The sequence below is a fragment of the Zingiber officinale genome, chromosome 1A (genome assembly GCF_018446385.1).
Source record: "Zingiber officinale cultivar Zhangliang chromosome 1A, Zo_v1.1, whole genome shotgun sequence".
In the NCBI taxonomy this organism is placed as follows: Eukaryota; Viridiplantae; Streptophyta; class Magnoliopsida; order Zingiberales; family Zingiberaceae; genus Zingiber; species Zingiber officinale.
In genome coordinates this window covers 146,052,378-146,124,466 of record NC_055987.1, presented here as the reverse complement: position 1 = coordinate 146,124,466, position 72,089 = coordinate 146,052,378, and the positions used below count along the sequence as shown (strand labels likewise).

General features: G+C 42.1%; 3 protein-coding genes across 3 annotated transcripts; 2 read left to right on the top strand and 1 right to left on the bottom strand.

Moving 5' to 3' along the window:
* Positions 1–30,402: 30,402 nt before the first annotated feature.
* LOC122037767 (E3 ubiquitin-protein ligase SINAT5-like) lies at positions 30,403–35,093 on the bottom strand. Its single transcript, XM_042597212.1, has 3 exons — positions 34,692–35,093; positions 31,480–31,866; positions 30,403–31,104 (listed from the first exon to the last, which is right to left on the bottom strand). The coding sequence occupies exons 1-3, from the start codon at positions 34,884–34,886 to the stop codon at positions 30,742–30,744; spliced, it is 945 nt and encodes a 314-aa protein (XP_042453146.1). The 5' UTR covers positions 34,887–35,093; the 3' UTR covers positions 30,403–30,741.
* A 412-nt stretch (positions 35,094–35,505) lies between these two features.
* Positions 35,506–53,144, top strand: LOC122004669 (SNF1-related protein kinase regulatory subunit gamma-1-like). The gene is made up of 7 exons (XM_042559522.1): positions 35,506–35,671; positions 35,776–35,948; positions 36,018–36,107; positions 36,198–36,359; positions 52,292–52,374; positions 52,457–52,648; positions 52,762–53,144. Exons 1-7 carry the CDS (start codon positions 35,506–35,508, stop codon positions 53,138–53,140), a joined length of 1,245 nt encoding a protein of 414 aa, XP_042415456.1. The 3' UTR covers positions 53,141–53,144.
* Positions 53,145–53,553: 409 nt separating this feature from the next.
* LOC122037757 (50S ribosomal protein L12, chloroplastic-like) lies at positions 53,554–54,531 on the top strand. Its single transcript, XM_042597205.1, has one exon. The coding sequence runs from the start codon at positions 53,681–53,683 to the stop codon at positions 54,248–54,250; it is 570 nt and encodes a 189-aa protein (XP_042453139.1). The 5' UTR covers positions 53,554–53,680; the 3' UTR covers positions 54,251–54,531.
* The last annotated feature ends 17,558 nt before the right edge of the window (positions 54,532–72,089 follow it).

The window sequence follows — 72,089 nt, the reverse complement described above, 5'->3', positions numbered from 1 at the left end:
TCAAGTCAGGTACTTTTTCCCCCAGAAATCATAGAGAAAGCACGAAAAGTAAAAGACTGATAAGAAATGACGAGTGAGCGTACCTGCGTAAGGGACAAAGCATCCCTTTTTATACTGCAACTGAGGCTTCTGGAACCTGACGAATGTCAGGGAATGTCGGATGTCAGGCTCTGTCTGGTGGTGGTCGGCACGTGGCTTTCTCTCATATGCTGGCGGAGGAACCAAGAGGAGTATGAGCCTCCCACCGTTAGAATATTCCCTGACATGTGATTATTGTTCTCTGACAAGTGGTTACGATTCCTTGCAGGCCTATTTGTCATGTAGTGTGTGGCCTCCTGACCCACCTTCGTCTGCGTCATTCGAAGCATGTACATCCCGACGACCTGCTGATTCCCGACCCGCCTCTGTTTATTGTTATCCAAGGCATGTGTGTTCCGACCCGCGCGTTGGGTCTAATTCCCGACCCGCATCTGCTTATTGCTATCCAGGACATGTACGTTCCGACTTACACGTTGAGTCTAATTCCCAACCCGCATCTGCTTATTGCTATCCATGACATGAGCGTTCCGACCTGCACGCTGGGTCTGTCCGTCGATCCACATCTGATTATTGTTATCCAGGGCATGCATGTCCCGACCTGCACGTTGGGTCGGCTCCCCGACTTGCATCTGTCCGCTATCATCTATGGTATGAACGTCCCGACCTGCACACTGGGTTGGTCCGCCGACCCACATCTGTCTGCTGTTATCCATGGCATGAGCGTTCTGACCTGCACGCTGGGTCTGTCCGCCGACCCACATGTATCTGCTTTTATCCATGGCATTAGCGTTCCGACCTGCACGCTGGGTCTGTCCGCCGACCCACATGTGTCTGCTGTTATCCATGGCATGAGCGTTCCGACCTGCATGCTGGGTCTGTCCGCCGACCCACATGTGTCTGCTTTTATCCATGGCATGAGCATTCCGACCTGCACGCTGGGTCTGTCCGCCGACCCACATGTGTCTGCTTTTATCCATGGCATGAGCGTTCCGACATGCACGCTGGGTCTATCCGCCAACCCACATCTGATTATTGTTATTCAGGGCATGCATGTCCCGACCTGCACGCTAGGTCTGACTCCCAACCTGCATCTACTTTCCTGTCAGCTGGACTGTTGACCAGCCACGTTGGCTTGACTTCTGACTTCCCTGTCAGCTGGACTGCTGACCAGCCACGCTGGCTTGATTTCTGACCTTGCTGACTTCCCTGTCAGCTGGCCTGTTGACCAGCCACGTTGGCTTGACTTCTGACCTTCCCGCCTTACAGGTCAGCTTGATTCCTGACCCTCCTGTGGTCTTGATTTTCATCCACATCATCCTATCGACCCCACAAAACACGCACCGTATCACAAGCCTCCCCCCAAGTCTAGTCGAACGAGGCTCTAGTCCGACTGACTAGACCCCAGGGTTTTGAAGTCCTGCCTGATCTGGCTCTTAACTCCTTTACTGACCCCTCCTAATTTCTATATGATATCCAGCCGTCCTGGAAAGTAGCCGAGCTCACTTTCTGTTGCTGTTTCCGTTTATGTTCTATGGCTACGATCCTTTATTCTCGTGTACGTCTTTATCATTAAAACACTTGAATACGTTTTAACATCCCTAGCAAGAAATAGCAAAACAGCTTGAGTACCTCATTTTATCCTTACCCTGCACCAACATAGTAGCATACCCTCGTATACATGTGGAATCCCCCGATCAAGACACTTGTTGAGTCGACCGGTAAAGTCGTTGGGCGTGAGAGCACATCTCACTTATAACTCGCATTGATTCAAGAGTCTGGGACAGCCGACCGAGCAGCTCGGTCATTGGGCGTGAGAGCAGAGCTCACTTATAACTTGCACTAGGGCAAGAGTCTGGGACAGCCGATCGAGCAGCTCGGTCATTGGGCGAGACAGCAGAGCTCACTTATAACTTGCACTAGGGCAAGAGTCTGAGACAGCCGACCAAGCAGCTCGATCGTTGGGCGTGAGAGAAAAGCTCACTTATAACTTGCACTGGGGCAAGAGTCTGGGACAGCCGACCGAGCAGCTCGGTCGTTGGGCGTGAGAGCAGAGCTCACTTATAACTTGCACTAGGGCAAGAGTCTGGGGCAGCCGACCTGGAAGGTGAGAGAAGAGCTCACTTATAACTTGCACTGGGGCAAGAGTCTGGGACAGCCGACCGAGCAGCTCGGTCGTTGGGCGTGAGAGCAGAGCTCACTTATAACTCGCACTGGGGCGAGAGTCTGGGACAGCCGACCTGGAAGGTCGTTGGGCGTGAGAGCGAGCTCACTTATAACTTGCACTGGGGCAAGAATCTGGGACAGCCGACCTTGAAGGTCGTTGGGCGTGAGAGCGGCTCACTTATAACTTGCACTAGGGCGAGAGTCTGGAACAGCCGACCGAGCAGCTCGGTCGTTGGGCGTGAGAGCAGAGCTCACTTATAACTCGCACTGGGGCAAGAGTCTAGGACAGCTGGCCGAACAGCTCGGTCGTTGGGCGTGAGAGAAGAGCTCACTTATAACTCGCACTGGGGTGAGAGTCTGGGACAGCCTGTAAAATACGGGAAATAGGCATAACTTGCACTGGGGCAAGAGTCTGGGACAGCCGACCGAGCAGCTCGGTCGTTAGGCGTGAGAGCAGAGCTCACTTATAACTCGCACTGGGGCGAGAGTCTGGAACAACCGACCTGGAAAGCACATCTCAACCAATATATATATATATATATATATATATATATATATATATATATTGCAAACATGAGGAATAAACTTTCGACCCAGCTGAATGTTGTTAACCAGGGGCTCGATCTCTTGCTCGGGATATATACTGCTGACCTGGGGGGTCGACCTCCCGCTCAGTATATACGTTGCCGGACCGGGGGTCGAACCACCGACCAGGAATCATTCGAAGAGCTTCGACTTCGTTGTTGGGCGTGAGAGCAGAGCTCACTTATAATTTGCACTTGGGCAAGAGTCTGGGACAGCCGACCGAGCAGCTCGGTCGTTGGGCGTGAGAGTAGAGCTCACTTATAACTTGCACTAGGGCAAGAAGCTGGGACATCCGACCGAGCAGCTCGGTCGTTGGGTGTGAGAGCATAACTCACTTATAACTTGCACTGGGGCAAGAGTCTGGGACAGCCGACCGAGCAGCTCGGTCGTTAGGCGTGAGAGCAGAGCTCACTTATAACTCGCACTGGGGCGAGAGTCTGGAACAACCGACCTGAAAAGCACATCTCAACCAATATATATATATATATATATATATATATATATATATATATATATATATATATATTGCAAACATGAGGAATAAACTTTCGACCCAGCTGAATGTTGTTAACCAGGGGCTCGATCTCTTGCTCGTGATATATATTGCTGACCTGGGGGGTCGACCTCCCGCTCAGTATATACGTTGTCGGCCCGGGGGTTGAACCACCGACCAGGAATCATTTGAAGAGCTTCGACTTCGTCGTTGGGCGTGAGAGCAGAACTCACTTATAACTTGCACTGGGGCAAGAGTCTGGGACAGCCGATCGAGCAGCTCGGTCGTTGGGCGTGAGAGCAGAGCTCACTTATAACTTGCACTAGGGCAAGAGTCTGGGACAGCCGACCGAGCAACTCGGTCGTTGGGCGTGAGAGCAGAGCTCACTTATAACTTGCACTGGGGCAAGAGTCTGGGACAGCCGACCGAGTAGCTCGGTCGTTGGGCGTGAGAGCAGAGCTCACTTATAACTTGCACTGAGGCAAGAGTCTGGGACAGCCGACCGAGCAACTCGGTCGTTGGGCGTGAGAGCAGAGCTCACTTATAACTTGCACTGAGGCAAGAGTCTGGGACAGCCGACCGAGCAGCTCGGTCGTTGGGCGTGAGAGCAGAGCTCACTTATAACTTGCACTAGGGCAAGAGTCTGGGACAGCCGACCGAGCAGCTCGGTCGTTGGGCGTGAGAGCAGAGCTCACTTATAACTTGCACTGGGGCAAGTGTCTGGGACAGCCGACCGAGCAGCTCAGCCGTTGGGCATGAGAGCAGAGCTCACTTATAACTTGCACTGGGGCAAGAGTCTGGGATAGCCGATAGAGCAGCTCGGTCGTTGGGCGTAAGAGCAGAGCTCACTTATAACTTGCACTGGGGCAAGAGTCTGGGACAGCCGACCGAGCAGCTCGGTTGTTGGGCGTGAGAGCAGAGCTCACTTATAACTTGCACTGGGGCAAGAGTCTGGGACAGCCGACCGAGCAGCTCGGTCGTTGGGCGTGAGAGCAGAGCTCACTTATAACTTGCACTGGGGCAAGAGTCTGGGACAGCCGACCGAGCAGCTCGGTCGTTGGGCGTGAGAGCAGAGCTCACTTATAACTTGCACTGGGGCAAGAGTCTGGGACAGCCGACCGAGCAGCTCGGTCGTTGGGCGTGAGAGCAGAGCTCACTTATAACTTGCACTGAGGCAAGAGTCTGGGACAGCCGACCGAGCAGCTCGGTCGTTGGGCGTGAGAGCAGAGCTCACTTATAACTTGCACTGGGGCAAGAGTCTGGGACAGCCGACCGAGCAGCTCGGTCGTTGGGCGTGAGAGCAGAGCTCACTTATAACTTGCACTGAGGCAAGAGTCTGGGACAACCGACCGAGCAGCTCGGTCGTTGGGCGTGAGAGCAGAGCTCACTTATAACTTGCACTGAGGCAAGAGTCTGGGACAGCCGACCGAGCAGCTCGGTCGTTGGGCGTGAGAGCAGAGCTCACTTATAACTTACACTGGGGCAAGAGTCTGGGACAGCCGACCGAGCAGCTTGGTCGTTAGGCGTGAGAGCAGAGCTCACTTATAACTCGCATTGGGCCGAGAGTCTGGAACAACCGACCTGGAAAGCACATCTCAACCAATATATATATATATATATATATATATATATATATATATATATATATATATATATATATATATATATTGCAAACATGAGGAATAAACTTTCGACCCAGCTGAATGTTGTCAACCAGGGGCTCGATCTCTTGCTCGGGATTTATACTGCTGACCTAGGGGGTCGACCTCCCGCTCAGTATATACGTTGCCGGCCCTGGGGTCGAACCACCGACCAAGAATCATTCGAAGAACCTCGACTTCGTTTGTCATTAAGAAATATATTATTAGTGGTGTCGTGAAGATAACCATATTAATGCCCTACTCAGCCTTGGCCTTACTGTATTTGAATTTCTTTCCCTCTATTTTTCTTCCACGGTTCCCCAGAAAGGCGTGTGGTAAGCGTTCCCGTACTTTTGCTTCATATCATGATTATTTTATCACGTCCATCATTAATACGGCTCCTAGGAGGTCGACACCTGTCCTATGCCTTTATTGCTTATGTAGAATGACGCCGCCCACGCCACTCCTTTTGGTACACGCTTCCCCATAAGGGTATATTCTTCGAGGATCGGACGGTTTTAAGCGCTTCACCCAAAAAGATACTCTTCTTTTCGATATTCCCTAGGAGAACTCCCTTTATAAACCCTAAAGGTCGTCCGCAGTCATTGTCTTGCGCGTTTTGACTGCTTGCTTCCTGTTGCTTCGACTTCTCCGGCGCTCGCACCTTTCCTCTTCTAAGCTCCTCCGTCTAGCGCTCTTCTCCTCCACGACTAATCTCTTCCTCAACGCTCTTTACCCTGATAATGGCTGATGGTAAGACCACTCTTTGGTATTCCTGCTTCATTTCAGATATGGATGACCACGACCTATCCGTGATTCGCTCGGACCTGCATCTTAGTGACGCTTATGAACTCCGAGTTCCCACACCGCAAGAGCATCCTGCTAGCCCTCCGGAAGGTTTCGTGACCATTTTTAGAGACCAGATTTTAAGAGGTCTTCGTTTTCCCATCCATCCATTCATTTCTTCCCTGAGTGAATACTTTGGCATTTGTATCTCTCAGTTTTCTCCTAACTTCTTTAGGGTAGTCTGTGGCACCGTGATTCTTTGTCGCGTATATCAACTTCCCTTGACCGTTCATCTTTTTCACCACTTCTATTCTTTCAAACGCTCGAAGCCCGGAGTGTTTATGGTACATGCTAGGCCCAACTATAAGTTCTTCTCGGACATGCCTTCTTCAAACAAAGGGTGGAAATCTCATTTTTTCTTTGTTAGACTACCTCAACCACTGGTCGGGCCCATACAATGACGCCCAGACCTCCCTGCCGACCTCCCTACACATCAGCACCAACCTTCTTGTATCCCTGCTTCCGAAGCACTTCAAGGCGTGCTTGTTAACTTTTCTGTATTGTTGTTGGAAGACTTTCTATATTTGTTTGGGCTCAGCCCTGTTCAGAAGGACATCGGGGCTCCGTTTGGTAAGACCTCGTTTACCTCTTAGCTACTATTCGCTAACTAAGGTATCTTTCTTCCTTATTGCAGAGGCTGCCATGTACCGAGCCTACGCCTCTGATGTTAAGCGTCGGTCTGCCTCTTATTTGAAAATTTTGAGTGAGGAACTTAAACAAGGTATAGCATCTTCCTCTCGATCTGGCCCCTCTGCTTCGCCATCTGCTCCTTCCGCTCCACCATCTATTTTGCCTGCGATGACCCAGGAAGGAGCTTCTTCGGCTCTTCTCCTGGATGTGGCTCCAGCGACAGGTCCGGCCACTATAGAACAGGATGATCTGTCCACGGCAGGGCAGATTGAGGAAATCTCGAAAGAACCAGTCGAAGAAGCTTCTGAGGGGCAGGCTGAGAGGCAAGTGACATTCCCCCGACCGGCTGGACGCCTGAAGCTTCAACGCAAGAGGAAGAGAGTAACTCCCGCCATTCAAGCATCACCTCTACCTATCCCTTCTAGCCGTCACTCTTCTGCTGCTCTTCGCTCTTTGGAAATCAAGGCTGCTTCTCCTGCCCGGGAGAGCACTATGGGGCCTGAGGTTCCTGTCGTGTCGCCCCGTGTATCAATCCTGGCTCCCGGTCAAGATATAACCCCTAAGCAGGCTTCTTTGCAAGCGCCAGCTTCTTCTCCCGGTTAGCCACCTTTACCCTTAGTAGACCAGCCCGGGAGCTCCGCCACTCCATCTGCCTCCCTTCCCTTGGATGTTCCCGCGTCTACCTCTAGGTCCCGGAGGAGAACTTGCAAGAAATATTCCTTTACTGATTTTTGGCGCGTGCCTTCCTCCACAGGCTCGGGGGTCACCACAGAAACTACTGATGGAGCTCCTCCCCTTACTGCTTTGATCAAATTAGAGGCGGACCTAGCGGCCTCCTGGCGCTCTGGCAATCGCAAGTTTTGGAAGAACGCTCCGCTGGGGGGGCTGGATCATGTGGCTTGTCAGATGGTTGCTGTAAGTCTTTTTACCCCTGCGCTTCTTTGCTGCCATCTTACATAACCTTTCTTCTTATACCTTGCACAGGCCTGCTCCGCCAACTTAAGTGCTCTCCAGTACGCTTGTAGCTTGCAAAGGGAAAATGAAGTGCTGAAGGCTCGTCTGGAGGAAATAAAGCTACCCCTAACTCCCCGTGATCCACTCAACCTAACTCCTGGAGATCTGGCTCACTATCTTCGCTTAATTGGAGAATCTGCCGAATCGGCCCGCGATATTTCTCACGCAGCTTTTGACAAGATAAGGGCCTTGGAAGGAGCTTTGCAGACAAGTGAGTCCGAGTTGGCCTCCGAGGCAGAAAAGCGCCAAGATCTAGCGGCTGAGTTAGAGAAGAAAGATGCTCAATTGGCTAGCTTGCAAGAAACCTGGGAGAGTCTTCAAAAGACCCTGGCAGAAGTCCAAGGTCAACTGGCTTCTAGCTCCGACCGGGAAAAAACTCTTCATAGCCAGTGGGAGGCCGGCCAAGCAACTCTTAGATCTGTACAGGCCGACCTTCTGAAAATTCAAGAGGATGTCTCCCAAAGTCAAGAAGCCCTGACTCAAGCCCGCGCTGACAAGGAGAAAACAGAGACCAAGCTGGCCAATTATTTAGCAGGCGAAGTGGGTCGGCTGAGGGCCTACAGACAAGCATATGTTACCTCCCCCTTCTTCATGAAGAAAATGGGAGATCTAATGAATTTCATGGTATGTTGCGGCGTGGGCAGAGGAGCTCGTCAAATGCTTGAACAGAATATGATTCTAGTTGTCCCTTCGGAAGATTTTTTAGATATAGGTCGCATCATGGATGAGATTCCTGATGGGTCCTTCCCCTCTTTTAAGGATGATGACGACTTCTTCCTTCTGCCCGAGCCTCCGGCTGACCCTGCTCCCTGCCCCCCCTGAACCTCCTGCGGACCCTACTATTGATGACTTGGCTCCCACGGACAACCATCCCTAGAATGGCACCATGTATTGCATGTCTTGATGTACAATTGTAATTAACCAACTCTACTTCTATTTCAGCGTCTTTATAGACTCATTTTTCTTTTGGCATGCTTGTGCTTCTCATGATATGCTTTAGTAGCGGGCCCTTGACTTTTATCATAGTAATCGGCTGATATTATGTTGATCTACTGTTGTTGATAATCGGCCCTTCTCCTGCTTGTGCTTCGGCCCTTCGTTTTAGGTCTCACTTACCCATGGTCAGGGATCCTTCTAATTTCCCGACCTGCTTCGTTACCTTAGCTGATTCTGTCTTACTCTTGCTCCTCAATCTTTCCTTGGCCTCGTTTACAGGTCGATCTAATTTGAAGACCGACACATTAAAAATTATGTACAGGACAAGATCCGTCCTGCTCCAGGTTTGTATAGAAGAAGACGATAACATTAAGGGTAGACCATGACTCCTCGTTATCCAGGTCTGCTCAGATACAGGTCGTTATTTAAGAGATAAGCTAGCTCGGGAAAGCGCGATTACTTTTTTAAGAACTGGGTATCTTTTCCCGAGGTCCACCTCTTCGTACTTCGTGCCAGTACTTTTCCAAGTATGCCCCTAGGCGTTATTTCCGAGGCTGATCCTACGGCTCTCGTTGTTCCCGCCCATTATTTTACGCCGACGGATGATAATCTGACGAAATTACCCCTTTGCTAGGCGCCTATAAATATTCTCCTCGCTTTCGACTTGCAACGTTTGAAGTCCTTTTCTTCTTCCTTTTACTTGCATCCTTCCTGCTCCTGCCACTTTCGCCTCGATCCTTTTTCGCTTGATCCTCCCTCTTTTCGTCTCCACTTCTCATGGCGTCCCCCTCTTTTCTCCCTTCTTTGGCGGCGATACTTTATCCCGGCTCTTCCTCTTTCGATGAATGTGCCTGAGATGATCTACGCTACACCTATGGGGTCGAAGATAACGTGCAAGTGATCATCCCTACTGGCATACATCAATTCTTCAATCCCCCTGTTAGCTCCAGCACCTTCTTTAGAGAACAATTCGTGGACGGCCTTCGCCTTCCTATCCATCCTTTCTTTACCGACATAGGCCGCTATTTCCAGATTCCTCTGGGGCAACTGACATCCAATTCCATAAGAATCCTTTGTGGCTTTGTAATTCTGTGTAAAGTGTGTGAACTGTCCTGGTCCGCCCACTTATTCCATTGCTTCTTCACCCTACGGCGCCAAGAAGAAGGCACATTTCGTTTTCAGCCCCGTCTCCGAACTACTTTTTTCTCATCCCTACCACCTTCTTATCCGAGCTGGAGGGACCAATTTTTCTTCATTGCCTTTCCCCGCGACGTGGAGTGGCCCTTGCGATGGCAACAGTTACTTCCTTCCTCTCCCGAACTGGGAGAATTTCATCTTAACTCTTCTTACTTGGAAGCTTCGTCTCGCCTGGCCGGCTGGCGCATAAATTTAATGTGCCTACTATATGAGGAATTGTTATCCTGTTTTCGCCTGAGCAATCTGACCCAGGAGACGCCTCGCTCCCTGGGTAAGCTTTTCTTCCTGTTCTGTCATCATTTCATGAGTATCTTATTTCTTCTAGGGAAAGTAATTTCACACTTTACCCGGTGCAGCTGAAGTCTTAACCTATGCTTCGGAGGTTCATCCCCTTCCTCTGAGTGGCATGGAGATAATGAGGCGAGGCCGAGTTATCCTGCAGAGAAGAGCACTCCCCCACTCATCTTTGACTCCAATCGGTGGAGCTTTCTCGGCCCATCCTTTGCCCAAACCTGTTCGGCGAGGGTCTCCTGCTGCCCGACCTACTCTATTGGCTCGACCTACTCGCTCTCGGACGGCTCGTCCACCTCGACCAGCCACTACCGCTCGCCCCTGGGTTGCTCGTCCACCTCGACCGACCACTCCCGCTCGCCCCCGGGCCCCACGTACGGCCCGACCTACTCCCCCAACACCACTACCCTCGGTTAGTCCTCCTCGAGCCACTTATATCCCCGGTCAGGGCCTTGGTGAAAGGCCTATGGGCCTTGGCGGAAGAACAAGCAACGTCTCCCTTGCCAGTCCTGCTTTTAGAGAGGCTTCTCGGGCGTCTCGCAGGGCTCGTGCCACAAATGAACGCCTGAGCCAAAACGCCCCAACTCCCTCTAGACGCAGGGCTCGGTCGTCCTCCGATGATTCTGACTTTGACGATCAGCCGCTATCTCAAAGACATCGGCGCCGAGCCCCTTGCCCGATGTCCGACTCCGACCCATCATTTATCCTTTCTCCTCCTCCAAATACAACTGCCTCTCCTCCATCCCCTCAGGTGACTCCACCTCCAATCCTGAGCCATGTAGTTGTTCCCCCTACTTTACCCAACTATCAGGCCGAGCCCCCATTGGCTCATCCTTCCACCTCATAGCACGCTCATGACGGTGAAGCTGGCTCCTCAGAACGACCTTCCACTATCCCGCCTGCAGTACCTCCTCAGGGGCCTTCTTCAGCTCCTTCTAGTGCAGCCGCCGAGCCCTCAGCTCCTCCAGGCTCAGCCGCGGGTCCCTCAGGACCCCCTCCGCTTATTTATCAGAATTATTGCACTACTCTTTGTTGGTTGCTACTCGGAAAACCCAATGGTTCCACTGTACAAACATTTTGTACAAAGGTCGGAACCTTTTCCTAGCTACCATGTGTTCTTTTAAATTAAACTTGGATCACCTGCGGAACTTAACACGTTTGATCCAAAGTTTAATCTATTTGTTCTTTTAGGTTTAGACTTGGATCTCCTGCGAAACTTAACACTTTCGATCCAAATCACCTAGGTTATTAATTCTATTAAATATTAATTTCTAAAATTGGCTTCCAGTACTGATGTGGCGAGGCACATGACCTTCTTGGATATGGGAGCAACCACCACCGACTAGACAAAGCCTTTTAAGGAAAGCTAATATTTAATTTCCGTAAATAACCTTAGGTTAACCAAAAAGAACAATCGAAGCACAAGTTCGAAAAGAAAACAAAAGAATACAACATCGAAAACTAATTCGAAATCTAGAATCACAAGCCTCTTGTATTTGGTATTTTTACAAAGAAATAAAACTAGTATGATGCGGAAATTAAATACTAGTATACCTTTTCTTTTGCAAACAAAAAACCTCTAGGTCTTCTACCGTATTCCTCTTCTAATCCCGGACGTTGTGTGGGCAACGATCTTCCGAGACGAGAACCACCAAGCACCTTCTTCTTCCTTGAAAGTTTCGGCCATCAAAACTTCTCCTAGGATGAAGAGGTTCGGCCACCACCACCATGCTCCAAGGGATGCTAAAAACAAAACTTTCTTTCTCTCCTTCTTCTTCTTCTTCTCTAAACTTGATCCGACCACCATATGAATCTCCACAAGAAGGATGAGGTTTGGCCATCAAAGAGAAGAGAGGAGGAGAGGATGGCCGGCCACACCAAGGAAGAGAGGGAGGAAAAGAATAATAGAGTTGTTCACGATGAAGCCTTCTCTACCCCCTCTTTTATAATCCTTGATCTTGGCAAATAAGGAAAATTTAATAAAACTTCCTTAATTCTTTTGCCATTGAAAAGGAAAATTTATTTAATTAAAAATAATTTTTCTTTTCAATTTACAATGGCCGGCCACACCATAAAATTTCCAAGCAAATAAAATTTTAAACACAAATTAAAACTTCCTTATTTGCTTCCGGAAATTTATAAAAAATTTCTCCAATAATTTTTCCCTTCATGATTGGTTAAAAAAGAAATTTTATAAATTAAAATCTTTCTTTTAACATATGGATAAAAAGAAAGTTATCTCTAAAAATTAAAATCTCTTTTAATCTACAAATAAGGAAAGATATTAAATCTTTTCTTAATCTTTTGTAGAAACTAATAAAAGAGAATTTTTTAATTTTTAAACTTTCTTTTAAATAATAAACATGATTAATAGGAAAGTTTTTACCAAAATTAAAATCAACCTTTTAATCTACAAATAAGGAAAGAGATTTAGCTCTTCTCTTAATCTTTTGTAGAATCTTATAAAAGGAAAGATTTAAAATTTTAAACTCTCTTTTAAATCATGTTATCCACATAAGAAAAATTTTAAAAATAAAAATCCTTTTATTTAAATTTGGGCCGGCCACACCAAGCTTGAACCCAAGCTAGGGCCGACCACCTTGAAGCACCCATGAACCAAACTTTGGCCGGCCCTAGCTTGGTCTCCAAGCTAGCTTGGCCGGCCCCTATGGGATGGGTAAGAAGGTGGGTATAGGTGGGTATAGTACTCTATAATTAAGAGGCTACGATAGGGACCGAGAGGAGGAATTAGTTTTGGTCTCCCGATGAAATTAAGCATCCCGTGTTCGCCCCGAACACACAACTTAACTTCATCAATAATAATTCATTCCACTAAAGAATTATTATTGAACTACCGCACCAATCCCAAATTACATTTTTGGGCTCCTTCTTATTATGAGTGTGTTAGTCTCCCTATTTTTAAGATGTCGAATGTCCACTAATTAAGTAAGTTACTGACAACTCACTTAATTAATATCTAGCTCCAAGAGTAGTACCACTCAACTTCATCGTCATGTCGGACTAAGTCCACCTGCAGCGTTTAACATGACAATCCTTATGAGCTCCTCTTGGGGACATTCTCAACCTAGATCACTAGGACACAGTTTTCTTCTATAATCAACAACACACACTATAAGTGATATCATTTCCCAACTTATCGGGCTTATTGATTTATCGAACTAAATCTCATCCATTGATAAATTAAAGAAATAAATATCAAATATATGTGCTTGTTATTATATTAGGATTAAGAGCACACACTTTCATAATAACTGAGGTCTTTGTTCCTTTATAAAGTCAGTATAAAAGAAATGACCTCAAATGGTCCTACTCAATACACTCTAAGTGTACTAGTGTAATTATATAGTTAAGATAAACTAATACCTAATTACACTACGACCTTCCAATGGTTTGTTCCTTTCCATCTTGGTCGTGAGCTACTGTTTATAATTTATAAGGAACTGATAACCTGATCTTTTGTGTGTGACACCACACACCATGTTATCTACAATATAAATTAATTGAACAATTACATTTATCATAAATGTAGACATTTGACCAATGTGATTCTTATTTCTAGATAAATGTTTATACCAAAAGCTAGGCTTTTAGTATACATTCTAACAATCTCCCACTTATACTAAAAGACTAAGCTGCTATATCTGCTACCATACATCTGATTCCCAAACCTTCAACTTGCCCATCAAAAGCTCTTGCCTTAAGGGCTTTAGTGAAAGGATCTTCTAGGTTATCACTTGATGCAATCTAGGCAGCAACAACTTCTTCTCGTTTATACGATTTCTCGTATTGGGTGGTACTTGCGCTCTATTGCGTTTACTTGCCTTATAGACTTATGGTTTCTTCGAGTTTGCTACTGCACCACTATTATTACAATGAATTGTAATAATCTTTGGACAAACCAGAAATCATATCTAAGTCCATCTTGCGGTTATTGAGTCATTTAGCTTTTATGGCTACCTCAGAGGCTTGCCATATACTCAGCTTCTATGGTGGAGTCCAGAAAAATACCTATGCTTATCACTCTTCCATAGTTATAACTTTTCCTCCTAAAGTAAACACAAAACCCCGAGGTTGACTTATTATTGTCCCTATCTGATTGGAAGTCAAAATTTGTGCAACCCACAGGGACCAAATTAACTGCCTTGTAAGCTAGCATATAATCTCTAGTGCCTCTAAGGTACTTTAATATATGTTTTACTGCAGTCCAATGTCCTTGTCTAGGGTTACTTTGATATCTGTTAACTATGCCCTTGGCAAAACAGATTTCTGATCTCGTGCATAGCATACATTAGGCTGTCTATCTTTCGAAGCATAAAGAACTGCCTATATGTCCTCAATCTCCTTTGATGTCATCGGAGACATCTCTTTAGATAAAGACACTCCATGCTTAAAAGGTAGAAAACCTTCCTTGGAGTTTTGCATGCTAAAACGAGCTTGTTATATAAAGATTGAGATAAGCACAACATTCTTTTCTTGCGAACCTTGTTCCCAAGAATATGTGCTTATTTTCCTAAGTCCTTTATAACAAATTGCTTGGACAACCATACCCTTACTTCCGATAACACCTTGATATTGTTTCCAACTATCAAAAATGTAATCTACGTATAGTACAAGAAATACCACCACGTTTCCATCACACCTTTTGTATACACAAGACTTATTCGGTTACTAAATAAATCCATAGGTCTGGATAACTTTGATAAACCGGATTTTCCAAGACCTTTGAAGCTTTGTCTCAGTCCATAGACTGATTGAGCTTGCACATAAGATGCTCTTAGCCCTTTGCAATGAACCCCTTCTGGTTGCTTTATATGGATGCTTTCTTCAAGACTTCCATTAAGGAATGCTGTCTTGACATCCACTTGCCAAATAGATAAAAGAATCCAGATAGACTTAAGCATGACTACCAATGAAAAAGTTTCCTTTTTCATCAAACCTTGCTTTGAAAGTTTCTACCTTCCTGTCTGTCCCTCTTTTCCTTTTTATACCCAAAGGCTTTAACACCATTTGGTGGTTCTACAAGCTTCCAGATTTTATTAGAATACATATATTCTAATTCTGTTATTCATTACTCTTTGCCAAGATGCTGCATCTTTATCTTGGAGTGCTTCGTCATATGTCCGGAGATCAGGTTCATGTCCTCCAGGGATCGAGTCCAAAAACTCTCCCAAAACATGAATCTTTTTAGGTTGTCTAACAACACTTCCACTACGACGAGGCACTTTCTGCAATTGTGTATCATTTGTGATACGTGTTGCAGTTTCTTGTGATATTTCATCTTGTACAGTTGGTACTAGGTTAGACATGTCCTTTATTATTTCCTTAAGAACATATTTACTTATGGGCACGTGATTTATTACATAGTCCTTTTCTAAAAATCGTTCATTGATGCTAACAATGACCTTCTGATTTTTAAGACTATAATCCTATTTTCATTTCTCTAGGATAACCCACAAACAAGTGAATTCCTATCCAACTTATCATTGTCTCTCTTCAACATATGTGCTGGACTACTCGAATCCGAATATGTTTCAAAATAGGCTTACGCCTATTCAGCAATTCTATATGAATAGAGAGTTCTGACTTTGGAAGGTACTATGTTCACTTTCTTTTTCAGAGTATATCCTTAAAACGAACTTGGTAACTCATCATCAATCTAATTATTTCTATAAGAGTCATATACCTTTTTTCTACTACACCATTCTGTTGGGGTGTACCAGGTGCAGTTAGTTGGGATTGAATCCCTACTTTTGATAAGTAACTCCTAAATTGTCCCAAGAGGTACTTGCCACTACGATCTTACCATAGTGACTTGATACTTTTACTTTAACGTTTCTCCGCATCAGCCTTGTACTCTTTGAACTAATCAAATCATTTAGTCTTGCGGCACATTAAGTAAATGTATTTGTATCTTGAATAGTTGTCTATAAAATAGACGAAATATTCGATACTACCTCTTGTCTGGATAGTCATAGGATCACACAAATCAGAATGAACCAATTCCAACATATCTTTGGCTCCATACCCCTTAGACTTAAAAGCTTCTTGGTTATTTTTCCTTCCAAGTAAGACTCGCAGGTTGGAAAGATTTCCTCTACTAATGAACCCAAAAGTTCATCAGCTACCAATGAATCCTACTCAAGTTAATATAACCTAGCCTTAGATGCCAAAGATATAAATGGTTCATTTCCGAAGGTTGCTTTCTCTTAAAGTTAAAAGATGTGTTATTAATTTCCATTTGTTGCATCATGGGAGTTATTGGATTTATAAATTACCAACCAACGTACCAGAACAGATAACTTCCCTCTTTTTCTTAATAACAACTTTGTTATTAAAAGAGGCAGAATATCAAGTTCTTTGAATAGTTTAGAAACTGAAAACTAGTTCTTTCTAAACTTGGTACGTAAAGACAATTACTTAAAATCCATATTTTATCAAAGGATAAACATCTCCCACTGCAACAGCTACCAGTGCCCATGTGGACGGTGTTTTTATTTTCATTTAATTGTCGGGTTTCCTAGAACCCTGCAATGAATTGCGGACATGATTAATGACATCTGTATCTACACTCCAGGTTCTGGTAGATAACACCACTAAACATATTTCAACTAATGAATTAAATACACCTATATTGTTCTTTAGTTCTAAAAGGACAGACTACCTTAATGTCCAAGTCCTATTTCTAATTATTACAATCGGGACTACTAAGTCTTTTCTATAGTATAACAACTAGGGAATTGACAAACATTTTAAATCCTAAGAAACACAAAAATATTTGGTCAAGATCAATTCCTTAAAATCCCATGAATTTTGTATGACGCGATAGTGTGGACGTATACAAAATCAAAGAAGAGATTTTATCCATTAATTTTATTATCTCGTCAACTTTACTTTATGACGAATAAAATTAATATTTGATCTTTCTTTGATCAAATATTTGGTCAGAACTTTTGAATTTAAAATAACATTGATTCCTCAAACAATATTATTTAAATTCACCAACACCTCAAACACCGTGAATTTTGCATGCCACCATAGTGTGGACGTATACAAAATTAAACATTTGTAAGAGGAGGGGTTTACCCATTAATTATCTTGTCAATAAATCTTTATGACAAATAAAATTACCTCAAACACCGTGAATTTTGTATGCCACGATAGTGTGGACGTATACAAAATCAAACATTTGTAAGAGGAGTTTTTAATTTTATTATCTTGTCAACCTATTTATTTGACAAATTAATAATTGATTTTCTTCAGTCGCACAAATAATAGCAGTGACTCCGATGGGGAGAATACTATTAGATGTGCCTAAGTGTATACCATTACTTGATACTAAGTCCATTAATAAGATTGTGCCCCTTCCGATGGGGAAGATCACACGCTCTTAATTAGCTTCCTATAGTCATCCAAAATGGAAGTTTAATTTAGTGATCCGCAAACAAGCTCATCCGATATGGAGGAAGGCACTCAGAGCCAACGCGCAAGCTTGTTGCATCACTTATAAACCAGTAATGGAGACCGTGGAATTTATTTAAAAATAAATCACTCTCCCACTTAGTTATTTATAGTGAGGAATTTTGACTATGCTAGTCTACTTAACATGCATACTAACAAGCACACACAGTCACAGCATAAAAAACATTAAACAGAAAAACTAATTTTCAACTATTATGGCTTTTATCTATTGCTGTCCTCCGTGTGTCGCCAACCCTAGCTGCTACCATCTTTGGCCACTGCCACCGGGTCTAGTTGTCGCATTCATCTTGCTCCTTGTTCCACTGCGCCTCTGGTCCTCAAAAGGTTCCACGCCTTGCAAGATCCAATCAGCGATATAAATAGAATTTTACATTTTCCGATCCTATATTCCTCGAAGGAATGTACATGTAAACTAGATCGAACATAAAATAAAATTTACATCCATCGATCCTATATTCCATAAAAGGAATGTACATGTAACTAGATCAAAAATAAAATCCTAATAAAATTAAATACAGCTCCTGCTGTATTTTATAATACAATCATGCACACACAACAAAATGCCCTTGACATGTCCAAGGGTCCAATCACACACATAATAACTATAAGCCATAATAGTTGGATCATGCATCCACAAAGTTAGCACATCCTACAGTTATCCTGCCTAAATTATGTATGACATGTGCATAATTAAACTAATACCAAATACACAGAGGCAAAACCCTAGCTCTGATACCAATTGTTGGTTGCTACTTGAAAAACCTAATGGTTCCACTGTACAAAAATTTTGTACAAAGGTCTGAACCTTTTCCTAGCTATCATGTGTTCTTTTAAATTAAACTTGGATCGCCTGCGGAACTTAACACGTTTGATCCAAAGTTTAATCTATTTGTTCTTTTAGGTTTAGACTTGGATCTCCTGCGGAACTTAACACTTTCGATCCAAATCACCTAGGTTATTAATTCTATTAAATATTAATTTCCAAAATTGGCTTCCAGTACTGACGTGGCGAGGCACATGGCCTTCTTGGATATGGGAGCAACCACCACCGACTAGACAAAGCCTTTTAAGGAAAGCTAATATTTAATTTCCTTAAATAACTTTAGGTTAACCAAAAACAACAATCGAAGCACAAATTCGAAAAGAAAACAAAAGAACACAACATCGAAAACTAATTCGAAATCTAGAATCACATGTCTCTTGTATTTGGTATTTTTACAAAGAAATAAAACTAGTATGATACGGAAATTAAATATTAGTATACCTTTTCTTTTGCAAACAAAAAACCTCTAGGTCTTCTACCGTATTCCTCTTCTAATTCCGGACGTTGTGTGGGCAATGATCTTCCGAGACGAGAACCACCAAGCACCTTCTTCTTCCTTGAAAGTTTCGGCCATCAAAACTTCTCCTAGGATGAAGAGGTTCGGCCACCACCACCATGCTCCAAGGGATGCTAGAAACAAAACTTTCTTTCTCTCCTTCTTCTTCTTCTTCTCTAAACTTGATCCGGCCACCATATGAATCTCCACAAGAAGGATGAGGTTTGGCCATCAAAGAGAAGAGAGGAGGAGAGGATGGCCGGCCACACCAAGGAAGAGAGGGAGGAAAAGAATAATAGAGTTGTTCACCATGAAGCCTTCTCTACCCCCTCTTTTATAATCCTTGGTCTTGGCAAATAAAGAAAATTTAATAAAAACTTCCTTAATTCTTTTGCCATTGAAAAGGAAAATTTATTTAATTAAAAATAATTTTTCTTTTCAATTTACAATGGCCGGCCACACCATAAAATTTCCAAGCAAATAAAATTTTAAACACAAATTAAAACTTCCTTATTTGCTTCCGGAAATTTATAAAAAATTTCTCCAATAATTTTTCCCTTCATGATTGGTTAAAAAAGAAATTTTATAAATTAAAATCTTTCTTTTAACATGTGGATAAAAAGAAAGTTATCTCTAAACATTAAAATCTCTTTTAATCTACAAATAAGGAAAGATATTAAATCTTTTCTTAATCTTTTGTAGAAACTAATAAAAGAGAATTTTTTTATTTTTAAACTTTCTTTTAAATAATAAACATGATTAATAGGAAAGTTTTTACCAAAATTAAAATCAACCTTTTAATCTACAAATAAGGAAAGAGATTTAGCTCTTCTCTTAATCTTTTATAGAATCTTATAAAAGGAAAGATTTAAATTTTTAAACTCTCTTTTAAATCATGTTATCCACATAAGAAAAATTTTAAAAATAAAAATCCTTTTATTTAAATTTGGGCCGGCCACACCAAGCTTGAACCCAAGCTAGGGCCGGCCACCTTGAAGCACCCATGAACCAAACTTTGGCCGGCCCTAGCTTGGTCTCCAAGCTTGCTTGGCCGGCCCCTATGGGATGGGTAAGAAGGTGGGTATAGGTTGGTATAGTACTCTATAATTAAGAGGCTACGATAGGGACCGAGAGGAGGAATTAGTCTTGGTCTCCCGATGAAATTAAGCATCCCGTGTTCGCCCCGAACACACAACTTAATTTCATCAATAATAATTCATTCCACTAAAGAATTATTATTGAACTACCGCACCAATCCCAAATTACATTTTTGGGCTCCTTCTTATTATGAGTGTGTTAGTCTCCCTGTGTTTAAGATGTCGAATGCCCACTAATTAAGTAAGTTACTGACAACTCACTTAATTAATATCTAGCTCCAAGAGTAGTACCACTCAACTTCATCGTCATGTCGGACTAAGTCCACCTGCAGCGTTTAACATGACAATCCTTATGAGCTCCTCTTGGGGACATTCTTAACCTAGATCACTAGGACACAGTTTTCTTCTATAATCAACAACACACACTATAAGTGATATCATTTCCCAACTTATCGGGCTTATTGATTTATCGAACTAAATCTCACCCATTGATAAATTAAAGAAATAAATATCAAATATATGTGCTTGTTATTATATTAGGATTAAGAGCACACACTTTCATAATAACTGAGGTCTTTGTTCCTTTATAAAGTCAGTATAAAAGAAACAACCTCAATTGGTCCTACTCAATACACTCTAAGTGTACTAGTGTAATTATATAGTTAAGATAAACTAATACCTAATTAACTACGACCTTCCAATGGTTTGTTCCTTTCCATCTTGGTCGTGGGCTACTGTTTATAATTTATAAGGAACCGATAACATGATCTTCTGTGTGTGACACCACATACCATGTTATCTACAATATAAATTAATTGAACAATTACATTTATCATAAATGTAGACATTTGACCAATGTGATTCTTATTTCTAGATAAATGTTTATACCAAAAGCTAGGCTTTTAGTATATGATCCTGTTCGAACCAAGGGTCAACGAACGCTGGGGATGCGGCGCTCCCTGCTAGATCCTCGAGTGCTCCGGCGAACCTGCAGCAAAACCGAGCCGGGAGGGGTGTCCCGGCGACGGCCCTCCGACGCTCAAGTCAGGCGAGGAATAACAAAAAGGTGGCCTCAAGATGGAGACTTTCGTGAGACTTGCGTACCTCCGGTGAAGAAATGGAGACCTTATATAGACCTCTCGAAGAAGCCTGGGCGCGCCAATCAAAACAACCACCTGCTTTTGACCATGCCCAGGTATGGATCTGTCAGAAGGACCATGCCCAGATATGGATCTGTCAGGAAGACGTCCATGAGGCCATACTGCTACTGTATCAACCTTTCCATGATGTGACGGCAAGATCCTCCATCGTGCGATCTCATGTACGGCCTAATCATCAGACATGCTTCTGCTGATATCCCATATCCCAAGCCGAGCGCCTAGGCCGCTCGGCCACCTTTGTACCCTCGCCCTTATCTTGGCCGAACGGACGACCCGCTCGGCCCTTTGGTCTCAGCCGAGCGGACTACCGCTCGGCCTTTCGATCCTCCTGCCTTGGCGTCGGAAACCCAAGCCCATGGATGGGTTATCTCTAGCTCCGCTCGGACCATTACCCGCTTGGCCAGCCCTCCATCCGTCCTCAATCTGAGACCCTTCAGGAAGTGGGTCCCCTATTCTTACCGCCGGATCAGTATACATCCTAACACTCTTTCTTCTGAGGAGCAGTTATGGTCTCAGACAGATGTTCCCACCAGCTCCCTAAAGATAAAAGGTCGTCTGACCACTCTATGGGAAGAAAGCCTGCGGCATATGGATTCCTTGCCTCCCCCGACCCAGATGGACCAATTTGCAGAGTTATATATCAAGGTAACCTTTAAAAATTTCCCCACTGTTGTTTTTCCCACTCTTATCAGATATTTCTTGTATGTCCCAGGCCTGTGCAGAATCTCTAATAGTGAATCATTCCTTCTATACTACTCATTATCAGAATAAGATGTTGCGAGACCATGTTGCTGAATTGGAATTGCAACTGAATGATCCAGCCCAGACCAGCCATGCTTTGCGAGCAGAAATAAAAGATTTGACCAGCAGGAAGAATAGTCTAGAAGTGTCCCTAGCTCTAACCAACCACGATCTTAGAGATCTCCAGGAAAAGCAAAGTCAGGCTGATAATGTACACCAACAGAGTATGAATCAGCAGGCTTTAGAGCATCGAAGAGCTATGGACCAGTTGGTTCAGAAACTGCGTGCGACCGAGACTCTGGTGCAAGATCAGGACCAAAAGTTAAAATCGCAGGAGGCCCTTTTGAAATCTCAAGAGACCCAACTGACTTCCCAAGCAACAGAATTGGCCACTGCCAGAAGTGAACTGGCTCAGGCTAGGGCCACCACAGAGGGCGTGTCAATAGCTCTGGCGATCTACAGAGAAGGGGAGAACAATCGCTGCTTGCAAAACTGTGCTATGTATCTGCGTTCTCCAGAATTTTGTGCACAGGTGGGACATCGTTTTTCCACATCTGCTATCTATGGGGCGGGCGGGGCTCTGCGACAACTTCACGAGCAAGACTATTTAAAGTCTCTTCCACCTCCTGAATTCTTAGACCATGATCGGATCCTCAAAGAGATACCGGATGAGATATTTGCTCCTTTCGAATGACATTTTTTGGCTTCTTGTACATAATGACTTGAGAATTGCTTGTAAAGTATTTTACTGTTTCTCCATTTGCCTTCCAAGGCTTGCTTTATTAACATTGCTTAGCTTCGTTATAGAAAGTATTAGGACATACAGTTTCTGCTTTCACATCTTTCGCTTTCTCCTATCTGCCTTTCCCCGGTCTGCTAATCTTATCTGTGACATGTCACAGCTCGGCTTATCACTCGGTCTGCACTTCTTGGCCTATCTCTTCAAACTCGATAAGGTCGCAGGTAATTACCGCTCCAGGGTCGATCCAGCCTCTTGCCCCGTTCATCTTGTAAATAATAGGCTCCGGATGCCAACTTTTTAATGACTTTATAAGGTTCATCCCATTGTGGTGCTAGCTTAGTCACGTCCCCCACTGGCTTGATTTGCTTCCAAACCAGATCTCCTTCTCCAAAGAATCGAGGAACTACTCTTCTGTTGTAATTCTGTCTCATTCTTTGTCGATAAGCCTCCAGCCGAGCCACCGTTTGGTCGCGGGTCTCGCTAATAAGATCCATTTCAGCTAACCGTCGCTCCGTGTTTCCTTCATCGTATAGTGTCCTTCTGACCGACGGTACTCCAATTTCTATGGGTACCATGGCCTTATTTCCATAAACCAGGTAAAATGGTGTCAGACCTGTGCTTTCCCGAGGTGTTGTACGATAGACCCACTGAATGCTTGGCAGCTCTTCCACCCAATTGCCTCCGACATGATCCAGCTTGACCTTCAAACCTCTCACTATCTCTTTGTTGATTACCTCGGTCTGACCATTGCTTTGAGGATAAGCTACTGAAGTGAAGGCTTGCGTTATGTCAAATCCCTTGCACCAGGCCTGGATTCTTTGTCCTTGAAATTGCCTTCCATTGTCAGACACCAGCTTGTGAGGAATACCAAACCTACAAAGGATGTTCTTCCACAAGAATTGAATGAAAACATCTTCTGTGATCCGGGCCAGGGCTTCTGCTTCTACCCACTTAGAAAATAGTCCACGACCACCAATAAGAAGCGCCTCTGACCTGGTGCCATCGGAAATGGTCTCACGATATCCATGCCCCATTGATCAAAAGGACAGGACACTATAGACGTTCTCAACAGGGTCGTAGGTCGATGTGTCAGGTTTTGATGTTTCTGGCAGGACAAGCATGTGATCACCAACTTGTGAGCATCCCTCTGTAAAGTAGGCCAGAAATACCCGGCCAGGAGCACCTTGCGAGATAATGTCCGACCACCTACATGATTGTCACAGCATCCCAGATGTATTTCTCGCAAGGCCTGGTCGGCTTCCTCCATACTCAAGCATTTAAGTAAGGGTCGAGAGAAGGACCTCTTGTAGAGCTGGTCCCCAATCATGACATAAGCATGAGCCTGCCTCCTTATCAATCGAGATTCTTCGGGATCTGTAGGTAAGATACCTTGCCTACCTTGAATGAGATAACTGATCACGGGTGCCCGCCAATCAATAGTTGCTTCTGCATTGTTTTACAAATCTATCTGGGCTATCAAAAAGGTTTGTGTCATTGACCGATCCAGCACCCAAGTAGTTAAGGAACTGGCTATCTTTGCTAATTCGTCTGCTCGCTCATTCTCCGACCTGGGTATCTTTGTTACAGTGACCTCTGCAAATTTTGCCTTCATCTTATCATAAGCTTCCCGATACATTTGCAATTTATCACAATTTATAGCAAAGTTTCCGGTAACGTGCTGAGTCACCAACTGGGAATCTGAATAGATGATTACCTGAGCTGCCCCGACATGCTGGGCTGCTTGCAGTCCAGCCAACAAAGCCTCATACTCTGCCTCATTGTTAGTGGCTCGAAAATTCAGTCGAACCACCAACTGAAGTATATCTCCTTGAGGAGATATTACCAAGACACCAACCCCGCTTCCCTGATGATTAGCAGACCCATCCACATAGATCTTCCACGTTTCTTCAGGGTTGGCTTGATGTATCTCTGTTAAGAAATCTGCCAGGGCATGTGCCTTAATAGCAGTGCGCGGCTGGTACTGTATGTCATATTCTCCCAACTCCGTGGCCCATTTGATAAGCCGCCCCGCAACTTCTACATTAGTCAGAGCTCTTCCCATGGTGCTATTGGTTAAGACTGTGATAGGATGTGATAAAAAGTAGGGTCGTAACCGCCGAGCCATAAGAACCAATCCATAAGCCAACTTCTCGAGGGCCGTGTATCGAGCCTCGGCTCCTTTCAATAAATGGCTGAAAAAATATACTTGTCGTTGTACATTGTCATGTTCTTTAACGAGTACTGTCCCTACAACCTCAGGGGTGGCTGACAAGTAAACCCATAAGGGTTCTCCTACAACTGGCTTAAAAAAAGAGGGAAGAGTCTCCAGATACTTCTTCAGCTCTTCAAAAGCCTTAGTGCATTCTTCATCCCACTGGAACTTGGAGGCCTTCCTTAGCACCTTGAAAAAAGGAGCAGCTCGATCTGCGGATCTGGAGATGAATCTTGACAGGGCTGTTATTCTACCGACCAGCTTCTGGATTTCTTTTAAATTCTGAGGAGGCTGCATATCCTTGAGCGCTTGAACTTTTTCAGGATTGACTTCTATTCCTCGCTCAGTCACCAGGTAACCCAAGAATTTTCCTCCTTTAGCCCCAAATAAGCATTTCAAGGGATTGAGTTTCAGCTCATACTGTCGGAGAGTCCTGCATGTTTCCTCCACATCTTTGATCAAGTTTGCGGCCAGCGGGGATTTGATGAGTATGTCGTCTACGTAGACCTCCACATTTCGCCCGATCTTCTCCCGGAAGATTTTATCCATCATTCGATGGTATGTGGCTCCGGCGTTCCTGAGGCCAAAGGGCATGACAGTATAACAGAAAGTACCGTCAGCCATAATAAAACTAACCTTCTATTGATCTTCCCGGGCTAGAGGTATCTGATGATACCCCTGGTAGGCGTCCAACATACATATTCTTTCGCATCCGGTTGTGGAATCTACCATTTGATCAATCCGGGGCAGAGGATAGCAGTCTTTGGGGCTGGCCCGGTTGAGGTCCCGGAAGTCTATACATACTCTCCACTTATTGTTGGGCTTCTTTACCAAGACTACATTGGAGAGCCAGGATGGGAACTGAACCTCCCGAACATGTTCTGCTTTTTTGAGCTGATCTACCTCGGCTCTTATTATTTTATTCTGGTCAGCTGAGAAATTTCTTTTCTTTTGCTTCACGGGCCAGGAGTCAGGTAACAGATGTAACTTGTGCTCAGCCACCTCTGGCTTGACCCCAGGAAGTTCCTCAGTAGACCAGGCAAAGACATCCCGATTGCGGATTAAACACTGAATTAATTCTTCTTTGAGGGGAGAAGGAAGGTCGCTCGCCACCCGGGTTAGACTTTCAGGTCGCTCAGCATGCAATTGTACTTCTTCCCAAGGGATGGGCTCCTCAGCTATAGGGAGAGGCTCCTCTTGAACGACATGAACACCTCCATCCTGCATGCTTTGATTTTTCCGAGCTTCAACTCGGACTATGTCAATATAGCACTGCCGAGAAATCTTCTGTTCTCCTTTAACTTCCCCGACCTGCTCACCCACAGGAAACTTGATTTTTTGGTGAAAGGTTGAGACAACAGCCCTAAATTCATGCAAGGCGGGCCTCCCTAGGATAACATTGTAAGAAGAAGGGGAGTCCACTACTATAAACGTGCTCCTCCTTGTGCGCACCAGTGGCTCGGTGCCCAAAGATATAGCCAGCTTAATCTGACCCATAGGCTTCACTTCATTGCCTGTGAATCCATATAAAGATGTAGCTACTGGCTGAAGTTCAGCAGCATCAATCTGCATCTCTTCAAATGTAGTCCTAAATAAAATATTGACTGAGCTCCCAGTGTCAACAAAAACCCGAGCACTCGGTTATTGGCAATGACGGCTTTGATGATGAGCGCATCGTCATGAGGCAACTTCAGGCCCTCCAGGTCTGCTAGCCCAAAGCTAATAACAGGGCCAGCAGCTTGCTCCTTACTGCATCCGATGGCATGAACCTCCAAGCGCCGAACATGAGACCTACGTGTCCTCCCTGAATCTCCGTCAGTCGGCCCTCCAGAGATCATGTCGTTTTCTCTGACAGCTGCATTGCCTCTGTTCTCGACCTCCCGTGATCCTTCTGGTTCTTTTCCCCGGGCAGGCTGATGAGTGCTAGGTCCTGCGAGGTCGGGTCGAGGTTGTCCGACCTGTCCTGCCCCCCTTTGTTCCTCCATCATCTTGATCAACTGAGGAGCTAGCTCGGGCGGAGGCAATCCCATCTTGGCAGCCCGCTTGGAGTCTTGAGCGAACTGAAAGCAACGGTTAGTATCATATGTACGTGACCTATGATAGGTACAATACCTATTACTCCCTGGCCCTGGTCGGGGGATATGTACAGCAGCAACTCGAGGGGCAGGTCGAATTTCGGGCCCGTGATGAAAGGCAGGTCTGGCTTCCCGGACTCGCGGTAGAGGTTGGGGGGGTGGTTGAGGCGCTCTTCTTTCTTGCTTGTTGGTGGAAGGAAGTGGTCTTTCGGCCTTCCTTCGAGCTGCTTGTGCTTCTTCCACCTTGATGTAGGAAGCAGCTTTTTCCACCATCTCATCAAAATTCCGAGCGGGATTTTTAATGAGATCTCTGAAGAACTCTCTCTCTCCCAATCCATGGGAAAAGGCGCTCATCAGAATCTCTGAAGTGGCAGTGGGGACATCTTGAGCCACTTGATTAAAGCGGTTGATATAACTTCTCAGGGGCTCAGTCGACCCCTGCTTTAGAGCGAAAAGACAATGATCTGTCTTCTAATATTTCTTACTGCTAGCAAATCGGCGCAGAAAAGCCGTTTTGAAGTCCAAAAAATAGGTGATGGACCCTTGAGGTAACCCATCGAACCATTTTAAGGCTGAACCAGATAAAGTATTCAGGAAAACTCTGCATTTAACAGCATCGCTATATTGGTGCAGCAGGGCTGCGTTTTTGAATTTTCGCAAGTGCTCTTCCGGATCCTTGCTCCCGTCATATTCTCCGATCGACGGGGCCCTATAACCTTTGGGCAGTCTTTCATTTAGAATCCTGGCCGAGAAAGGTATTTTCTCGTCCGGATCCTCGAGGAACACCTCAGGTATGACAAGGGCCTTTCTTTTCTTCGAATCCCGCGGCTGTGAACCCTCAGCCATAGATGCTTGAGGCTGCTCCTTCTTAAGGCTTTGTGCTTGGAGCTCTGGTTGATAATATCCTATACCAGGCTCACGATAAGGATGTTGAGGAAATACCTCAGGCTGCTTTCTTTTGGAACACCGATTTGAAACAGGGAGGGGCTCCTTGGAAGCTTCAGCAGGGGCTTGTCGCGGTCGTGAGACAGTTGTCTGTCTCTCAGAGGTTGCCAACCTTTTTGCCTCCTTGAAGAGCTTGTACTCTCCAGCGGTCATAGTGACGTGAATGCGGCCAGACTCCTCCATCGTCACGTTCCGGAACAGGTTGTTGTGTTCCCACAGACGACGCCAAATTTGATCCCGTTCGGAAGCTGAATCGGATAAAGGCGGGCCTTGTTGTGCTAAAAGTTGACGGAGAGTCGTTGAGCTGCTGAATCAGCGAGGTACCCCCTGGACAGGTTCACACGGGCGGTTCTACGGAGAGAAATGATCAGGATGATGACGCTATTGATCTGCACACACTCAAACGAGTCCACCAGTCGTTAAAGACCAAAACTAGGGAAAAAGTCCCCGGGTCAGGCCCTCCGATGCTCAAGTCAGGTACTTTTTCCCCAGAAATCACAGAGAAAGCATGAAAAGTAAAAGACTTGTAAGAAATGACGAGTGAGCGTACCTGCATAAGGGACAAAGCATCCCTTTTTATACTGCAATTGAGGCTTCTGGAACATGGCGAATGTCAAGGAATGTCGGATGTCCGGCTCTGTCTGGCAGTGGTCGACACGTGGCTTTCTCTCATAGGCTGGCGGAGGAACCAAGAGGAGTATGAGCCTCCCACCGTTAGAATATTCCCTGACATGTGATGATTGTTCTCTGACAGGTGGTTACGATTCCTTGCAGACCTATTTGTCATGTAGTGTGTGGCCTCCTGACCCACCTTCGTCTGCATCATTCGAAGCATGTACATCTCGACGACCTGCTGATTCCCGACCCGCCTCTGTTTATTGCTATCCAAGGCATGTGTGTTCCGACCCGCACGCTGGGTCTAATTCCCGACCCGCATCTGCTTATTACTATCCAGGGCATGTACGTTCCGACCTGCACGTTGAGTCTAATTCCCGACCCGCATCTGCTTATTGCTATTCATGGCATGAGCGTTCCGACCTGCACACTGGGTCTGTCCGCCGACCCACATGTGTCTGCTTTTATCCATGGCATGAGCGTTCCGACCTGCATGCTGGGTCTGTCCGCCGACCCACATGTGTCCGCTTTTATCCATAGCATGAGCGTTCCGACCTGCACGCTGGGTCTGTCCGCCGACCCACATCTGATTATTGTTATCCAGGGCATGCATGTCCCGACCTGCACGCTGGGTCGGCTCCCCGACTTGCGTCTGTCCGCTATCATCTATGGTATGAACGTCCCGACCTGTACGCTGGGTTGGTCCGCCGACCCACATCTGTCTGCTGTTATCCATGGCATGAGCGTTCCGACCTGCACGCTGGGTCTGTCCGCCGACCCACATGTGTCTGCTTTTATCCATGGCATGAGCGTTCCAACCTACACGCTGGGTCTGTCCGCCGATCCACATGTGTCTGCTGTTATCCATGGCATGAGCGTTCCGACCTGCACGCTGAGTCTGTCCGCCGACCCACATGTGTCTGCTTTTATCCATGGCATGAGCGTTCCGACCTACACGCTGGGTTTGTCCGCCGACCCACATCTGATTATTGTTATCCAGGGCATGCATGTCCCGACCTGCACGCTGGGTCTGACTCCCGACCTGCATCTACTTTCCTGTCAGCTGGATTGTTGACCAGCCACGCTGGCTTGACTTCTGACCTTCCTGATTTCCCTGTCAGCTGGACTGCTAACCAGCCACGCTGGCTTGATTTCTGACCTTGCTGACTTCCCTGTCAGCTGGCCTGTTGACCAGCCACGCTGGCTTGACTTCTGACCTTCCCGCCTTACAGGTCAGCTTGATTCCTGACCCTCCTATGACCTTGACTTTCAATCACATCATCCTATCGACCCCACAAAATATGCACCGTATCAATATTAAATATGGAAGATTCATATTCTTGAACAAGGATGGATTTTGTTTGACAGAATCCTTCCATTCATCTGGCTCTATCTTCCTATCACCAATTGAATCTGCCTAAAACGAAAGCCTTGAAATGACAGTAAACAAAAAATTAGACTTTAACTCGAAAAATCTGCAACCACAAAAGAGGCTATTAGTTGTGAACAAGTCATACTATGAGCTCTGGATCTTACCTTAACAATTGTTTCAACAAGTTCGCGTGAAAGAAACAGACCTGATTCACCGAGAATAGCTAACCCAGTCTCCTTCAGCTGCAAATCATATCAGCCAGTGCAGCTTAAGTCGTACAATTTAAATGCAACTGCAAGTTAGAAAAAGCAAACAGATAGAAAGGATTAGAATGGCATACAATAATTAAGCAATTATCAGAGAGCTTTCTCCAAGAAAATATTTGGGTAATCTAATAGATAAAACTTTAACTTAGGGCAACTAAACAAAAAGAAAAAAGTTGTAATCCAGCAGAGATGCATTCAAGCAGAAATCGAGTTTTAATATAATTGCACTTTAAAGCAATCTGTAGGATATGAACAAGTCTCAAAGATACATCAGAATACTTGTCTTTTTGGCATTGTTGTATGCTAATTTCTTTTACATAGACGATGATTGATTTTCCTCAACAACAAAAAGGAAATAGAAAATAAAAAATAAAAATAGAAAACAATGAACTATTAACCTAACAACTAACATCATCGATCAAATAGGTCACTCACTTATCTTCATTAAGGGGCATCAAGCATATCACAAAGCTACTTGTGATTAGTTAACCTTTTGAAAAACAGGAAAAGGGGCATCAAGCATATGCAAGCAACTAGACATGGCAACTCAGCAATGCAATAAAAGAATATCACAAAGTTTAGGTCAATGAGTTTCGTTCATCCGTGTTTTACAATTTCTTCTTTAAATTCACGTTGATCTCCTGGATAACATAATTTGACTTTCAACTGTGGCCACTTTTTCCAACACATGGCAAAATTTGACATGCTTGGCAAATTAACTTGACTCTTCAAATACATCTTAGATGACACTTGATCCTTAAAAACACAGTTAGAAGTTCAACTACACTAGGTCGAAAGAATTTTAGGAAAGACTTCCATCATGAGGTATGATAGTATCCAGAATAGATCGAATCAGCTCAAAGTCAGCTGCAGACGCTTGGCATGCAAACTCCGGCATCATTGTTCTGTTGCTCCTTCCATATCCGACCAGTGACCCTCAGTTTCAGTTCTTTCCTATCACCACCAGAAAAGAAGAGAGCCATGTTTCTCTGAATGATAAGACCGTCATGACTGTCCCGGACTTTGCGGTGACTATCACGAATACTTCGAGGTGTACCTTCCCATATTAGCTTCCTTCCATTGGCCCCAACCTCAACGCTATAGCTGAAATTTCGCGCTTCATTCTCATCTCCCATGAAACGCAGAAATGCCATATACACAGGAGCCATTCCCAGCTGGAAGGCTTCAAAGTGCAAGCAGAAGTAATGACCAAAACAATTAAATACCTGAACAAGGACAAAAAAAAATTATGAAAGTTTAGCAAAGAGACCCATAAATGTGACAAATAACTATGAAACAACTTAGGTAAAACCCAATAATTTCCCCCATAATTAATCTATTCATCTTAAAAGACTGAAATGACAACTCTTATATCGTTTAGGACAACCGGAAATAACATTCTTCAATTGTCATGTTGGCAACTGTAATATTTTGTTCCAAAAGAGTGAATTAACTTGTAGCATAACATTGGAGTGTATAAGCACCACATTTCATATTTACTCAGTTAGTCAGTTGGATTAATTTAAACAGACTTTTAGAATCACAAAAAACACTAAAAAAACATGCAGTCTATTTAGTAGCACAGGAGTGAGTAAGCTTACAGTCAGCATCCATGTAGCATTTTCAACCTCTCTAGGGTTAGATTTGACATATCGATGATTAAATGTGCAACCACTGTGCATGTCTACCTTGTGGTCATCTCTTAAATGTGTAACTAGAAAAGGGATATCCCCCACAACTGCGCATTCAGATCCAGCATACGGGCAATTGTAAGGCCTATAGCTGCACTGGGCTTCATGCTTCAGTTTGCTGTAGTATGGAAAGATCTCTGGGCAACCAAGTGAATTATATTTGCAAGGAAGCTCAAGTGACTCAGCTACTTTTTCCAATGCTAAACACCTAATGTCTCCAAGCTCCTGTCGACAAGTAGGGCATCGGTTGTGCACCCTTGCTTTGCATGTGGAACAAATTGTATGCCCATTTTGACACTGAAAAAGTAAACTGATCTTGAGACTGGAGAAACAATTTTAGTGTGAACACAAAGAACCAAGTGCATGCTCATGGAAAAAATAAGAATACTGAATTAGCAAGTAAACTTTACTCAAAACATATTAAGGTTACAATAAGAGCTAATGTATTTGGATCTCCAAACCCGTCAATTGGTCAGAAATAAAAATAACTACCAACAAAAATTACCATTAAAAAAACAATTACCATAATGCTATGTAGGTTCCCCTAAGTAGTAGAAGTTGATTGTTCATAAACTATATGCATATAAATTGGGTGTATATTCTCATATCTAAGATTGTTGAAGCTAATGGACTGTTCAACTAGAGATATGTGACTTACTTTCACTCTGACTTGTAATCTTTTCCTGTGTCACAAGATGTAATATCCAAAGATGAGAATTTGTTAGATTTCGGAGCATGAATGATGCACCACAGATTGCATGCATTATGAGATGTTTGCTCCAACTGAATTCTCTACTCGCTATGCTCCAAAAAGAAAAGTTTTACCCTATAATCCTATACTTGTCAATAACTAGTAAAATATTATCTTATTGCTCAAATGGTTATTAGTCTTATATGATATGGTGATTCTAGGTCTATTAATTGCCTACAGTAATATACTTATTTAATTACTGTAAAAATATTATTAATTATAAAAAAGTATTCTGAAAAATAGTTGTCAATATGAGTGACTAAATCTTTTAATGTTGTTAGTTTTAATATAATTATTTAATTAATTTTAATATATTTTTAGTGACTAAATGTTTTAATCTCTTTAATTATTAAAATAATTAACAAATTAATGATATGATTTATTCTTTTAAGACCATGTTGATTACCATCTTATATTTTTGATGTTATTATGTATGAATAGAAATTTAATTATTTTATAAAGAATGTTAGTGCTCACTATACCTCATTTCTGAAATGCTACATCAATTTTTTTAATAATTTAAAAAATTCCTTTGAGAAAGCAACTTTCCTATTGTAAGCCATGATTGTCAATGGAAAATTGGTTTAGGAAAGTGATGCAAGGGAAAGAAACAACAGGAAAACACTACAACCCCATCTTTGGCAGTGTTTCATTTGAGAGGAAAAGAGAGGAGAGCAAAGAAAGTAAAGAAAAGAAAAGGGAAAAGTAACTTCATTGCTAGAGGAAAGGAAGAAGGGAGGACAGAGATATCTTTCCTTTGATTTGGCTCTACTCAAATAGGGAGGAGAATCATAAATGTTGCAACCTTCCAACTCTTTACTTCCATCTTTTGTATTTTTGAAGCAGCCTCTCCAAGCCCTTGCACATGGAGCAGGATATGGAGGAGATCCTGCACATGATAGATAAGGTCTAAGGCATGGGGATAGAGCTCTCACACACCCAAGGCATAGCTCCAGAGCATAGAGACGAAGGAAATCTAGCAGTCCCAAGAGAGTCGGTGACTGTGTCTGGTGGTTCACTGGAGAGAAATGTTTCAAGGAAGATAGAGACATTTTTATCTTTTTTACTTGCTTGCCTGATTTCCCCTTCAAGGAAACAACTTAATTTTTTTTTCTCTTTTCTTCATTTTCTACTCTTACCTTTCTTCCCTCATCTCCAAGTTGTGATTTCTCCAAGGAAACTCAACCTTAGGGAACTCTGAAACTCACTCTTAGGCATCAGCTTGCCAGCACCCAGGAAAATGGTTAGGTTATTGATGCCTACTGATAGCACTAAAGAACTGCTTTTGTTTCAAAAGAATTTTAAAATAAGTTTTTTTTAAAAAATTTTTTTTGTAGATGAAGATCTGTGTATTTGCATTCTGAGTAATGTTTTGTTGAGCAAACAAATAAAAATGTAGTCAATTCTATTGAACTGAAATTATTGATGCTCCTTTTTTTGCTTTTTGGCAAAGAGCAACATGGTAGATACCTTTTTGTAGATGAAGATCCTTTTTTTGAAATTATTAAGCCTCAATGAATTGGAAAAGCAACATAATGTTACACAAAGTTATCTCTTATTATTATAACAAGAACGGTCATAATTGCAACATGGTAGATACCTCCATTGGGCCCAGAAACTATGAATTAAGATATCTTTACAAATAATTTTTTTTTAAAAAAAAATCAAGTAATAGATACTGTGCAATCTATGAAAAAAAATAAAGAAAGAAATATGCATGCCATTACTGAAAATTGAATATTGGGATTCCAGCTAAACTATCCACGCAACAAGAAATAATGGATTAATTTACAAAAAACAAAGTATCATTATGCCTTATTTGATCTTTAAGTAAATTTAGAATTGTAAAGGAATAGAGGAATCATGATATTAGGCTATGTCACGTGGATTGTTTGTTTTGATATTGTTTGAACTTCTCCAAGTCTAAAGGCCAAGGCCAGACTAGCTATCAATAAAAAGTCTAAATCATAATTTCTTATCATTTGAAATCCAAGCAACCAATCAAAATCATGATGTGTGATTTGTACATAAACGAAAGACCATAAAGAATTAGAAGTCAGTTACGAATAAAGAAGCATAGTTCTGGAGCAAAGAGAACCGAAACTGGGCAATGAAATCTTACAACCACGCAGCAACTACTTATTACCATCGGCTCATAATTGACCAACCAATTCCAACATATAATTAGTTTTTCTAGCAGCCACCCCCGAAAAAAAAAAAAAAAGAGCATAGAAGGCCGCTATCTTTACCCTAGTTATGCCAACAAAATAGAGCACAAAAACATAAACAAAAAACCAAATATAAACGAAGAAAAAACCTAAAAAGCGGGTCATCGCCGATAAACTATACCTAATAAAGGGCAAGAATCGACCTGGTGGATTGGGGGATACATGGAGTTTGTACAGACAGGGCACTCGAGGAGCTCGTGGACGCTGGTGGCAGCGGGAATCCCAGCGGGGGTAGCGGCGCCGGCGTGGATCTTTGACGAAGCGGGGTGGGGAGGGGAGGTCTCATCCTCGTCCATTCCGTCGATCGACGAGACGCATTCCACGCTATCCGACTCCATTGCACTCGACGGCGAGGGGATTCGGGCCCCTCCCTCCCTCCTCCCTCCCTCTCCCCTCTTCTTCTCGGCAAGGGCAACCGAAGAAGCCGAAGCCAGAGAAACAGGAGCGATCGAGCCAGAGAGGAACGGAGGCGAGAGAAAGACAGGGCGACCGCCCCTTTTCCAACTCTCTGGTGGTCAGCGTTACCTTGTGGTGTTTGGATCACCGTTTTATTCTCGGAACAAAACCTATAACGTGACCAGGGCACCTCTTTTATACCAGACGCGTGATTGGAAACCAGGATGGGGCCCGACACATTTCGACCTAGTATCGTGGACTAGCGTCAATTCCTAACCGCAGTTGGAAAAAAATTTATCTCACTCCCAAACTTTGCTGTAATTTGCTTTTTGCCTCTCGAATTTTCTAAAAAAATGTCGAGCACTCGTCAAGTCTTCGTTATATTTTTATCCTAAAAACGCCAATAATTAATAACAAACAGGATTTGACTGGATCGGAAATGACGTTCCATACCATACGACTTATTCACACGTGTGCGGCGGAAGCGTGTCGCATGCTGGCATCCTTCCACCTGCGCGCATACTAATGCACCCGGTCACAGAAGCGATGAGATAGCTCGACATGAAGTCTTCCAGCGGTGGCGTGGCGGCGGCCGGAGAGACAGAACCCTTAGCGCCAAGATCGAGAAGAAAGGATGAACAGACAGTAGCTTCGAGCTCTTCGCTACAATCTTTCCTCAATCACATTCCCATATCTGCCATCCCCAGCGTACATGCTTCAGTGCCAGGTGCTTGCCTAATTCATTATATTGCCATAATGCCATGTTAGAGAACTTAGACGAAAGGGAAAAAATGGCTCGACGAACATACAAATATTATGTTGTTCTTACAGTTTTGGAAGTCAGATTCGATGACTGCGTGGAGCATGCGATCAGGTTGATGTACGAAAATAATGTGTTTGGAGCTCCTATTGTGGATACCGGGGACGCACTCTCCACCAGAAATCCCATGGACAAGGACATTGGTTTGATTGAGTTCTCTAGCCTGCTGCTATGGTCTCTTAAGGTGATCTGATTGTAAACCTGCAGTGTAGAATTTGTTTACTAAATTAAATAGGTATATATACTTTACCAGGAAATCGACAAAGTAGAAATTGAATCAAAGGGAAGCAACCATGGATTTCTTGATGTGCTAAAACAGAATTCTCATATTGGACAAACTAAGGTTCTTTTTCTTTCTATCCAATCCAAGAATAATTATTGACGACTAGCATTGTTTCTTGCTAAAGCTCGGAGTCTTGGTCTCCCCTTGCAGATTGCAGAACTGGCCAAGTCATTTTTATGGGAACCCTTCTTCCCCGCCTATGAGGTCGACACACTCTTTCATGCACTATTGTTGTTCTCAAAACATCACAGATTAAATGTCATACCAGTCGTCGATCAGTCTAAGTGCACTGTATCAGGGTTTATATCTCAGGTAAGTAAAATGGATTTACTCCTTTTTTTTTTAATCAAATTCCAGAAGATTCATTTGCTTCAGAGATATAGAGACGCCATTGTTGTAAAACCAAGATGTCTACGTAATTTCGGTTGGGATTTTTTTAAGTGGTGCAATCTGAGCGGGCAAAATGATAGTATATCATCATTTTAGTGAAGTCGATTGAGGTTAGAGTTAGACTCTACCTCTTTAAGACAAATTTACCTCGCATGCGGTGTTCACAGAATACAGCAATTGTCTCCCAAGATACGACTTTATCTTGCATAGCAGCATTGCAAATTACATAACCTCTAAATCAAAGAAGTATCTCGAACTCTCCAATACAAATATGGAATACAATGCTTGCTTTACTTGAAAGGAATTGAGTGATTTAAATGAGGATATGAGGGAACCTTATTTATACTAAATGAAGAGGTATAAGAACTACCTCTTATTTCAATTAGATCTCATCCATCCATTTTAAATTGGATGATGTAGATCGCATCATTTCCTAAGAGACACACTACATCTTCATTAGATATCATCCTTTAGAAATCAATGAATGAGATTTAGTTATCCAAAGGGCACTTAAACCTTTCAAGTTGAATGAATAAGATTTGTCAATCTTGATCCAACGATAAAGATTTAATTTTTCATTTACATTAAATTTCCAGCAATCCCCCACATAAATAAAAATTAATGCTTGCATGTTATCACCTAAGGAGAGTTCAATCAAAAAATTATTGCATCAAGAGAGATAGCTTGGGGCTTTGAACCTTCTGTAGTAGAGTACCATCGAATTTACTAGGCTGTTTAGTGAACATAATGTCTTGAACTACTCAACTATTCGTGTAAACCAAAACAATGGTACCTACACAATAACTTCTCTCATTTCTTTATAGCTCTCACTGTTTTGTCCGTTTTGACCATGAACAACATCTTGGATTGATAAGTATTTCATTGAAGCGGCCCGTCTTCATACTTATATAGGTGATCTCCTATAAAGAGTATCCTACCATACTCTACTTTTTCAAGTATAGGAGTCATTAAAAGTTTATAACTTAACCTCACTACATATCGTAAGTAACATTTTTCCATCCTATGAATGAGAGGGGAACTAGTCCAAGTGCTTACACGAATTTTATAATTTCGTTGTCCCATTGAACCAAGATATTGGGATCTCTAATCAACAAGGTTAGATTACCACTATGAATGTTCTTGTTTGTAGATTTTTAATCTCATTCTTCTTGATGTGTAGTATATTTGATCTATATTCAAATCTTTTGTAAATGAATCCACCAAGTTATCTTTTAATTTGACATAATCGACCGAGATAACTCTATTAGAGATTAACTGCCTAATGGTATTGTGTAGTCGATGAATATGTTGTAACTTACCATTATACAAGCTATTTTGTACCCTTGCAATTACCGATTGATTATCACAATATATCATCATGGCAGGCACTGATTTTTCCCAACATGGGATATCTTCTAAAAGGTTACGAAGCCATTTTGCTTCTTTTGCGGCTTTATCTAAGGCTATAAACTCAGATTCCATAGTTGATCGAGTTATGCAAGTTTGTTTTGTGGATTTCCATGACACTGCTCCACCACAAATGGTAAACATATTCACTAGTGGATTTAGAGTCTTTTGTATCAAATATCTAATTTGCATCATAATAGCCTTCTAGTATCAATTGATATCTTGTATAATGTAATCCATACTCTAAAGTATATCTTAAATATTTAAGAACTCTTATTAATGTCTTCCAATGGTCATCATTTGGATTACTTATAAATCTACTTAATTTGTTGATCGTATAGGCAATATTCGAACGTGTGCAATTAATGATATATATCAAATAGTCAATTATTCTCGAATATTCCAATTGGGATACAGGTTCACCGTGGTTCTTAGCTAAGTGCAAGCTTAAGTCCATCAGTGTTTTTACAGGGAAAAAATCATCTACATTAAATTTCCTTAGTACTATCTTAATATAATAAGACTGTGAACTTTCGAAAAGAGTTAAGCGTAGCAGAAAATATAAGCGAAAAGAAACAAGGCTAACACAAGTTCTTTTTACTTGGTTCGGAGCCTGTGTCGACTCCTACTCCAAGGCTTGTACTCGTTGAGTACTTTCGTTGGGCAATCACTAATAATTCGGAAGAATGTTTACAAAAATTGACGTATAGGAATTAATTAGTAGAATAGAATAATACCGACAAGAAAAGAAACTAAAGGAATGGCGTGATGTCGAAGATTCGCAGTGTCGTAAGAGCACAAGTGAGCAGATCGTTTGTTCTGAGTTGTGTATGGAAGCTCCACCCTTGACCCTTCTTTTATAGGATGCTCGGGGTGCCCGGATCCCTTCCGGGCGCCCTGGTGTGACGTAACAAGCTCAACCAGAGAGCTCCACGTGTCGACGACGCGCTAGGGATAAAACTTGCCTCCGGGCGTCCGGACCACCTTTCTCCAGAAACTCCTTCTCCTAAAAGACAAAGTTAGTCCGAGGCAAATATATAATATATATCCTGCAAGATAAAGTATTAGCACAGTTTATAATTTTAACATAAAGAGTATGACTTAGATTCCGTCTTTCCGAGACCGAAATCTAGTCACGATCTCGACTTAAATTTCCGAAATGGATCTAAGTTGGATCGACGCCTAAGTTCCCTTCCCGGGAACGCGTCCTCACAGTCACTCCTCTCCAGTGACTTACCTTTACTTACTTGTCAGACGTTCGGTCAGTCCTTCGACCAGTTTGAACTTCGCACCAGCTATCTGGTCATCCCGTCAACCTAGCTGGACTTCGTGCCAAATGTCCGGTCAGCCCTTCGACCCATTTGGACTTCGTGCCAGCTATCCAGTCGGCCCGTCGAGCTAGCTGGGCTTCGTGCCAGACATCCGATCAACCCGTCGACCTGTCTGGACTTCGCCTGCACACTCGATCAGAGTGTTAGACAACGACAAACTTAACTTAACCTAATTTGGCATTCATCAAAACTTGAGTTAGACCGTTAGTGCTAACCGCACCAACAATCTCCCCCTTCTTAATGGAATGACAATCTGGTTAAGTTAGTGAAAAAATATGCAAGTAAAAACAAACATTTATAGGATTTTTTAAGTTAGATTTTAAATTTGATATTTTTGTTGCACTAACTTAATCACCTATCCCTCCCCCTTTGACATTCATCAAACATGAACATAGAAAGAAATGCAAATAAAAAAATACATCCAATGTAAACATTGCACGAAATAAGGTCAAGTTGACTTGGGGGAGTTTAAATTTTAAAACATAGTTAATTTAATTTTTATTTCTTAACTTTGTAAACTAACTGAGTTTTGAAAGATAGCTAATTTAGCAACATAACTTAGTATTGATTAATTTTCAAAAGATAATTTTTGCAATATAAAAGCTAATTTTTCAAGTATAAGTTTAAAGTTTAACCAAGTTTTAAAATTTCAAACTTTCAAAACATAAGTGTATAAGTTTCAAATTTCAAGATCAAGTTTTAAATTTTCAAAATAAATTTCAACTTTGAAACACTTTTCAAACATAAGTTTTCAAAATCAAAATTTCAAAACTAAGTTTGAAAAATCTATTTTTTCAAAACTAATTAAAATTTATTTTTTATATCTAAGTTTGCAAAAGATTCTATTTTCAAAACCTTAGTTTATAAAATCCAATTTAAAATCTATTTTCAAAAAAATAGATTTTATCAAATTAGATTTCCAAAGATCATATTTTAAAAAAAATTAAGAAAAGACATTACTTTTAAAGCGGAGAAAATAATTTTGGTACTAAGTATGAAAATAAGTTGATTTAATCCTCCCCCTAAACCTGACATTTAAAACAACTGTCTAACCAATTAGGTACTTACTAACTATCAGAAGATAGCAGCTTTCACTTGGTTAGTCAAGTTAAGTGCATTGTAATCAGTTAGTGTTTGACTAAACTGAATAACTTAACTTGATCAATATCTATTTTGTATTTAACACCCAGACTTATGTCGATGTATTGAAATAAACATCTTAAGTCTAGGTAATTTGCCTATGCATCTCATCCCTTTCTATGTTTGACAATCACAAGCAAGGGAGTCCTAGGGAGTTGATGAGATGCTCAAATACTAACCCTAGGGGTACATGATTTCTAGGAAAATTTTCTACTCTAAGGCTAAAACTGTTTTAAAATTCTAAAAATAGGAAATTTTGAAAACATAAAAGTACTTTACTTTAGAATTTGAAAATAACCACTTTTTTAAGACAATTTTAAAATTCCTAATCTATTAGGAACATTCCTAGTTTTCTACGTAGATTGCTAAATTCACTCTCAGGGAGTGGTTTGGTGAAAATGTCAGCTAAATTTGACTTGGACTCAATGTATTTGAGTTCAATGTCACCTTTAGTAACATGATCCCTAATAAAGTGGTGCATAATTTCAATGTGTTTGGTTCTTGAATGATGCACAGGATTTTTTTTTAAATTTATTGAGCTAATGTTGTCAATTAAAACTTTTATATTTGTAAGGTTTAAGTTAAAATCTTTTAGGGTGTGCATCATCCATAGTAGTTGTGCAACACACTCTCCTATAGTTATATATTCTGACTCAGTTGTAGATAAGGCAACACAGTGTTGCTTTCTACTAAACCAGCTGACAAATGATGGACCTAGTAGTTGACATCCACCACTTGTGCTTTTGCGGTCTAACTTGCACCCGGCATAATCTGAGTCAGAGTATCCTATTAATTCAAAGTTGTTGGTCCTGGGATACCAAATTCCTACATTTGTTGTTCCTTTAAGGTATCTAAAGATTCTTTTAACTTGAGTCAAATGAGATTCTTTAGCACAGGTTTGGTATCTAGCACGCATACTAACTGCAAATAAAATATCTGGTCGACTTGTAGTTAAGTATAGTAGGCTGCCTATGACACTTCTATAATATTTTAAATCAACTGATTTTCCATTGGGTCATCATCTAAGATTGTGTTCACTGCCATGGGTATTTTTATCTCTTTAGTATTTTTCATTCAAAATTTCTTAAGTAACTCCTTAGTATATTTTTGCTGATAAATGTAATTTCCTTCATTCGTTTGTTTGATTTGTAATCCTAAAAAATAGGTTAATTTACCTACTAGACTCATTTCAAACTCGTGTTCCATTAGGCTTGTAAATTCATCTAAAAATTATGAATTTGTTGAACTAAAGATTATATCATCTACGTAGATTTGGGCTATAAAAATATCTTCTTTTATTAACTTAACGAATAAGGTTGGGTCAATTTGATCTTGATTGAACCCTTTAGAGATTAGGTACGAAGTTAGTCTTTCATACCACGCCCTAGGTGCTTGCTTAAGTCCATATAAAGCTTTTTTAAATTTATAGACATAGTCAGGATGTTCTAGATTTTCAAACCCAGGTGGTTGTCCTACGTAGACTTCTTCTTTTATTAGTCCATTTAGGAAAGCAGATTTAACGTCCATATGATATAATCTGAACTATTTGTGGACTGCATAACTAAGTAACATTCTAATGGACTCTAATATGGCTACCGGGGCATAAGTTTCATCATAGTCAAGTCCTTCTACTTGACTAAACCCTTTAGCAACTAGCCTGGCTTAATTTCTAGTAATTTCCCCAGTTTCACTTAATTTGTTTCTAAATACCCATTTTGTTTTTGGGTGGTGATACTAAGTCACAAACTTCATTACACTCAAATTGAGCTAGTTCTTCTTGCATAGCTATGACTCAATCTGGGTCAAGTAGGGATTCAGCTATGATTTTGGGTTCAATTTTTTAGATTAAAGATATTTGACTTAGATTTCTAAAAAATGACATAGTTTGAACCCTGAGGTCTGGGTCACCAATTATTTGATCAGTTGGATGATTAGGGTTGACTCTTATAGTTCTAGGAGGTTGACTCTCTTGAGGTTGTTCTTCTTGTTGGAGCAATCTAGGTGCCCTAAGTTTTGATGTTTGTGCAAAGGTTTAAGTTAGGTTTATTGTTGTATTTGATATGCATTGTGAGTGTGCAGGATACAGGTACAACAAGGAAAGTCCAAGGGTGAGTCTTGGCGGTGTAAGACCAAGCATGTAGTCTTGGCAACGTAAGTCCAAGTGTGATCTTGGCAAAGGAGGAAAGTCCAAGGATGAGTCTTGGCGGTGTAAATCCAAGCATGTAGTCTTGGCAACGTAAGTCCAAGTGTGACTTGGCAATGGATGAAGTCCCGGAGGCGCGATCTCTTGGCAAAGGAAGACCCGATAACAATGACAAGGCCGATGGAAGCTCCAGAAGGCAAGACGTGAAGGATGGGGAGACATCCGAGGGACGCAAGGCTGATGGAGGAGGCTAGAAGGCTAGGTCTAGGTTGGTCGGGCAGGGACGAGTGCTGAGAGATTGTACTCGGAGTAAAATACTAGAATTAGGGTTTACTGTAGCAGCACTGTAGCGTTACTGTAGCAGTACTGTAGCAATCGACTGCATGTTTTAGCAGTCGACTGGTCCAGTCGACTGGGGCAGTCGACTGGTCCAGTCGACTGGGGCAGTCGACTGGCAGCGAACAGAAGGAGTGAGATGGCCGGCCAAGGTGACGAAATTAGACTTGGTTAAAGCCTAATTAGTAGTCACCAAAGTGCTCAAGGATCTCTTGTGTCCAAGTGATCTTGGTTGGAGTTGTGGTGAGGTTTCTCCACCCACAAGGAGGTTGAGCTAGCCGAAATTTGCCGGGGACTAATCCATCGACGGATTGAGGGATCGTCCACCTTACGGACACGTCGTGGAGTAGGAGCAAGTTATCTCCGAACCACGTAAACACCTTGTGTTAGGGTTTGTGTTTGGTTTGTTGTCTTCTTCTTTCTTGTTTTAGGTTAACTTTCGTATTTGTTAGTTTGTTTTTGTATTTCACTGTGCACTAACATTATAGGAAGTAAAGTTTTGGGTGAGACGCTATTCACCCCCCTCTAGCGGACGTCAAGGTCCTAACACTTCTTCTTCATGACTTAGGGGTTGGTTGGTTCCTTCAGAATTATTGTTTTCTTGAACAAATTCAATTGGTTGTAGTTGAGTTTGTTCTAGGTTTTGTTTGGATTCTTCAAATTTCACATTGGTAGTCTCTTCAATTCTTAAGGTAACCTTATTATAAATTCTGTAGCCCCTACTATTTAGGGAGTAGCCTACAAAAATTTCATTTTCTACTTTAGAAGTGAATTTTCCTAAATGTTCTCTTGTGTTTAGGATGAAGACTGGGCACCCAAATACTCTAAAATATCTTATATTGGGTTGTTTATTATAGTAAATTTCAAAAAGGGTTTTATTGTGTGTTTTATTTAGTGTTGTTCTATTTTGCACATAGCAGGTTGTACTAACGGCTTCTGCCCAAAAATACTTAGGTAGATTATACTCATTTAGCATAGTTTTGGAAGCTTCAAGTAGGGTTCTATTTTTTCTTTCTACAATTCCATTTTGCTGGGGGGTTTTCGGACACGAAAATTCGTGATGATATCCGTTTTCAAGACAAAATTTACTAAAATTGTGATTTTTAAATTCTCCCTCATTGTCGCTTCTAATTCTTTTAATTTTAATATCTTTTTCATTCTCAATTTGTTTACAAAAATTTGTAAATATTTCAAATGTTTCATCTTTATTTTTTAAGAATTTGACCCAAGTGAACCTAAAATAGTCATCTATTATTACTAGACAATATAAGCTTCCATTTATTGATTTGACTCCATGGGAGTCAAATAGGTCTAAGTGTAAAAGTTCTAATATTGAGTTGGTTTGTGATTGATTAGTTGGTTTGTGGGTAGATTTTGTTTGTTTACCTTGTTGACAAGTATTACATATGGTTGAATTTAAGTTAGGTAATTTTGGTAGTGCTCTAACTAATTCATTTAGTCTGCTTATATTTATGAAATTTATGTGTGACATTCTTCTATGTCATAACCAGGTTTCTTCTTTTTGTGTTAAGTAACACTTAATTGAAGAAGTGGTTAAGTTGATTGCATAGATGTTGTCTTTTCTAAACCCTTTTAGGCTTATGTTAGGGTTGTCTAGGTGTTTAATTAAGCATTCTGTAAATAAAAACCTAACCTTATATCTAGTATCACACAATTGACTGATACTTAATTAGGAGATTATACTTGAAATTTTCAACAAGTAAAACATTCGTAATGATGAAATCTATTTTTAATTCAATGTTACCTATATCGATTACCTTGAGTTTGCCAATGTTTCCAAAGATAACTGTTCCTAGACTCTTGTAGGTAAGTTGGGTGAACTTGGTGTAATCTTTAGTCATATGCTTGGAGCAACCACTGTCCAAAATCCACCTGGTTTCCTACAATAGGTAGGAGTTAAAGTTAGTCTAATTTTATTCTTTTAAAATCATTTTTAAGGTTGATCATTTTATATAAGAGTGTGAGTTAATTTTCACACACACATAAATTAAAATAAATTTTAAGTTAAAAAAATTTAAGTTAATAAATAAATTTTTAAATTAAAAAAAATTATAAAAATTTAAGTTAATTTTTAAAATAAATTTTTAAGTTAAAAAATTAAGTTTAATTTTTAATTTAAATTTTTAAGTTAAAAGAAATTTAAGTTAATTTTAAAATAATTTTTTTTAAAAAAAAATAAGTTAAAATTTTAAAATAAATTTTTAAGTTAAAAAATTTAAGTTTAATTTTCATTTAAATTAATTTATTTTAATTTAAATTAATTTATTTTAATTTAAATTAATTTATTTTAATTTAAATTAAAATATTTTAATTTAAATTAATTTATTTTAATTTAAATTTAATTTTACTTGAGTTCTTAGTCATCTCACCCGACTTATGTTTTCAATCAGGGAATCTTATAATTTTGTGAGATGAATTAGGTTTAATTTTAGGGTTTGGTTTAACTTGTGTTAGATTCAGGTTTAACTTTGGGTTCAACAGATAGGCGTTCTCTAGATAAACTTCTGGGCTATGGTGAGTCACTTGGACATCATTAGAGTAACCATGCCTTCGGGGTTTTCCAAATAGTCCTATCCACTGGACTTAGTACAAAACCTTGGTCTAACTAGTTAGGATCCATAAATGGTAGCTTCGGTCAGTTCCACTTAGCCAAATGCACCAAGTCGAAGTCATATCTTCCTAAACATGCATAGACTAAGCTTCCCTAACGTACTATCATCCAAAACTTCACCAGTACCATTTTTCAAGTTAAACTTGAACCCTTTTCTAATTAATCCTAAGTACCCTGTCGGGTAGATTAGTTTGAGTTACCCTTCCGGGTATGTTAGTTTTGGAGGTGCCAACTATTCTGGAGCCTCCTCCTGAATTATTAACATTTAATTTAATTTTTCGTTTTGGGTTTATGTCTATTTCTTTTATAGTTATAATTTACTTGATGATAGGTCGAGTTTTGGTGAGTTTTAAAATATTTAGATTTTGAATTTTTTTGTTTAGGTTTGTATTTTGGTTTTTGATTTGGTTTATTCGAATTTATATAATATATTTTTTCTTTAGGTATATAGTATTGGTTAAGTCCTACTTGCGTGATCAAACACGCTTTCGGAACCCAGACTTTACTTGTTGGTTTGTGTTGGGTTATTAATGATTTAAAAGTTTTATTTGAGTTTGACTTATATCGAAGTTCGGTTTTGTTATAACATGCCTTTTGATTATTTAAAATTAGATCTAAGTTTTTTGATCTTGTTGTAAATTTTTCTAACATTTCTTTTAAATTATTAATTTCTGATTTTAGTGATAGATTCTCCTCCTCAAGTGTTAGATCTTGTGTCGGATTATTATTTACAATTTGTTCCTTGAGGTTTTGATTTTCCTCAAGGAGTAATGTATTTTCTTTTTCAGTTTTTATTAATTTATTATTTAAACACGAAATAATTTTAAAAAACTTTTTGTTCAAATTAAAGTATACCTCTTCGGAACCTTCAGAAACGAGTACGAACTCGTGGCTCGATTCGGGTTCGGACCCGTCTTCCGATTCGTCCTCCGACTCTACTTCGTGGCCCATCAGCGCGAGGTAACTTTGGTTCTTCTGATCTTCGTCCTTTGATTCTTTCGAAGACAAGTCGTCCCACATTGCTTTAAGGGCCTTCTTTTTAGTTGGCTTCGTTTTGTCGTTCTTCGATCTCGGACACTCATTCTTGTAGTGTCCCTTTTTGTTGCATCCGAAGCACGTCACGTTCCTCGATTCGGTTGGAGTGTTGATCTTCTGAAGATCCTTCTTGCTAAAGCTCCTTTTCTTCCTGGTGAACATCTTCCTTACCAGGTTCACCAGGTGCTCTTCATCTTCGGAGTTCTGGTCAGAATCTTCTTCAGGTTCAGGTTTGTTCTTCTTTTCCTTGGAGGAACCTGCAAACAAAGCTATACCTTTCTCGGATCTAGCATTAGTTTGTTCGTGTAACTCTAATTCACAAAATAATTCATAGTTTAGATAAATTCTTAGAAATTTTGTAGGCATCTATGATAGATGCCCACAAATTGTTGTGTGGAAACGCGTTTAATGCATACCTGATTAGATCTCTATTTTTCATCTGGTGGCCTATCGCGTGGAGCCCGTTGAGGATATCCTTGATCCTCGCGTGCAGCTGACTCACTGTTTCTCCTTCCTGCATTTTTATATTAATTATTTTATTTAATAACAAATCCCTTTTTGTTACCTTAGCGTCGCTAGTTCCTTCGTGCAGCTCTATCAATTTATCCCATAGCTCTTTCGCGTTCTGATACGGTCTGACCCGGTTCAGCTCTTCCCTTGTCAATCCGCATTGTAACGTGTTGATCGCCTTGTTCTCCGTTGACGCTTTCTTCTTTATGTCTGACGTCCATTGTTCTGGATCAAGCAGATTTTCGAAGTTGTCAACTGGCGGTTTATAGGTTTTTGTGATGCTAAGCCACTAGTCGAAGTCCGTCTTGAGATACACCTCCATTCGCTTCTTCCAGTACGGGAAATCATCCCCATTGAATAGGGGAGGTCGCACTGTGCTGAAGCCCTCAAGTTGCGACATTTTAATTTGCACACAGGAAAACAAACAAGAGAGGTTTCAAGACTTGGTCTTGGATTAGTAGTGCAGGAAGAAAAAAATAACTAAATTGGTGTTGCACCAAATTTAATTACAACGAAAAGAAATTTCCAAAAAGGTAATAATTTATACGAAAAACTGAAAGACGAAAGGAAAATAATTTTTAAAACAGATCACCCCCTTGTCTGATTGGTGGTTGCACCAAGTCAGAGCGGTACCTGCTCTGATACCACTTATTGGACCGTGATCGTTCGATAGAGGGGGGGGTGAATATTGATTTAAAAACTTTCGAAAAGAGTTAAGCGCAACGGAAAATATAAGCGAAAAGAAACAAGGCTAACACAAGTTCTTTTTACTTGGTTCGGAGCCTGTGTCGACTCCTACTCCAAGGCCCGTACTCGTTGAGTACTTTCGTTGGGCAATCACTAATAATTCGGCAGAATGTTTACAAAAATTGACGTACAGGAATTAATTAGTAAAACAGAATAATACCGACAAGAAAAGAAACTAAAGGAATGGCGCGATGTCGGAGATTCACAGCGTCGCAGGAGCACAAGTGAGCAGATCGTTTGTTCTGAGTTGTGTATGGAAGCTCCACCCTTGACCCTTCTTTTATAGGATGCTCGGGGCGCCCGGATCACTTCCGGGCGCCCTGGTGTGACGTAACAGGCTCAACCAGAGAGCTCCACGTGTCGACAACGCGCTAGGGATAAAACTTGCCTCTGGGCATCCGGACCACCTTTCTCCAGAAACTCCTTCTCCTAAAAGACAAAGTTAGTCCGAGGCAAATATATAATATATATCCTCCAAAATAAAGTATTAGCACAGTTTATAATTTTAGCATAAAGAGTATGACTTAGATTCCGTCTTTCCGAGACTGAAATCTAGTCACGATCTCAACTTAAATTTCCGAAATGGATCTAAGTTGGATCGACGCCTAAGTTCCCTTCCTGGGAACGCGTCCTCACAGTCACTCCCCTCCAGTGACTTACCTTTACTTACTTGCTAGACGTTCGATCAGCCCTTCGACCAGTTTGAACTTTGCACCGGCTATCCGGTCATCCCGTCAACCTAGCTGGACTTCGTGCCAAATGTCCGGTCAGCCCTTCGACCCATTTGGACTTCGTGCCAGCTATCCAGTCGGCCCGTCGACCTAGCTGGGCTTCGTGCCAGGCATCCGATCAACCCGTCGACCTATCTGGACTTCGCCTGCACACTCGATCAGAGTGTTAGACAACGACAAACCTAACTTAACCTAATTTGTCATTCATCAAAACCTGAGTTAGACCATTAGTGCTAACCGCACCAACAATAACGCCCGCTATACTCATATCTTTCATATCAAAGGTTTTTGTTAGCATCTTCTTAGTAGTCATGATTATATCATGATTACTACCCATGATGAGCATATCGTCTATATATAAATAGATATATATAGACAAACGAGTTAGGTGTGTCTTTGATATATATGCATTTATCGCACTCGTTTATTTTAAATCCATTTGACATCATAGTTCTGTCAAATTTCTCATGTCACTATTTCAGTGCTTGTTCTAACCACTTCATGAGTCTACATACTTTATTTTCTTATCTTGGAGCTACAAACCCTTCAGGTTGCTCTATATATATTTCTTCTTCTAATTCACTATTCAGAAAGACTATTTTCACATCCATTTGATGTATCTCAAGGTTACGTATTGCAGCAATAGCAATGAATACTCGAATAGATGTGATCCTTGTTACTGGTGAATATGTATCAAAGAATTCAATGTTTTCCTTTTGTTTGAATTCCTTTGCCACTAGTCTTGTCTTGTATTTTTCAATAGTTCCATCAGCCTTATATTTCTTCTTTAGGATCCATTTACATCCTAAAGGTTTGATTCCAACTGGAATATCTACTAATTCCCAAGTATGTTTTTGCATGATGGAATTTATTTCATTATTGATGGTTTCTTTCTAAAAGGGAGCCTCAGGACTTAATATGGCTTTGCTTATTGTCCTTGGTTTATTTTTCAATATATAAGTCATGAAATCAGAACCAAATGAAGTTACTATGTTGGCCCTCTTGCTGTTGCGTCTTAGTTTCTCATTATTTCTAAGATTACTTGCAGTTTCATAAGTTTTTTATTTGAACTTTCCTCTTTCCTATCTTTGCAAGGAAAGATATCTTCAAAAAATATAGCATTCCTTGATTCAATTATTGTTCCAATATGTACATCAAGGACTATTGATTTGTGCACTTGTGCACTACTATTATTGGCATATCCAATAAAAATAATTGTCTTTGGTCCTATTTTAGTTTGCTTTGGCTTAGATACTTCTACCTTGGCTAAATACCCCCACACTTTCAGATATTTATAAAAAGGCTTATGATCCTTCCATAACTCATAAGGAGTTTTATCTTTCCTTTTGTGAGGGATTTTATTGAGAATACAGTTTGCCAATTAAATAGCTTCCCTCTTCTCATAAATTCTGGGGTAAGCCCGAAGTTATCAACATAGCATTCATCATTTTTTTTAAGAGTCCAGTTCTTACGCTCGGCAATCCCATTTGATTAAGGAGAGTAAGGAGCTGTCGTTTGATGAATAATACCATATTCTGCACAAAATTCATCAAATGGACCATCATATTCTCCTCCTTGATTACTTCGAATTCTTTTAATTCGTTGATCAATTTGATTATCAACTTCATTCTTATAATTTTTTAATGCTTCTAAGGCTTCATCTTTGTCTTTCAATAGATGCACATAACAGTATCTAATGCAAACATCAATAAAAGTAACAAAGTACGTTTTGCCTCCTCTAGTTTGCATAAATTTTAAGTCATATATGTCACTGTGAATTAATTCTAGAGGGGTCATGTTTCTTTTCATTGAATGGAAAGACAACTTTGTTATTTTAGCTTCAACGCATATTTCACATTTATGTGTTGGATCAATATAAAATGTTAGCAATAAATTTAAATTCATAAGTCATCGCAAAGTGTTATAATTTACATGTCCAAGTCTAACATGTCATAAATTAGAACACTCGATTAAATAAGAAGAATTTATAATTTTATTGCTATTGAATTCACGGTGTATAGACATTACATTCATTTTGAATAGACCTTTCTCCATGAACCCTCTGCCTATAAATTTAACATTTTTTATCAATACATATTTATTTGACTGAAACACTAGCCTGAATCCAGCTTTGACAAGAACCAACCCTAACACTAAATTCTTCCGAATGTCGGGAACATGAAGCACATCAATTAGTGTCACTTCTTTTCCTGATGTCATCTTTAGTACCACCTTGCCAGGACCAATAATATTGGAAGTTACAAAATTGCTCATAATTAGTTTTCTCCCATTAATAAGGGTATAAGTTGAAAACTGGGCCTTATCAGAGCAAATGTGTCATGTGGCACCAGTATCGACTCACTACTGCCTTGGATTGTTCACCAAGTTGGCTTCGAATACAATGACAGTCAGGTCTAATTCTGACATATCTATTGGCACTGACTTATCTTCAGTTATATACACTTAAGTGACTTTCTTTGGACGTCGGCAGTGTTTAACCTTGTGATTTGGTTTGTTACAGTTGTGGCATATTCCTTGGAACTTCTTAGCCCTCCCTTGATTCTATCCTTTGCTGGGATACTTTCTTTTCCTACCTGGTTCCAGCAAATTTGCCTTTGCAAATATAAGTATTTTTATTGATTTTGATTGCTTGTGATTATCTTCTTCAATCCACAGTCTTACAATCAGATCCTCAAGTCTCATTTCTTTTCGCTTGTGCTTTAGATAATTTTTGAATTCCCACAACGAAGGTGAAAGTTTCTCAATTATCACGGTAACTTGAAAGAACTTATTCATTGGCATGCTCTCGGCATGCAAATCATGGAGGATCAACTGCAACTCTTGGACTCGAGTTGTCACATTTTTATAATAAATCATTTTGAAGTCTAAGAATTTGCCGACGATGAATTTCTTCAATCTGACATCTTCTATTTTGTACTTCCTTTCGAGAGATTTCCATAACTCCTTTGCAGTTTTCATTGGAATGTACATGTTGTATAACATGTTATCCAAGCCATTGAAGATATAGTTTCGACATAAGAAGTCACTATGCCCCCATGCATCATATGTCGCCCTCTTTCCTTTATCAATCTCGTCTTAAGATATAGAGGTGACATCTTCACGTAAGAACCTCACAAGGTTCAATATGGTTAGGTAAAACAACATCTTTTGCTACCACATCTTGAAATCCGTACCTGTAAACTTCTCTGGCTGCTCGTCATGCGCCAGTGGAACAAGAGCTGTCGATGATGAATCCATTAAGATTGCTTAGAAAAGTTCGTCTTAAAGTTGTTGGGATCTTCTAGTGGTGCAATCTGAGCGTGGGTAGAATGACGACATACCACCGTTTTAGCGAAATCGAGACTAGAGTTAGACTCTATCTCTTTAAATGAATTTGTTCCATACAAGGTGCTTACAGAACATGACAATCGTCTCTCAAGATACGACTTTATCTTACGATGACAGCAATATAAATTGCAAGACCTTCAAATCGAAGAAGCTTCTCGAGCTCTCCAATGCAAGTATGGAATGCAATCCTTGTTTTGTTTGGAAGGAATTGAATGATTGAAATGAGAATGTGAGACTTTATTTATACTAAATGAAAAGGTATAAAAACCTCTTGATTCAATTAGATATCATCCATTCATTTTAAATTGGATGAAGTATATCCTATTCTTTCCAAAGAGACACACTATCTCTTTATTAGATGTCACTCTTTAGAAATCATTAATGAAATTTAGCCATTCAAAGGATATTTAAACCTGAATGAACAAGATTTATCAATTTTGATTTAATAATCAAGATTTAATTTTTCATTTACAATAAATTTCCAACGATTTCAGCATGCAGTAATAGAGTTGCTTCTTCAGTCAAACGGACTCGAGTGGTTCGATAAGGTTGCTGAGAAATCTCTACTAGAATATGGGTTAGTGAAGGATGCGATGCTGTGTAAGTCTTATCAGTAACGTGTCACAATGTCTAGAATTAACTTGTCTAAGTTCTTATAGGTTGATAGACTCTGCTGGAGTGGTTTCTATTTACTCGGATCAAACTTTAGTGGATGTCTTGCACATACTGTGGGATAAGCAGATCAATGGCGTACCCATTGTAGATCGAAGGTCTGGACTGCTAATAGGCTCTGTGAAACGTTCTGACATTTATCTCCTGGTCAAGGATGATTCTCTATTCAGCAAGAGGAAGTAAGTTTTCCTTCTATTTACAAATTCTAGCAGTGTATAATCTCTACTTCGGCATGTCAAAAGTCCATGAGCGCGTGACAATCATAAACAACTAAAATGGATGAAATTTCCAGGACACTAACAATCGAAGAATTCTCAAAGATTCGAAAAGCTGCACAGGATAGCAATCTGTCTACAAAAACAGAGCTTGCTTCAGTTGGTCTGCTTAGATTGGAGAATTCTAATCTTCCGAAAACTAGCAATCCAGTGGTTCTTCGGAAGCATGACAGTCTCAAGAAGACAATGGAATTGATGCTAGTTTCTCTGAGTGAAATTTGTTTCTTGGTTAGCGATTCTGGGGAGCTTGAGGGTATGGTGACTCTGAAAGACATTCTCCTTCCATTTTCCCCTCCATCCATGGATTCCAGAATTGATGGAGGTGGCTTCTTCAAATCAGTGCTATACCAGACAGGCAGTTATGTGGATGACGGAGGGATGGTCAGGCGAACTTGAACAGGTAGAAAGATTGGTTTGATTCAGTTCTTGCTACTCAAACACACCATAGAAATGCTGTCTAGGTGTTGAGTCAATCGATTATCTTCCAGCATCCGGCTTTTACCATCACATCAGATAGCACTGATCTTATAGCAGCAAGTATGTCTCCGATATATATTGGTATTTGCAGTTTGCATCTTAATCAATGTATCCTTTAATATACAGGACTCTAATTTGTTTTCCATAAATATCGTGGAAAGATTTTGACTTCTGCAAGTTTATTGGATCATAATATAAATACAATTATATACAATGTCTTCGTGCAAGTCTATTTTGGACCCAATTCCGCCAAGCCGGTCAATTTAATCAAATCCGACCCAAACTAAGCCGAACAACAATTGGACCGGAAGGTTATCCCCCCCCCCCCCCCAAAAAAACGAGACGGCTCGTCTAATTTCACCACTCGCAGCTGTCTATTTGCAGTCGCTGCCTTATCCCTTTTCTCCTTCCGCTCCCTCTTCAATCCTCATCCCTCTCCCGATCGCCAGAGGAGCAAAGATGGCGGCCACGCTCACCTCCGCTCTCTCCCTCGTTGCCTACTACTCCGCCCCTTCCACCGCCTCCTCCTCGCCCGAATCCCCTTCCAAGGCCCTAAAGTTCGCTGCCCAGTCATTCCCCCGTCGCGGCTGCCGCCGCGCCACCTTCGTCCGCTCGCCTGCTGCGGTCTCTCCAAAGATCGAAGAGATCGGCACCATCATCTCCAACCTCACACTGGAGGAAGCCCGCAGCCTCGTCGACCACCTCCAGGACCGTCTCGGCGTCTCTGCCGCCGCCTTCGCGCCCGCCGCTGTTGCCGTTGCTCCCGGAGCCGCCACTGACGCGGCCGCCGGAGGAGAGGCGGCGGTAGAGGAAAAGACCGAGTTCGACGTGGTCATCGAGGAGGTCCCAAGCAACGCCAGGATCGCCACCATCAAGGTGGTCCGGGCGCTGACGAACCTTCCCCTCAAGGAGGCCAAGGACTTGATCGAGGGGCTTCCGAAGAAGTTCAAGGAGGGCGCATCAAAGGAGGAGGCGGAAGAGGCCAAGAAGCAGCTCGAGGAGGTTGGGGCAAAGGTCTCGATCGTATGAGTTCGGAGGAATCAAAGCGAAAGAAGTTTCATGGTTAGATTTTCAAATTTACGCTTTTCCGATCCTCCTTTTTCCTTGTTCAAATTTTTATTTAAATTAGCTTCGGCTATCGATCCGTGAACTCTGTCTCAGTGAATTATTGGCCACAAATTCTTATGTTTATCCCTTCGGAATTCGTGTGTTAAAATGGATTCCTCGGGCTACAATTTCCAGAGCTAAAAAGATGGTCAAACCTGGTGTATCAACCTAGTTGCTCAATTTTCCAATTACTTTGATGATCAGTCTCCATTTTCTGATTTATCTTGGGAGTTCTGCAAAATTCTGATTTATATTTCTCCAATATTCTTACTTTCTTTGTGATTCTCTTATTGTTTTACGTCCTCCTATTTATTGTTTATATTTGTGGGAAATATTGTTCTGTTGTACCATTTGTTATTGTTCTTCCAATGAATGTGCATAGATATGTCGAAATGTCAAATTTTAATCACAAATATAAATATTTCTTAGAATTTGAGATATAATATTGATGTGTTCATGTGGTTCCATTATTTATACTATACTATAATTAAACTATAATCACATAAATATTAATATTTTAATGGATAAAATGTTCTAATTTTTTATTTCCTTATAATATATTTTTAAAACTCTACCCGGGCTGACATGGGGGATTGTGGAATTCGTCCGTTTTGGGCAGCCTGGTCAATAGGCCCATTAAGGGCCCAAGATGATTTTACATTCGACGTAGTTAGATTGAACTCGGGACATTAGAATGATGCTTAAAGCCTCAATGAGCTCACATTATCACATACACTCATAATACCAATACATTTTTCATAAATTGAGGAGACTTTCAAGGTTTCTCTACCAAAGAAACATGGGTACTAAGCCTCAACAGAAAATATCCAAGCCCTCACTGCAATCTACATACGATGGAGTCCTTGTTGAAGTAACAATTAGTTAAATTAAAAAATTATCTGAGTTGTAGGTGTAGGCTCAAAAAGATACTAGGGATGAATAATATTTGTCATTTTTTAAAAATTACGAGAATATGCTGTTAAAGAAAGAAAGAAAAAAAAAAAACAAGGAGCACAGGTAATTTTATTTAGTTCAGAACCTTCGACATCTTTTATTCTAAGGTTTGGTCTCGATGAGTATTTTCGTTGAACAATCATTATCAGTTCGTAAGGATTTACAGAATTTGAGTATAAGAACTATAAAGTAAATGTTACTAATAACAAAAAAAGAAGAACAACAATTGAGCGTTGGTTGTCGGACTAGTCTTTCGGTGTCGTCAGAGCCTTCTAGGAGTAACACACAAGAACAAAAGTTGTAGTGAATATAATGTACTATGAAAGACTCTAGTTGAAGGCCCTTTTGTAGGCTATTTCCAAGTGCCCGGATCACTCCCAGGCACCTGACATGGTGACTCTTCAACGAAACTCTATCTTTGAAAGTTTATCCTTCTCCGAACGCTTGGACCGGTCCAGACGCTTAAGTTTCACTGCTAGGTCAGACCGACACCTATTGTTCTCTTAACTGGGAACGCGCCCTCACTGGATCTCTCCTTCAGTTGCTTACCTACACTTACCAATCGCAAACTTCCTTGATGTTAAGTCCCTTGACCCATCAAGATTTTCTATCAGATGCCCCATCTGAATTTCAGGCAATCGTCCGGTCCTCCTTGACCCGACTGAACTTCCTACCAACTGTCTAATCTTCTCTGACTCAGCTGGACTTTCTGTCAATCGTCTGATCCTTCTAATCCGACTAGATTTCAGCCTGGTGTCTGATCTCTAGACACATCAAGTTCATATCCTGTATATTTGGTAAAAGGATTAGATCATAAAATAATCTAACTTAAATTTTGTTATATATCAAAATCTAAGTTTGATCATTAGTACAATCTGCACTACCAGTATGGACTTTCGAACTATTTTAACTAAAATAATTCTTTTTAATAACTCTCATTTTAATATATTTTTATTAATTAAAAGTGATTGCAGTGCAGCATATTTAAAAAATAAATAAAGAGGAATCGTCTTGAGAAAATTAAAAAAAAAAGGAACCTATAGGCATGGTTGTTACGAGCATATCTAAGAAATATGCAATTTACAATCTTTGTCATATCTTAATCATTTTTGGATCAGGAATCAACACTTTAGTAAGATACTCCCATATTCGCAAGTAGTTGTAAGATGGTTGTCTTCTAGTCCATAATTCATTTGGGCTCTTTTCAATTTTCTTTCAGGGCACCTTATTTAAAAGGTAATTATCTGTGAGCACAGCTTCCCTCCACATTTACTATGACAGTCCAGTACTCAATAGAAAAGTATTCATCATCTCTTTCAGAATAGTGTCTGGTCCCGTGTTCAACGCATAACTCAGCGAACAATGACATATTCACCGCTTCAGTTACTTCAACCACCTTAATTTTCTCTTAAGATGATTTTCAACCACACTCTTATAGAGAATAAATTTCTCTATAGTTTCATCGTTACTTTGGAGAAGCTACATAACCATATTTTGTGTGATCATCTATAAAAGTAAAAAAGTGCGTATTCTCACCACGTGTTAGTGCCCCTTTAAGGTCACACACGTTAGTGTAAATTAGACTGAGTGGTTCAGTACTTCTTTCAACGCGTTGAAACGATAATCTTGTCAATTTTACTTCAACACAAGTTTCACACTTGTGTTTCGAGTCAAAGTGAAATGTAGGTATGCTTTGCATGTTACTTAATCTACGTAATATATATAACGTAATTAACATGTGCTAATCTACTATGTCACAAACTGAAAGACTCAAGTATATACACAAAAGAGCTTTCGACTTTATTTATTTTAGGCCTAATAGTTATTACATGGAGCTTAAATTACATTTGTTATATAGTCTCTTCCTATAAACATTCCATGTTTCGACAACACAGTCATGCTTGACTCAAACACAATCTGAAACTCATGCTTGTAGAGAAGTGATTCAGACACTAGATTATTTCGAATCTCTAGAACATACAACACCTTATTCAAAGTCAGCTCTTTGCCAGGGGTGATCTTTAGCATCACTTTCTCTTGGGCCTTTATGTCCAAGGTTGCTGAATTGTCCATGAACAACTTGCCCCCATCTTTGACTTCTTTAAAGTTGTGGAGTAGCTCCTTGTTACAATAAATATATCTAGTGGCACCGGTATCGATCCACTATTATCGTGGGTTGGAACTTATCATGTGAGACCATGTCACAGAGGTTCATGTCTGGTTCCTCATTCAGGTTGTCCTCGTGCTTCTTCTTCAATTTTTTACACTCAAACCTTTGTGACCAACTCAATCACAGTTGTAGCATTTTCCAGAGATTTTTTTTTTCAAACTAGCTCATCTAGGTGTCATATTGGAAGATTTGACATTCTTCCATTTCGAGTTTTGATCATGCTCAATCACATTGACTTTTACAGTAGTTTGAGAGAACAGTTTCCTCTCCGAACTCTTGTTGTCTGCCGCAATCTTACAACGAGTTCTTCTACCTTCAACTCCTTCCGCTTATGTTTCAGGTAATTCTTGAAGTCCTTCTAGCCAGAAGATAACTTTTCATGATTGTTGTCACCTGAAAGGTTTCACTCAGCGTCATACCTTATGAATGACTCTCCTGCAATATCATATGAAGCTCCTAGACTTGGTTGATCACCGACTTAGAGTCAACCATCTTATAGTTCAGGAAACGACCAACAATGAACTTTTTGGCCCTAGTATCCTCCGATTTGTATTTCTTGTCCAGGGACTCTCACAACCTCTTTATCATTTTCTTCTCACAGTACACAATATACAGTGAGTCAGCAAGACTTTTGAGGATGTAGTTCTGACATATGAACTTAGACTTCTTCCATTTGTCGACTGCAGTGATGGTTGTCACATTATTTACATATTCAGTATATTTGGGAGATTCCTCGGTCAAGATTCGTGTCGGGTTCAACGTGGTCAAGTAGAAGAACATCTTCTATTGTCATCGCTTGGAGTTCAATATAGTGAACTTCTCTGGCTTTTCCCCATGATTGATTGGAACATTCCTAATCATGGCAGAGGAGATCGGCACATGTTGAACTTATTGCATCTCAACATCTTCTGCCGTCATCTCAACAGAATGAATTTGTTTTAAGATTATTGGATCTCTATCCACAATCTGTCAGAGGGATAGTACTTACTTATATGTCAAGATGACTTGAACTAATAATCTCAATCTGTCGATTTGACTAAGTAGATCGATCGCCAACTTCGTTGATGCCTAAGTCTGAGTGGGAGAGGGAATTTGATAAATTGCCAGTTTGTCCAGTTGTCGAGTCGGCAAGTGCTTCGAGTACCGAATCGATGAAGTTGATATTGAAGGCTTGAGATGGACATTGAATAAATCCGGAGTTTGAGTTCGAGTTGCGTGAAAAGTATCATCAGAGTAATAAAGACGTCGAATCATAAAGTCTTCTTAAAACATACATTCCCTTGAGTTCGAGTTGCGTGAAAAGTATCGTCAGAGTAATAAAGACGTCGAATCAGAAAGTCTTCTTAAAACATACATTCCCTCTGACAACGGTGGGAGATCATGTTTAGATATTCTCAAGATATAATAATAAAATCATAACACAACCTAGCATAGATTGACATGACAAACTAAATATACATCCGAACACTATCATATATATATCTATCGAATGAAGAATTACTCGATAGAATAATGAAAATAAAACTAAAGGCATTACGAAAAAGAAATATCTCTGTCCTCTTGACACTTTCTTCGTATAGAAAAAGTAACATGCCACCATGTTACTTTTTCTATACGAAGAAAAGCTTGCTCTCTTTGTTCTGTGGTTCACAGAATTGCTTCTTCCAGCTTAGATACTCCTAATGCTGTAAATAAGGTAAGTCGAGTGGAGTTTGAAGGTCTTCAAATTTATTTAATAAAGTAATCGAGTTGAATCGAGTTATCTTAAAATGAATTAAATTTTTGAAATAATTATTCAAGTTGTATTTAATTTATTTTTTATGAGGTTGAGTTTGTTTGAAACTTAACTTAAGTTTGGTCTGTTTTAATATTATCAAACTCTCAATTTAAGTTTGATTTGAGCTTGATTCATTTAAATGTTATCAGACTATCCATTTAAGTTTAATTATTGATTGTTTAAGATTTTTAGTCATTCGATTGATTATTGAGTTTGATAATTTAAATTTATTTATTTTATTTTATTATTTATTTAACACATTGAAAAAAAATTATTAATGAATATTGATCCTGTCCGAACGCTGAGTCGATGGACGCTGGGCACGTGGCGCTCTTCCAACTGATGATGTGGATCTCTGACCGGCCGTATGGATCTCCGGCGAACCTGCAAGGAAGTCGAGCCGGGAAGGGATTCCCGGTGACGACCCTCCGACGCTCAAGTCAGGCAAGAGGAAAACGATGAAGTGGCTCCAAATATGAGAGATCTCGTACCTCCGGCGAAATCTGAGGGCTCTTATATAGAGATATGGGGAGGCTTATGCACACCTACCGAGGCGTACACGTGTCCTTTATCATACCTTAGTATGGGCTTACCAGAGGAGCATGTCTGACACCATACTGTTACAGTCCAAGCACCTCTCTGATGGGACAGCAGAACCTTCTGTCATAGGATTCTGTGTATGGCTTGGTCGTCGAACATGCCTGTTGTCAGAAGATGTTCCCCAATGTCCCCTTGTCCTTGTCTTCTTTTTCCCCGAGCCGAGCGTCCATCCGCTCGGCAGGCATCGGTCCGACCGGGCGTAGGTGCCGGTTCGACCGGGTGCTCGACTGAGACTGTTCCTTCACAGCATTGATGTTTTACGCCTCGGCCGAGCGGGCTACCCGCTCGGCCCGGCGACCCTGTTCACCATGAGTGTCGGAAACCCGACTCCCCGTCGGGTTGTCTTTGATTCCGCCCGGACCCGTTCGGCTGGTTGACCCGACCCTTCTCCGATCGGATGGGTCTCATGCTGACCTTGTTGTCTTCTGACCTTCACGTGTCATTGGCTCCCCACAAAGGGGGTCTCCCGTCCTTACTGTCGGATCACTTGCCTCCCCTTCAAGTCTAGTCGAAGGAGGCGATTAGTCCGACTGACTGGACCGCCAGTCACGCTGAGCGGCGTCTCTGTGAAACTATCCTCCGCTCGACCCCCACGAGGGTAGCTATGACCTTAGTCAACACCAACATTCCTTGGATCTCTTCGAAATGTGCGCTAATCTTCGACATTAAGGCCGGGCATGCGCTCTATGCCTCGTGAAGGCACTCATTAAATGCACTCCAGTGGTCGAATGCCACGTGGCGCTGCTGCCGTCATCGTACGGCGGCGGCGTTGCAGGCGACGAGACTGAGGCGGTTTAAAATGGACGGCCCAATGCGTGCTTCGGTTCCCGTGACCTGCATCCGACGGTGGAGGCCGCTCGGGCTCAACCCTATAAAGCCTTCTCCTTCTCCCCCTCCTCGTCGCATCTGTGCCTTCTCGTGCTCCATAGCTTCCTCTGGCGTTTCAGACTTCCGGCGATCCCGCTTTTCCGTTTCCGGCGATCTCTAGCCTCCTCCTTTCGATCCTCAGTTTCTTTGTAAGGTCCTTACCCCTTCTCTGTTATCCTCGTATTTTTTGCCGAGTTCTCGCTCTCTGGTTGCTGTATTGTTTGTCGTCTTCATCTTTCTATCATTTGCCTCTCCTCGCCTTTTGTGATTTCGCCCGTTCGGACAATGGTCAGTTCCTCTCAGCCTCAAGACCCAGCCCTCGGCCCGTGGTATACCACCATGGAGTCGCACTTCGATCGGCGCAACGCCGATATTCTGATGGACAATTTTGACATCCCCTCTGATTTTGAACTTATCTTACCCTCCCCCTCCGCTCGGCCACACAAACCACCGTGCGGAGCTATCTGTGTTTTTTGCGACCAGTTCATAGCCAGTCTGCGATTTCCAATCCATCACTTTATCGTAGAAGTCTGTAATTTTTTTGGCATTCCGCTCGGAAGCTTAGTCCCTAACACCTTCCGCCTTCTATGCGGCATTGTTGTCTTGTTCAAAATCCACAACATTCCCCTCCGACCGGAGGTCTTCTATTATTTTTATTATCCTAAATAGTCCGAGCTAGGTACTTACATGTTCCAGGCTCGGCCCGGTTTAGTCTTCTTTAATAAACTGCCCTCTTCCAATAAACATTGGAAAGAGTACTACTTCTATCTTCGTCTTCCCGAACGGGCCTCCTTCTGAACCCAGTGGCAGGTCGGACCGCCAATCTCCCCTGAGCTAAAGAGGTTCAAAACCCGACCGGACTATCTTCACGCTGCCAACATGCTAGCCGGTCTGAAGTTCGACATCAACAAGTTCTTACCTGAAGGGGTGATGTACATATTTGGCCTGAGTCCGATCCGGACTCTCCTCCCGAGCGGCTTCGGTAAGAATTTTACTTGTACATTCGCCTTGATTGCTAATTGATTTTCTCTTTTTTCCTTTGCAGCGGACATTGTCATGGAGTCCGTGATGGCCGGGATTTTGAAGAGGAAAGCGGCGGCGCTCGAGGCCGCAGCTGCCAAGGAGATGGAGTTGCTCGGCATTGAGCCGGTCGGCTCACACGAAGGGGAGAGCGGGACTCACGAGGAATCGGCCGCTTAAGCCTCTCCCCGAGATGTGGCAAGAGGCGTGTCACGCCCCGAGAGTAAGGTTGTCCGACGAAAATCGGACAGCACCTCCCCTGTAACAGTGACAAATAGAACCGGTATACATCACCAATAGATAATACATATACAAATTATATCACAACCACGCAGATAATATGCTGCCCACACGGCTGTAAAGTCAAACACAGCGGAAAACAAGAATAACAAAGATAAAGTAACGATAACTCACCGCGGGCCGGCCCGGCTTGACTCCTCGACAAAACAACTAAATATAAGATAACAAGTCCACAGCCCAATTATTACAATGCTAAATTCAAAGGTTTAACTCAAAATAAAATGAAAACCAAAATCGTAAAATCATCCTCGGAAGTGACGTGGGACCGGCAGTCGGGATCCTCCTCCAAGCGTACTAGTATCGCTATCAGCTACCTGGTGAAATTACCAATGTGGGTGGTGAGTATAAAAACTCAGCGGGTAATAGGATAGACAGTGCATGAGTATCATAAAGAACAGGAATACAAAAGGATACAGTCTCGGAAAGATAAATAGCAAATACTACTGGGTAAACAAAATATATATATCCATACCTGAAACCATATCCTAGGCTAGCAGTGTAAGGTCTGAGATAACATAAACTGAACAACCAGAATCACATATAAAGTATACTGAAATGGAAATCAGTGTCCAAGCATATGTAACAGATATGTGATAACAGAACTGCATAAGAAAGCATAAACAGCATAAACAGGTATATCAAAAAGTAGCATATGCACGGATGGTCACTCCCGCCCACCCCTCAAGTCCATGACCCCAGTATGGACGAGAGGTCGGGACAATGACAAACTGTACACCACTCCAGCTACCGCTACTCTCGAGTGGCCGATGGGACAGTTGCATAGTAGCTGAATAGCTACGTCTGCGACGGGGGTCCCTGCTGCCCGCGACTCCAGCAGACACTACCCATGAGTGAGCGAGTGGGGGGCACGACAGGACATGCGGCACGCTCCAAGCTACCACTACCCATGAGTGGCCGAGCGTGCGGCCCAGGCCAACGACCATCTCAACCACAAGGGAGCCAAAGTCGTCGGCTATGCATGCAATGACATGATGCGAATAATGCAATAGTCATCATATATATATAACAGGAAATCAGATATGCTACATGACGCATGCTCAATACTAAGCATAAATAAACAGTAATCAAACAAGTAAGCATGACATCTAGTATCTGCTAGTTATCAAGAACAACAACGGGAGACTGTATAGATAAGAAAGTGATCATCTCGAAAATTGAGTGGATAAAGTATCAAGCACACGAAATAAAATGAGTGGAGTCAATAAATACTGCATATATGAAACTAACTCATGCACTAAGACCGATATCTAGAGAAGCAAGTTAAGAAGTACCCGCCTCAAATGTAGGCTGAATCCGACGTCAACCTCGTCACAATACCCGCCTCGATCAAAGTCCTATGTCAACGTACACAATTTAACTAAATACATAGGAAACAGAATAACTAAACTAGTGTACAAAGCATGCGAATTTAATCCGAGTTCCAGTCCTTATCCAAACGAAACCGCACTGATTTGCACAACCTACACCAAAACCCTAGTTTATGTCTTCAGATCAAACAATTCCCAACCGAAACTATGTCAACTAGAATTCCCAAATCATGCATTACGTCTCTTACACACCAATGCACCCACACTTATTCAATTAAACTAAGTATCCAAAATCTAACACTTACCTTACAGTAATCTCCCCCACTGATAGCCACTGCCGGAAGGTGCTACTGCCGGAAGGTGCTACTGCCGGAGATGGAAATCGCTGGCACAAGCACACCAGTGCTGCCGGTTGCCAATATACCACAGACCAGGGCTCCTATAGTGCTACATACACCACAAGCAACTCAAAACCCTAGTTTATGTCTTCAGATCAAACAATTCCCAACCGAAACTATGTCAACTAGAATTCCCAAATCATGCATTACGTCTCTTACACACCAATGCACCCACACTTATTCAATTAAACTAAGTATCCAAAATCTAACACTTACCTTACAGTAATCTCCCCCACTGATAGCCACTGCCGGAAGGTGCTACTGCCGGAAGGTGCTACTGCCGGAGATGGAAATCGCTGGCACAAGCACACCAGTGCTGCCGGCTGCCAATATACCACAGACCAGGGCTCCTATAGTGCTACATACACCACAAGCAACTCAAATCAATACATAATCACCATTGGAGCACAACCCCTGTACCACAGATCCATGTTCGAGGCTGACAATGCCTTACTTAACAATTCACGGAGGCAAACCAGCTGCTGGAATTGTGATCGAGCCCTTCCCAGCAAGCCACTGCCCAAAACCAACCCACAAAATCCGTTCACCCTCTCATCTGGCAACAAATCGCAGCTTCTATAGCTAATAGAAAAACCCTAATCAAACAAACCTCACCTCAAATACCTTGATGCCGAGAACCTCCGCCGTTGACAAAGAGAACTCCGACGAACTCAGCTCAGCTCTAGAGCTCGGGAAAGCGAGACCTCCGTCTGGAGTGTACCCTCTCCACCAAAAATGACCCGGAACTCGTCGATCCAATCTCCAGCGACGCCAAAGCCCAAACCTCCTCGCCCAACCGAGAATCCCTTGTGTGAAACCGCGATCTGGAGAGGGGAGGAGGAGTTGCAGACAAAGGGGAAAGAGGCTCCGGCGATCGACCGGGGACGTGCGTCGGCGCTGATCCCGTCGGCGGATAGGGTGAGCTCGAGGGGAAATCGGCAGTCTTCGGGCAGAGTGGACACGAAGAAGAATAAGGCGGCGTTTTTTTTTAGGGCACTGTAGCTTCTCACTTATATAGGTAGGGTTTAATTACTCTACCTAATTAACTCCCTAATAAGCCTCTCAAATGGTGATTTCCATTATCCCTTTAAACACTGTCATAAATCCTCCAAATAAATCCAGAAAAATGTCCAAAAATTCCCTTAAATCATTTTAGGTTATTTTCTTTTGCCGTATCTCACATTCTCCCTCTCTTATAAGAATTTGGTCCCCAAATTTATGACGTAAATGCAATAAACGACATGCGAAGTCAATCATTATATGAAATAACTTACATACCTTCACCAAACAACCGCGGGTACCGCGCTCGGATCTCATTCTCCAGTTCCCAGGTTGCCTCGTCATCTGAATGATGCTCCCATCGAACCTTGACCAGTCGGATGGTCTTATTCCGCAGCTGGCGTTCCTTGCGATCCAATATCCGTACTGGAACCTCCTCATAAGTTACATCTGGCTGAAGGGTGATCGAGACATCTGTCAAAATATGCGTAGGGTGTGGCACATATTTCCTCAACATAGAGACGTGAAATACATCATGCACCCCGGCAAGTGAAGGTGGCAGCGCCAGTCGATATGCTACCTCCCCGATCCGCTCAAGTATCTGAAAAGGTCCGATGTAACGAGGAGCTAACTTCCCTTTTAATCCAAACCTCCTCACTCCCTTGGTAGGAGACACTCGCAGGAACACATGATCATCCACAGAGAACTCCAAAGGTCTCCGTCTCCGATCTGCGTAGCTTTTCTGTCGGTCCTGGGCTTCTGTCATTCTGCGTCTGATGGTGCCAACCAACTCTACATCTCGCTGAATACGCTGGGGTCCCAAGACTGACGATTCTCCAACCTCGTCCCATAAAGTAGGAGATCTACATGCTCTGCCATATAATGCCTCGAATGGTGCCATCTGAAACGCTGAGTGGTAACTGTTATTGTATGCAAACTCCACCAAGTGCAAATGATCCTCCCAGCTACCGCCGAAGTCCATGACACAAGATCTCAATAGATCCTCCAATGTCTGGATAGTACGCTCTGACTGCCCATCCGTCTGAGGGTGAAATGCAGTACTAAAACGGAGTTCCGTACCCATGGCCTGCTGGAGACTCCGCCAAAATCGAGAGGTAAATCGTGGATCTCTATCTGATATAATACTCAGAGGTATACCATGCAATCTGGTGATCTCTCTGCAGTATAACTCTGCCAATCGATCCAACGAATCCGTTCGACGGATCGGTAAGAAGTGTGCAGATTTGGTTAACCGATCAACGATTACCCAAATCGCATCATGACCCTTCCGGGTCCGGGGTAGTCCTACCACAAAGTCCATCGTGATATGCTCTCATTTCCATTCTGGTATTTCTATCTTCTGCAGTAACCCAGCTGGTCTCTGATGCTCTGCCTTAATCTGCTGACAAACCAAACACTGCACCACAAATACCGCAATATCCTTCTTCATACCATTCCACCAGTATGATCGTTTCAGATCCCTGTACATGCGAGTACCTCCTGGATGAATCGTAAATCTTGATCGATGTGCTTCCCGTAGTAAGTCCTCCTGGACAGGATGTGACTCAGGGACACATAATCTGTCGCGAAAATACAGAATTCCACTATCATCACAAGCAAACTCTGTCTGCTGTCCTGAGGTAACTCTGCTACGTAAAAACTGCAGATGCTGATCTGTAGCCTGAGCCTCCTTGATACGCTCCACTATAGGTGACTGAGCAACCATGGTGACTAGCAAGCCTCGCTCTATCTGTGCTTGCTCCATCAACCCCAACTCAGAGAAACTCTGTATCAACTCTATAACCATCACTCGGTGACATGCCAAAACTCCACGGGATTTCCTGCTCAAAGCATCAGCCACCACGTTGGCTTTCCCCGGGTGATAGTTAATTGTGCAGTCATAGTCTTTCAAGAATTCCAACCATCTTCTCTGTCGCAAATTCAGTTCCTTCTGGGTAAACAGATATTTGAGACTTTTATGATCTGTATAAATCTCAAAGGTGATCCCATATAAATGATGTCGCCAAATCTTCAGTGCAAAGATGATAGCTGCCAACTCCAAATCATGAACTAGATAGTTCCTCTCATGATCTTTCAGCTGACGTGAGGCATATGACACCACACGATCGCGCTGCATAAGTACGACACCCAATCCCTGATATGATGCATCCGTGAAAAGTACAAATCCATCCATGCCAGAGGGAAGTACTAACACTGGTGCAGTAACAAGTCTCCGTTTGAGCTCCTGGAAGCTCTGCTCACAAGATTCTGTCCAGCTAAACTTCTCTCCCTTCCGGGTCAATCGTGTCAATGGCAAGGCTATGCTGGAAAAGCCCTCAACAAATCTCCGATAATACCCAGCTAATCCCAAGAAGCTACGAATCTCCTGTACGGTCTTCGGCTGCTCCCAACCAGTGATGGCCTCAATCTTCTATGGATCAACAGATATACCTCTGCTGGAGACAACATGTCCAAGAAAACCCACCGAAGGTAGCCAAAAGGCGCATTTACTAAACTTCGCATAGAGGTGTTCTCGCCTAAGCGTCTCCAAAACTATGCGAAGATGTTGCCTGTGCTCCTCCTCAGATCGGGAATATATCAGAATATCGTCGATGAACACAATAACAAACTGATCCAAGTACTCAAGGAATACTCTGTTCATCAGATCCATGAACACTGCTGGGGCATTGGTAAGCCCAAATGGCATTACCAAGAACTCGTAATGACCATAACGAGTGCGAAATGCTGTCTTCGGAATATCTGCATCTCCAACCCTGAGCTGATGATAGCCTGAGCGCAAATCAATCTTTGAATATAGACAAGTATCCTTCAGCTGATCAAATAAATCCTCTATACGTGGCAATGGATATTTGTTCTTGACAGTGACCGCATTCAGCTGTCGGTAATCAATACATAATCTCAGTGATCCGTCTTTCTTCTTAACGAATAATACTGGTGCTCCCCACGGAGAAACACTGGGACGGATAAATCCTCTGTCCAACAGCTCCTACAACTGAACCTTCAGCTCCTCTAACTCCTTTGGTGTCATGCGATAGGGGGTCTTGGATACCGGTGCGGTTCCCGGAACCAACTAAATCGTAAACTCGACTTGCCTTTTAGGAGGCAAACCGGGGAGTTCGTCAGGGAACACATCTGGAAATTCTCGGACGATAGTAACATCCGAGAGCTATGGTAATGCATCTGAACCAGCTTTAACCATGGACAGCAAATATCCCTGACAACCCTGTGCCAACAATCTCCTCGCTTGCATTGCTGATATGACTGCTATCCCATCACTTCTGGTTCCAAAGAATACCCAAGACGGTAGACCGGGAGGTCGGAAAGTGACTACTCTAGCTCCACAATCGACTGTGGCATGGTTCATGGCCAACCAATCCATGCCTAATATAATATCAAACTCCACCATCTGTAATACCTGCAGATCCACCATAATAGTCTGACCATTGAAATCTAAAGGACATCCTTTGACTTCCAGACTAATACTTAGAACCTCGCCAGATGGTAGAGATACTGTCAGCCCGTGAGTCAGATGACTAGGCAATCTCCCGATTTTACCCAGAAATACCCGAGATATGAATGAATGGGAACTACCAGTATTTATCAATAAATCTGCAGTAACTGTATAAACTGAAATAGTACCTCGAAAAACCGATCCCTCAGCTCGCTGTGCCTCCTCCCGTGTAACAGCATAAACACGACCCATCTCTGCGCTCGGCTGTGGTATCCCTGAAGTGGTCTGCGCTGGCATCGTAGGTGCGGGAACCGACTGCTGATACTGAGACTGAGGCTGCTGTCGATATGCTGAGTAAGGTTGGGGTGGATAAAACTCTGGCTGTACCGAAAGTGCCTGATGAGAAGATACTGCGGCAGAATACTGTGTAGTCGCTGGTTCCTGACCCTGAATATGATATATCTGTCCCTGAGAAGGTTGTGGTCGTTGCTGACGTGAAGCATTCTGAGTCTTCTGCGATCTCCTCTGTGAACGTGTCTGAGAGGATGATTCCCCCTGAGATGTAACTTTAGGAGCCTCCAACTGTGCTTTCAGAGTACAATCCCGACTCTCATGCCCCGGAAGTTTACAGTAGAAACATATAGCATGATCCAACGGGCAACTGTTCCTGGTGTGACTCTTGGACCCACACTGAAAACACCTGGTCCCACCAAAGTTCTTCTGATCATGATGAGGGGGACGAGAACCTCCATCCGATGTTCGCCCAGTCTTCTGAGGCCGAGAAGATCCTCCGGAAGGAGCCCGAGAACTCTGACCTTTATTCCCTCTCTTTTGCGACGACTGCTTTTCATGTCCTTTCTCCTGATTTACCTGCTGCTGAGTCATCTCTATGAATAGTGCTCGATCTAGAACCTCCCGATAGGAACTACCTGGAAATCCTGACATCCTGAGCCGAATATATGCTGCTAAACCCTGGGTGAACTGCTGCATCCGGTCATAATCCTGTGCCACCAAATGAGGGCAAAACTCAGCCAATCTACAGAATTCAGCATTGTACTCCATCACCGATCGATCGCCCTGCTTGAGATTCAGAAATTCCTGGCGTCGAGCTAAACAGAACGTGGCCGGAAAATACTGCCGCTCAAAAGCATCCCGAAACATCACCCATGTGATGCGTTATTCCCTAAAGATTGTCTTCTGCATTTCCCACCATGTGACTGCCTGATCCCGGAGATGATACGCAGCCAATTCCACTTTCTCTTCATCTGAACAACTCATGTATCCGAAAGTGCTTTCCAAATTCTTCAACCAGCTACGAGCAGCCCAGGGGTCTGCTCCGCCCTGGTATAGAGTAACCTTGTCCTTGACAGACCTTGCCAACAGTGGTATATGCGCTCTATCCCTCATCCAGTCAGTAGTAGCAGGAGTAGGAAATGCTGATGGTATCCCGGAGGGAATTCCCTGAGGCTGAAATTCCCGATTTTCTACCAGATGGTATGACTGAAGGGATCTCCTGAGGCTGACGTCCCTGATCTCTAGGAGTCTGATGGGTCTGTCCCCGACTAACCGTCTCAACATTAGTTGGATCCCTAGAAGAATCCGCCTCCTGAGTCACTGGTGCTGGTTCCTCAGCCTCAATGGGTTGTTTCCGTGGTCGTCCCGGACCACGACGAGAACCGGCTACCGCTCCACCACGTCTCATACCTGGTGTAAATCACTAATAAGTATTACAAACAATATAAGTTCGTACTTATAAAACTTACAGCCAATAGCTTGGAGGTGTTCCGCCGCCGCCTGGTCCCAAATCCCAAAAAGTCACTTCGAGGAATAAAATCACGAAAAAAAATACAAAACATACGGATCTGACATCGTAACCCTGTGGCTCTGATACCAATAAATTGTCACGCCCCGAGAGTAAGGTTGTCCGACGAAAATCGGACAGCACTTCCCCTGTAGCAGTGACAAATAGAACCGATATACATCACCAACAGATAATACATATACAAATTATATCACAACCACGCATGGAATATGTTGCCCACACGGCTGTAAAGTCAAACACAGCGGAAAACAAGAATAACAAAGATAAAGTAACGATAACTCACCGCGAGCCGGCCCGGCTTGACTCCTCGACAAAACAACCAAATACAAGATAACAAGTCCACAGCCCAATTATTACAATGCTAAATTCAAAGGTTTAACTCAAAATAAAATGAAAACCAAAATCGTAAAACCGTCCTCGGAAGTGACGTAGGACCGGCAGTCGGGATCCTCCTCCAAGCGTACTAGCATCGCTATCAGCTACCTGGTGAAATTACCAATGTGGGTGGTGAGTATAAAAACTCAGCGGGTAATAGGATAGACAGTGCATGAGTATCATAAAGAACAGGAATACAAAAGGATACAGTCTCGGAAAGATAAATAGCAGATACTACTGGGTAAACAAAATATATATATCCATACCTGAAACCATATCCTAGGCTAGCAGTGTAAGGTCTGACATAACATAAACTGAACAACCAGAATCACATATAGAGTATACTGAAATGGAAATCAGTGTCCAAGCATATGTAACAGATATGTGATAACAGAACTGCATAAGAAAGCATAAACAGCATAAACAGGTATATCAAAAAGTAGCGTATGCACGGATGGTCACTCCCGCCCACCCCTCAAGTCCATGACCCCAGTATGGACGAGAGGCCGGGACAATGACAAACTGTACACCACTCCAGCTACCACTACTCTCGAGTGGCCGAGGGGACAGTTGCATAGTAGCTGAATAGCTACGTCTGCGACGGGGGTCCCTGCTGCCCGCGACTCCAGCAGACACTACCCATGAGTGAGCGAGTGGGGGGCACGACAGGACATGCGACACGCTCCAAGCTACCACTACCCATGTGCGGCCCAGGCCAACGACCGTCTCAACCACAAGGGAGCCAAAGTCGTCGGCTATGCATGCAATGACATGATGTGAATAATGCAACAGTCATCATATATATATAACAAGAAATCATGTATGCTACATGAATCCGCATGCTCAATACTAAGCATAAATAAACAGTAATCAAACAGGTAAGCATGACATCTAGTATCTGCTAGTTATCAAGAACAACAACGGGAGACTGTATAGATAAGAAAGTGATCATCTCGAAAATTGAGTGGATAAAGTATCAAGCACACGAAATAAAATGAGTGGAGTCAATATAAATACTGCATATATGAAACTAACTCATGCACTAAGACCGATATCTAGAGAAGCAAGTTAAAAAGTACCCGCCTCAAATGTAGGCTGAATCCGACGTCAACCTCGTCACAATGCCCGCCTCGATCAAAGTCCTGTGTCAACGTACACAATTTAACTAAATACATAGGAAACAGAATAACTAAACTAGTGTACAAAGCATGCGAATTTAATCCGAGTTCCAGTCCTTATCCAAACGAAACCGCACTGATTTGCACAACCTACACCAAAACCCTAGTTTATGTCTTCAGATCAAACAATTCCCAACCGAAACTATGTCAACTAGAATTCCCAAATCATGCATTACGTCTCTTACACACCAATGCACCCACACTTATTCAATTAAACTAAATATCCAAAATCTAACACTTACCTTACAGTAATCTCCCCCACTGATAGCCACTGCCGGAAGGTGCTACTGCCGGAGATGGAAATCGCTGGCACAAGCGCACCAGTGTTGCCGGCTGCTAATATACCACAGACCAGGGCTCCTATAGTGCTACATACACCACAAGCAACTCAAATCAATACATAATCACCATTGGAGCACAACCCCTGTACCACAGATCCATGTTCGAGGCTGACAATGCCTTACTTAACAATTCACGGAGGCAAACCAGCTGCTGGAATTG

What these genes read in the sequence shown, in the direction of transcription:
- LOC122037767 (XM_042597212.1), bottom strand. Translation starts at nt 34,886, where the DNA reads ATGGAGTCGGATAGCGTGGAATGCGTCTCGTCGATCGACGGAATGGAC. An exon ending in TGTATCCCCCAATCCACCAG is followed by an intron (nt 31,867 to 34,691) that starts GTCGATTCTTGC and finishes TTACTTTTTCAG; the next exon opens with TGTCAAAATGGGCATACAAT. An exon ending in ATGCTACATGGATGCTGACT is followed by an intron (nt 31,105 to 31,479) that starts GTAAGCTTACTC and finishes GTCCTTGTTCAG; the next exon opens with GTATTTAATTGTTTTGGTCA.
- LOC122004669 (XM_042559522.1), top strand. Translation starts at nt 35,506, where the DNA reads ATGAAGTCTTCCAGCGGTGGCGTGGCGGCGGCCGGAGAGACAGAACCC. An exon ending in TATCAGGGTTTATATCTCAG is followed by an intron (nt 36,360 to 52,291) that starts GTAAGTAAAATG and finishes CAACGATTTCAG; the next exon opens with CATGCAGTAATAGAGTTGCT. An exon ending in TCTCTATTCAGCAAGAGGAA is followed by an intron (nt 52,649 to 52,761) that starts GTAAGTTTTCCT and finishes TGAAATTTCCAG; the next exon opens with GACACTAACAATCGAAGAAT.
- LOC122037757 (XM_042597205.1), top strand. Translation starts at nt 53,681, where the DNA reads ATGGCGGCCACGCTCACCTCCGCTCTCTCCCTCGTTGCCTACTACTCC.